The sequence below is a fragment of the Prosopis cineraria genome, unplaced genomic scaffold (genome assembly GCF_029017545.1).
Source record: "Prosopis cineraria cultivar Desert tree isolate PC_DT_omini unplaced genomic scaffold, ASM2901754v1 PC7, whole genome shotgun sequence".
Taxonomy (NCBI): Eukaryota; Viridiplantae; Streptophyta; class Magnoliopsida; order Fabales; family Fabaceae; genus Prosopis; species Prosopis cineraria.
The window spans coordinates 35,554,162-35,613,760 of record NW_026555338.1 but is presented as its reverse complement, the minus strand read 5'-3'; the positions used below and the strand labels follow the sequence as shown (position 1 = coordinate 35,613,760).

The following is a 59,599-nucleotide window of genomic DNA, read 5'->3' as shown; positions in this document are numbered from 1 at the left end:
TCTCCCTCTTTTATTTTCTGCTTGTTTTTTTCCCCCCTTAAATGCTTGCTCTGAATTGTTGGTTCCCTAAATGGAATAGGGTGCCAAGATTTGCTACCCAAAATCAAAACATAAACACCCCGCTTTGCAAAGACAGCGCAACATTAATGATATTTACATCACAATCCATAACTAGGCATACCAGAGTATAAACGAAACTTGAATTAATAATCGACACTGCATGTGGCGAAATCTAAATTACCACCACAAGAGAACATCAAGTCAAGCCTATGGAAATCTACAACTTTGTACTTGAGCTTCTTGATATTTCAACCAAATGTATAAAATTTTACAACGGTGTTGCTTAAATACACAGGGTACACTGGGTATTAAAGATGAAACATGGAATACCACTCCCCCAAAACCAGCAGGGGAAAGGTGCACAAAACGATGTGTCAAAAACATATTTCGCCACAAATTACGACAGAAAATGACTACTAACAAGTTCCAGGAGTTATTCAAGCATTCCCCTGAAGTGAGGTCGATATTGACGCAGTTCTGACCCATTATTCAGCATCTGTTAACATGTCACAAGATAATTAAATTAAGCAAGACAACAACACCAGAACATACGTGTTCTTCAGAAACAGACATAGTTGGATGATCCTGTAGCCATTCCTATAGTTTTGTACAAATTATGCCACACAATCTTAGCAGAAATACTAAAGTGGAACGCAGTTCATGTGATAAAATTTCAATGTTCTTTAGGAAGACACCAACGAAATGAAAGACTTCTGACAGCAAAATATGAATTTCAGAGGTAAAGGAGGGCAGACTTACATCTAAAATGTTTACATCCAAAAGGCTTTAATTGAAAAGAACGTCATCAAGTATGTCTATTAACAGGTGCAAAGCAGTAAACATATATTATTTTGCATACAAATACAGAAAAAGGAAGAGACAACGGAGAATGAACTTAATTCTGAATAAACAGAACAGCACTTTAATACGTCTTACCAAATAATTCTTACAGCCACAAGAACCTCAACCAGGTTTATTTTTAGAGCCAGGCAAGCAACAATAAGTCTAGAGATACAAGCTAGGAAGTCATGCATAAAGTGAACAAGACCGTAGCATAGCATCACTTGGCCATATTATTCATTTATAAGCAAAATCAAAGCCATGCAGCAGACAAAACAGATTTCCAATGGCCTCCAAGAAGACCATGTGACCACTTACACATTTTGCCAATCTAGGTTGTTACAGGAACTATTAAATATATTCAATTCTACTAGTCAGATTAGGTCCCCGTAATTTGCATTAGTTATATGCATTCACCCTCTTACTCAGGTCGGTGCCAATATTTGGGTGGAACAGAAAAAAGAATTAAACTTCTGGAAAACCAATCAATGTATCAATACATAAATTTACATTTTAATAACATAACAGGGCAACATTTCTGCCAAAAGTTATTGCTCTGCAGTAAAATTCCAACCACGCATGACTCCAGTTTTAGATGCTCAATACCAAATGGAAGTCTAAGTCAGATGTAATCATGATGATAAAATAATCCGTGAACATAAACTTGAGGAAAAAATTTTTGATGATAAGTTAAACCATAGAAAAGTCCAAGGTCAAAGCCCACACCTTTCTGTTCATCTGATGCATCGTGGTACTCATGCTCCTCCTCAGGCACCGGGTAGAGCTCCACCTCTTCCCCAACTATTGCTTTGCCGGCGGCCTTACCGCCGTTGCTTCCGTTCTTCTCATCCGGGTATCTCACAACCACAACAGGACAAACACAGTGTTGAACACAATAGTCACTCACACTCCCAAGCCTACCCTTCGTACTTCGCTTAGTTGCGCCAAAGCCTCGACTCCCCATGATCACGGCGCTTAGTCCCAGTCTCTCGACTTCCAAGCAGAGCCGCTCCTTCATGTCATGGTCCTTGACAATGTGGATTTTGAACGGGATTTTAGCATCCACCAGTGGTTGAGCCAAGTCGCTGGCTTTGGCGGTCGTGAAATTGTCGAAATCTTGCTCCAACTTTTGCTGCGACTCTTCCGAGGTAGTGTCGGCGTCATTCAGATTAAGATCACCGGAGCCCCAGTCCGCGCCGTAGAGAACGTTCATAGGACGCACGTGAAGGAGGATGACCATGTCCCCAGGGCGGAGATAGTTCTGGGCGGCCCATCGGACGGCATAGGCACTCTCCTCGCTCAGATCAACGGCGATCGCGATTTTGCGCTGGGCACCAGATATCGAGACGGACGCAAGGAGAGAGGAAGGAGACGAGGGTTGTGTGTTGGACGCCGAAGGTGTCGGAACTGGGCGATCCGGTTCAGGCCGGGCCGCTGATTGCCGCTTCATGCTGACAAACGCCGAAAAAATGGCGAGGTGACCGGAAAGTCAGGAAGAGAGAGGAACCGGGGTCAACGGAGGAATTTCAAGCAAACGTGTGATCAAATCGAAACCGCACCGGAGTTGATCAAAGATTCAAAAGCTTCTCGCTCTCTTGCTCAATCCGGATTTTGTACATAATTTATTTGCCGAGGGTGGTCCTTTCCTTTGTGCGGGAGGGGCATATTGGTCACCACATAATATTCATTCCGGATCAAATCTCGATTGGTCGCCAACTCTTCGCTACTTGTTGATCAGGATTGCTCGTTACTTATTTGAAAGTGGAATTAAAAAAATTACATACACACACATATAATTTTAAATTTTTTATTAATATATAATTTAAACAAAAGTACTTTTTGAATATCAAATTAAGAGATTTAAATTTAAACCATCTAAAATTGAAATTGTTGAACTGTTACTGTCTTGAAGTCATTACTTTCTAGTTCCATCCAGCAACTACTCTGAAAAAGTCTAGGGCTGTAATTTTTTTTTTTTTTATGGAAGTCTAGAATTGTAATTTAGATGAACAACATGTTAGTGTGAGCTTATGACCCCACACAAGCCACCATGGAAAAATTAAATTGTGTGTTTGGATTAGGAGAAATAGTTAAATATATTAAAAACATCATATTATTTATAATCTGTCTAATTAAAATACTTTAAATAATTTAAATAAAATATTATGCCATATTTTTTAAATTAATTTAATTATTATAATTTTTTTATTTTCTCTCTCTATTATCATTAATATTATAATTAATTTATATTTAATATCATTTAAATGTTACATTTTTATTGGATAGATCATAAATAACGTGGTACACCTAATCTATCTAATTATTTTTCTTGGATTAAAAAATTCACAATTGAAGTTAAGAGAAAAATTTGTGAATTTTATATGATTTATGTTTGGATATCTTTTTTTAAAAAATGAGTTGAATAAATTAAAATTTATTTAGATGTGATTCAAAAGTCAATTGATATGTATGATAGCAAAACTAGAGATGAATTTTTATGTATATATAAAATATATTAATAAATCAAAAATCTTAATTTTTAGAAAAAGTAGAAAAAATATAAAAACGCATTTATAAATAAAAAATCTTAACTTTTAAAAAGGTATAACTAAATGATAAAATTCAAATTATTCAATTATGAAAATTTAAAATAAATTCATAGATTATAAAATATTTAATTCACATGATTTGATCTCTAAATTATATCATGAACCTAATGCATCTATTTTGATGCTCCAAGTAGAGTTGATGAGGATGCTAATATAATTTATAAAAATAGTGACTTATCTTGTTAATTTTAATATGAGATATATTTACATAAAGGAAAAAGATCTATCAACATCCATTAAAGAATAAAATAAAATAAAATAAAAATCTATTAAAAAATAACATAATAACATAAGATAAAATAATTATAACCACCCTAACTATAACTATACAAAATAATATATATTATCAAAAATATAATATCGCCCTCTATTAGATACCTCATATATCCTACTCATGGTCATCTAAACTTTTATCAATTTGTATGAATTATGCATCAACAATTGAATTGCACAAGCAAAAACCTGAAGAAGAAGAAACTTACTCTCTCTGTTCAAAAATGTAAGGCAGTTTTTGAGGAGTTAGATGTTCAAAAATGTAAGGCATTTTTAGTCTTTTGAGATGTAATTATTTTCTTTTTTTTCAAAAGTATCCCTATTGATATTGACTTTATATTTATTGTAAGGTATTTAATAATGGTAAATATAAAAAAACAGGGTTAGTTTGAAAGTAGGTAACTATTTTATTGGGGGTCATATTTGATTAAAATACCTTACATGTTTGAACGGAGAGAGCATGTGAGAAGAATAAAAATGAGGAGGTTATATTGCAAAATTCCAGTCCATTCAAGTTCTAGAATGATGCAAAGCCTTGGAACTTAATACATATCATTAAATTAAATTAGTTTCACATAATCACAACAAGGAAATAACTTACAAATATCAGTGCTTTGAATAGAGAAGGAATAGTGATAGTTAGGTATGCCAAACTGTTCCAAAAGGCTTGATAGTTTGCAAGCAAATTTGAAGACATTACTTATGATTACACGGGGAAGGAGGTAAAAAAGAGTTCATGTTTGCAAATCATAACTCGTGTTTATATTAAACAAACATACTAGAGATTAAAAAAGGGTGAATCTAGTCTCTTTTATTTAGACCTCTTAGGAAGAAAGGTTAGAGAATGAGAAATAAGGCCATAGTTACCTGCCAAGGAGAAACCAACAGAGCAGATCTGGCAACCTTGACTAAGGAAGACACCTAACAAGAATCACATAAAATGACTACTGCAAACTAATGGGTGGTGAGTGATTGATGAAGGTGAGGAATTTCTTTGAAGATAGGCAAGCCAAGGACGAGAGCTCTGAAGAACGAATGAACTCATGAAGATAAGGAGAGAGAAGGAAGGACTAACAAACTTTTAATGCCCCTAACGTCTCCCTTACGCAGCATTCGGTAAAACTTAAGCTCCCTAGATTAGTGTAATAACCTAAAGTTTTATGTAAAAATAGTAATAATAATAATAAATAAAAATAAAACAAAATAAACAACAACAACAATAATAAGTAATTAAATTAAAATTTATATGAGGTATTCAAATATATTTTTTAAAATTTTGGGAAAGATATTGTAATAACCCAAAAATTTAAGTAAAAGTTTAAAATATATTATGAGGTGTTTCAAGTATAATGTTATTAATTTTGGAGCGTATACATCAAGAGGAAGTGGTGGCTTAGTGGAGATTGTATTGGTGTTATCTTGTTCTGGGTTCGAATCCACTAGGTGAAAATAGTGGGATTTTCTTTATTTTGTTTTGGCCCTTTAAAATTACCATTATGCCCTTGTTAATGATCATATATTTTTCCATTTCTTCCTTGATTCATTTTTTCAATCAAAATGTGTGGAGAGAGTGAGAGAGGTCTTAGATCTATAAGCCTCACCTCCCGTCTTCTCCTTTTCCTTCTTCGTCTTTAGCTATCTCGGCATTAATGTGTACAGAAGCTCCATCTACTGCTGTTAGGAGGTTGAGTCATGAGTTCTTCCCTATGTGCTGTCCATCACTTTCTTTCTCCTCTATTGTAATGTCATCTTGATTGTGCATGGGCTCTGGATTTTCATTCTTCCCCCCCTTTTGTACTTGCCATGGTGTGAGGTGCATTAAATGTCATTCTTCTTCCTCTATGCTTGATCTACAATTTCTTCTTCTTTCCCCTGTTCTACCGCTGGCCTCCTTTATTTGTGTAGCAGTGGTGCCCAAATCTCCCCTATATTTCTTGTGGATCTCCTTAATTCCTCTTCTCAATACTGTCTTGATATGTGTAAAGGAGCTGCAAATTCCTCCTCTTCAACTCTCCCTTAATTCTTGAGTATGTATTGATCTATCCTCTTCCTTTTATCACTCGATTTGATTGTGAATGAGTAATTATATGATTAAAATTGTGATTTTTTCTTTATTGTTTGTTGTTGTGTGTGAATGGGTAAAGGTAGGGATCCGAAATCAGATGAGTTATGTTTTTTAAGAAGGTTCACTTGATTACTTTGGTAAGTGTAAGAGAAGGAAAATGAATTTAGATTTGAATTTTATTTGTGCTTAAATTAATTCTTGGTGGGATGAGTAAATATTTTATATATGTGTGTGTGTGATAAATCCAAATGTTGATACTGAGAATTATTGGGCAAGTAAGTAAAGGTTAAGAGACTCCATTGAATGGCTTAAAAATGATGCACATGAGGTGTTTGACACAAGGCTTAAAAGGGAGTTATAGCCCAACCAAGTAAATACCTTTGGTGAAATCTTAGGATATAAATAGAAGAGAATTAGGGAACTTTGAGTTACTTAAGTTTCTTTTAATTATATAAATGTTGAAAGAGAAATTGCTTGATTTGAACAAAGGTAATAAATTTTATAGGATTTGGAAGAAGAAAAATTTGAAAGGAATTTTAAGGGATAAAATTAAGGAATTTTGGAAAAAGCATTTGATTGATATTTTAAAGATCATCTTTGTTTGTTGGTATGGTAACTCTTAGGACACATAAAGTATTTGATGAAAAAAAAAAGGATGAGGTCAAGGCAAGTGGAATAAGTTATAGAAAAAGTTGTCCCTTTTTTTAAGACTTAAAAATTTTGGGTATGGTTTATATAGGTATTTTGGACGTTTATTGATTAAATTTAACATGTAATTTTATTAAGAATGATGATAAATTAGAGATTTTTTAACATGTAATTTTATTAAGAATGATGATAAATTAGAGATTTTCTTTTATATTCCTTTAAATTATCTTGGATTGAGGATTTTGGATATGTAAAATGTACAAAAGAAATAACAATGATATCACTTAAGTGTGAGGGAATTAAGAAGCAGACAGTATTGTAAAAGTAACTGATTAAGAATACTTTATGTACTTGGAAGTATTTCAGATAAGTGAATAGCTTTTCAATGACTTGTTAGCAAATTCATTCTTATAAAAATATTGGTTTAGCATATTCAGATGCCCTCTTTTTTATTTACATAACCATTTTTATTCCGCAAAAACAAATGATAGAGTATTTTAATTAATTAATTAATTAATTAATTTTTTATCATTCATAATCTTAACTTTATTGTTAACTTTCATGCATGAAAATGTTAATTTTATGTTTAAAAAATGATCAACTATCAATTTATGCATGAGATCTATATATATACAGATGAATTCATTTATGCTGAGTATGATTAGAAATGTTGAAAATAGATAACATATTAATTTTATCGACCTATGCATGTTTGATTCAAAATGTGGGATTGAATCATAACACTGGTTGCTAGCGGTAGTATCGTTGGCCCTTGGTGCGCCGTGGCATACTTAACTAGCAAGTGCTTAAGAGATGTTAATCCTGTATAATGGCCAACGCATGTGGAACAAAGGGTTAGTAATTTATGAGCATTGTACTCACGATTGTTTCACAAGCCTATGCCTATACTTGTCTTATGATTTCTAGCCGCACTTGATTACTTTGTGGCTTCAAGACACGCTTGGTTATTTATCTTTGTGAATTGTATGTTCACAATTGTTGGTTATTTACACTTGTGAATTATATGTCCACGTTTGTCAATCATTCAAATAAAATGAATTTTTAAGAACTTATTTTTTTAATTTTTTTTCTATTAAATAAATCATTATTCTATTGTATATGATTTTTTAAGGTGAAACTATATAACTCAATTGTAAAACGTAGGTTATAACTTGAAAATTTCTTTATTACTTTTTATTAACTGTGTATGTTTGGTTTACATATTTATATAAGATTGTTTATACTACAAAAAGTGTTTTAATTATAATAATGGTTATTATTGTGGAGCTCACAATTCTCTTATAAATATTTTCTCTTTTTACTTTGCTGAAATCTAAATTGGGACATTATTTATTGAAAATTTATTTTTAATCTCAGATAGTGAAGCTGACATTATACATCCTGCTATCAACTAAGAGACTTTTTGCCGAGCAAGGTGGAGATTTATTTTTTAAATATCTCTTTTTCACATAGTTATAAAATTTATGCATTATGTTTTGAAAAAATGGTTAGAAGCTCCACGCAGGCTATAGTTAAGGTCCTTATTTAGTTATATACTCTGTTTTTTGGCTAGATGGAGTGTTGCTCCCAATTTTAGCAATATTCTGCTTGTAAAAATTGTATTGTAGAATTTTTTAAAAGTCATACTTTTAAGGAAGCTGTTGTCGAAATTCTTACAAAAAAAAGAATTAAGGCTTTCGGTTTAAATAAAAATTATTTAGGTTATCCTAATTTCAATATAAACATAAATAAGTATTAAAAAATTTTCTTCAATTAAGGCTTAAAGGATGTATATTGATCACTCCTATATTTTAAGGCGTGACAATTAGCTTCTTTCGAAACGTCCATCCAGATCCTAATTCTAATGCTTGTTTCAATTTTTTTTTTGAGAATTACATCTCGATGCAATATAAAAAAATTAATTAGTACAAGGTACATTAATAATTAAACTAATACTATTAATAATACAATCAATTGTCAATAGTCTTAATTCACTGATCAATGGATTATTACAGTTAACTTTTTGTATGGAACTTTAATATAATTTTTTCCTTTTCTTTTATTCAAACAAGATTTTATAGAATTTTAATATCCTAATTAAGTTTGGACCAGGTTGGGGTGTTATTCAAACACACAGTAAATTGCGTACATGAAACACAAGTTAGAGTTTGATCCACTTTACCAATGATGGAGGGCCATGAGTGAGTAACGGCACATACAAGTTTCGTGGCGGAGAAACAAAATGAGAATGCCGAACCCAGCCAAGAAGAAGGAAAGTAGGAAATGGAGAGATGTTGAAGGAAGAAGGTGAGGGAGATGGGTCAATTAATGGAACATCAATTGCGCATGACTCACTGGTGATGCCGAACAAGAAAGCGAGACAGCATAGAAGGGATCATCAACGTGACCACCTTCTCATTACAATTACATTGACGCAGTACAAGGAGGTTGGATTAGGGAGCCAAGGGTGTGGAAACCAGACTACGAGGTTTTCTCAATCACATAACGCCGTAAGCCCTCCCCCTCCCCCCCCCCCCCCCCCAAAAAAAAAATGAATAGAACAACTTCTCCCTGAAAATGCTACGCGACAAATAACCAGAATAGTGCCGCCAAAATCCCGTGTCGGAGGAATAGGACGTTCCAATAGCGGTATCCATCGATTTACTAATCAATCTTTTTGCGAAATTTTGGTGTTATTTGATGCCGTCAAAATCCAAGCTGGGTTTTTGTTTTTTGGTCCCTCCCTGTTCGGGTGTTGGATATTATCGTTTTTGGTTGTATTTTTGTTGGCTAGGACAGCGCTTGATGCATCATGCACGGATCATCAAGTTTGGACAAGTAAAAATAAAAAACATTATTGATTATACACAAGGGATATACCAGAATCCAAAAAAAAAAAAAAACAAAAAAATTCTCTAATTCAATCTCACTCAAGTGTTGATCCTCTAAATAAAAAAAAAAAGAATCAAAACAAACGTAAACCATGTAAGTCAATAAAGACTTGCTTGGGATATCAAATAAATGATATAATAAATGTTACAAATTATCTTATAAGAAGAAAATGAGTTTTATATTCATTGCCCTCATCCTGAGAACGTTTTAAGACAATGATGCTAATTAAAAATTAAAATATTGTTGAACCTGCAAATAAAGCTTTATTTCCTACTCATTGTTTCAAATAAATTACAAGATTTATGCCTTTTAATTTACTTTCTAAATAAAACGACACCAATCCACACATTTTCAAAGGTAGACGGATCACGTGGCATCTCAAGAATGAACTCACGATAATGTTTTTTTTTTTTTTAAGAGCTAATGTTATATTTTCATTGATGATAAAAGTTTGAATTCACATTTCTCTTACGGGACAAACTTAACAGGTCTTTGACCTTTTTTAATAGAAAACATGGTGATTGAAGCAAACCCAAAATATAAAAGCCCAACAAAATTGTACCAAAATATAAAGATGAGAAAAAAGGGCCCGCTAATGGGCTCAAGTCTCAAGTCTGTTCAGACATGAGAATAACCGCCATAAAATGGCTTTCAACTTTCAAGGCTCAACTTGTAGATTTGACACCTTTCCCGCGGAAGAAAATTACATTCCAGTTGTATTAAAAAACACAAAAAATTACATTCCAGTTCCACTGTGAGGCAATGGCGAGCAGGTTGATTTCGGTGGATCGTTGGGCGGCGGGAAGCCAGGTGTATTTCCTGACCCACCTTCACTCCGATCACGCCGACGGCCTCTCTTCTTCTTGGGCCAATGGTCCTCTCTACTGTTCCCGCCTCACCGCCAAACTCTTCCCTTTCAAATTCCCCGAATTCAACCTCTCCTTGATTCGCGTCCTTCCAATTGGCTCCTGGCACTCCCTCTCTCTTCTCTCGCCCTCTGGCTCTGAAATGCACCTTCAGGTCATGGCCATCGACGCTCTCCACTGTCCTGGTAACTGCGCCTTGTATCGCCGGTTACCTGTTCGCTCTATTTCCTTCGTGACTCGTTTCTCTGAAAATTATTCAATATTCAAGTTGAAATATTATATGCACTGTTCCACAGTTTTGAAAATCTTGTGATCCCCATTAAGATAACCTTTCCATTGACTACAGGTTCGGTGATGCTGGTGTTTCGTGGGGAGTTTGGCTGCTTGCTTTATACTGGCGACTTCCGTTTGGAAGCAGCTTGTGAGAGGGCCAGGAGGAGCAGGAACATGCTCCTCGGTGCTCTTGAGGATCAAGTGGTTGACATTATTTACTTGGATAATACATACTGCAATCCTTCGTATGACTTTCCCCCTCGACAAGTTGCAGCTAACCAGGTACGCTCCCATCCTTACCCGTTTAAAAGGTTCAATTATGTTTCAATGAGCTCACTTTGACAGCCAGAGACCATGCCATTTCTACAGTAAAGAAGACCGAGGTTGGTTTGAGTTGGCCTGGATGGTTATCGTTTTGATTTTTTAAATGCAGCCTGTCACTGACAGGCAGAATTTGTTGCCTTTTTAAACCCTCTTCTGCAGCTTTTGAACCGTTTTTGCAACACCAGATAGTCCATGGACAATGGTGCATCTCGTGTTAAAATCTCATGTGATAAGTTTTGCCTAAAATCTAATGTGTGATAATATTGAGGATATCTGGACAACATGGAGGAATTTGTAAAATTGGTGTCTATAATGACGTAGGAAATGGGCAAAATAAAGCATTGTGTCAACAACTGAGCTTCTTGTAAACTTGGTTTTAGACTTTTAGACGCATTAGTGTCCTAACAAGAATAATTTTCTGAATTATTGGAGCTTTGATTTCAGGTTGTTAACATCATTTTGTCCCATCCTGAGCACGACGTCATTATCGGGATTGACACTTTGGGGAAAGAAGATCTTTTGTATCACGTTGCACGCGTGCTTAAAATAAAGGTTTCTTCCTATCCATTCTTGAGATGAGCCACAAAATTCAATTCACCGCACTGGGTCCTTTAGTAAATATTTTAGTCAAGGACTAAGATAAACATATCTAGGCCATTTAATTCTAATTAGCAAGACTGTCCAACTCACCACTTTGAACTGCTCATAACAAGTTTTTATACCTCGTTATATCTTGATATTCTATTAGAATTGACGCATATGCTTATATCTTGATTTTCAACATCATATTTTACCTGCATATTCTGTAATCCTTCTACAAAAATTCGTTTTTTCTTCGGTTGGAATGATAAAATTTTGGAGTTCGTTTTTCTCTGGTTCAATTTTTCACTCTTTAGCTTCTATTTTCAACTGAAGATCTGGGTGTGGCCGGAGCGCTTGCGGACTATGCATCTTCTTGGATTATATGATATTTTTACCACAAACACTTCTCTTACTAGAGTGAGAGCTGTTCCTCGGTACAGTTTCAGTATTGAAACTTTAGAGGCACTCAATAAAATTCATCCAACAATAGGAATCATGGCATCAGGTCTTCCATGGTTGAAGCCGGGCCTTCAAATGAGTAAAACTTTTTCTGGTTCCTTCCTGACATCTCGTTCTAAAAGAGCTCCGGGGAGGGCAAATTGTGAGTTCCGAAGTGATCGGCAATCTGGAAACACAGGAGCACTAGAAAGGCTTCATGAGTACATTTATTCAGTCCCATACTCTGATCACTCAAATTTTGCTGAGTTAAAGGAATTTGTAAAGCTTGTCCGACCAAACAACCTAAAGGGAATTGTGTCTTCGTCATCATGTTGTACTGAACCTATGTACTTAGGCAGACATTGTGGAATCAAGCAGCCTGCAAAACAGTTGCATATGAACCATACAAGCAAAGGAAGCATTGAACGAGAAGTCGCTGTCAGCACCAAAGCTTCATTTCTCAATGACGATTTTGTTGAGTCAGAGAGCAAACGACAAAAGACTTTGAAGGTTAAGTCTTCAGGATTTCGCTCAAGCAAATTCAGAGCGTTGAGAAGAATGAGCCGTGGTGCAAAAATATGGGAACACAACTCCTGATCATAGCTGGAAACTGTCTTGGAAGATAGTTTGAAAAATAATGGATGTTGGGCATTCATGGAGTTCAGAAACTACCTTGATAGTCCACGGAGCAAGTTATGATCTGCCTAACTCCTCGACTGAAGAATTTTAACGGGATATTGCTGCATCATAATCCTCTTTGTATAGAAAGTTTCTGGGAGACTTTTTCAAGAGAATTTATCACAATAAAGGCCTATCGATTTTATATTGGATATTGTCCCATCAAAATACCTGTATACTGATAAAAGTTAAACCTTGTATTTTTTGTTAGAGTTTCTTTGAAAATTGAAGTTAAGATTCAGCTTTTAACAGCAATTTATTTTCATAAAACAATATTTAATACACAATTAATTAGTCTTTATTGCGATAAATTTTATCAAGAGGGCTTTAAATGTCATTCTCTCAAAGTTTTTGATGGAGGTCAGGACGAAATATGATGATTTTTCTGTTTCTCATTTGCAATGTTCATTGAAAACCATGTTCAGCCTCTATTCCGCAAGGGAGAAGCGGTGTATTTTCCAGGAGAAATATCCTTGGAAAAAAATGTTTGGCAAAACCTTTTGCTAGAAAAATTAGTTTTTTTAGTAAATAGCATTAATTAAAAAAATCCTAATAAGTACAAACTAAGAAATATAAAGAGCAAGTTTTATATTAGAGTTAAAAATTATTTTTATCTCTAAAGTATTCATAAAATGTCATAAATAATTTTAAATTTAATTATAAATTATTTATATCTTTTAACTTTAAATATTTTTTATTCTATTACCTTACTTTTATCTGTTCATTTTTTTTTATTAGTGATACCCATATTTAAATTTTTTAATATTTTTATTATAAAGTATTATTTATAGTGGGATAAAGGCTTAATATAAAGTATTATTTATAATAAAAAATTCTACTTCCTCTCCTCTCCCCCTTTCTCCTTTCCCTCTATCTGCTCCTCGTCTTTCATTGCCTCTGCATAGAGTCAACACAACAGCTTTGATCGGACCTTGTTGTAGTGAGAGCAACCACAGCAAGGGGATTAGCACGAGGCATAGCTTGCATCCACAACACTTAAACCTTCCAACATCTTCTTCAACTCTGCCATGGAACTTGTCGTCATCAACTTCGGCCTCAACCGCCTCCTCTGTAACTCTAACACTTCAACCTTAGAGCTAACAATTCATCTTGTCAGATAGCCAACCAAACCCAACAACCTTATTCCTTCACAACCTTGTTCTTTTTCTTCTCTCCTTCCTCTTTCTCCCCTCCCCCACTCTCTCTCTCTCACCCTCCTTGTCGTGCCACTTTCATTTTCATAGTGACAAGTCTGGGAGACAAAAAGCAAGAGAGCTCGACGACATTGCTCTACCCTGCTCCACCAACCCTCATCATCCGTTACTAATCATTTGGAAGCTCTGCACAATCAGTTCCTCTCTCGGCTACTTCTCACTAAACCAGTTCTCTCTCTCTCTCTCTCTCATGTTCGCCGCACATACTCCCTGCTCGCACTCGCACTCGCACACTCTCTCCATGCATGGGGCAAGCAATGCGATGCTGTATGGGGTGGCGATGGAGATGCTAGTGACGGGGTAAAGGAGGTTGGGGAGGCGAACATGATGGTAAAGGAGGTGAGGGACATGGTGGGGCATAGAGAGGGAAAGGAGGGGGGGGGGGGGGGAGAGACGGAGAGTGTGAGACGATAAGATGATGATGAGAAAAAAATAATGTGTGGCTCACAAGTAAGATTTTATAATAAAAATATTAAAAAATTTAAAAATAAGTTTTAAAGATGAAAAAATGGACAAGAGAAATGTTAGGGTGGTCAAAAAAATATATGAAGTTGAAAGATATAAATAATTTATAATTAAATTTAAAATTATTTATAATTTTTTATATATATTTTTGAAATATTTTTTATTTTTAATCTTTTATATTATTATCCATCACCTTCGTACAAAAAGTTGGGAATTGATCAAAGGAACAAAAATTATTGTTAGGACTATGAGTTAATTTATTGAATAAATATATACGTAAATTTAAATTTATTGGCTTCTTTGAATATGAAATTAAAAAAAATACAAGTATTTTACATAGTAAAGTCTAACAATGTCAATAATGTCTTTAAAAAGGAGGGCAATAAAAAAATTTCTTAAAATATACAAGTGATAATGAGGTCATGTAAAATATCATAATTTTTTTTAAATTCCTAAAGATCTTTTTGAAATTAATAATTTTTTGTGAAATGACCAAAATACTCACAATTTAAAATAAAGAAATAAATATTAGTGATTATTTTTAAAAAATAATTATTTTTTTCTAACAATGACTAGAATGGAACAAGTAATTACAATTTTCTTTGTGTAAAATTTTTATTTACTAAAATTTAAGTGTTGTAAATATCTGTAATAATTTTAATTTAAACAAGGACTAATTTTCTTCTATCAATGAGTATAATAGGACAAGCAATTACAACTTTTTTTATAAATTAAAATTTGAACAAAAAAAGTTGTAATTGCTTGTTCTTGCACAAAAAAAGTTATAATTACTTGTTCTATTTTAATTATTGACAGAAAAAATTAGTCTTTATTTAAATTAAAGTAGTCACTAATATTTATTTTTTCATTCTAAATCGGGACATTTTAGTTATTTTATCAAAAATCTTTTATGTCAAAAAGGTAGGGATTTAAAAAAAATTATAATATTTTATGATATCTCATTATCATTTGTATATTTTAAGAAGATTTTGCTATATTTTTTCTTTAAAAAGCATTAGGTGCAAAAATTATTTGTTTGAATGAAGACAAAATCACTTTTTTGCAATGGAATGAACGAATTAGTAAAAGCCAATTTCCGTAACAAAATTTAAATTTAGATACATTTTTTAAAATCAATTCAATAAAGTAAAGGTTATTTGAATTATATATAGTGAAATATATTTTTAAATGTACAATTATCAAAAAAGATATTAATCTATAATGATTTGTAATTTTTGTTATACAAATATAATATATTAAAAATATTTAAAAAACATGATTAAAAAATTTAAATAAGATAAAATATGATATGTTAAACAATAAGATTAAAAAAAATTAAAGTTTGATATGCTAAAAAAATTATATAATAAATAATTCAACATATATTAATTATTAATAAGAAGGATAAATTTTTTATTCAAAAAAGGTACAGATGAGTTGGGTACTAGGCCAGTGCCAAGGCATAATGTAAGAGAATTATTATTATTATTTAAATGATGATTATATTTTTAATGAATTAATATTATTTTTTAAATAAAAGAATGGAAGGATAGGATGATGAAATGCAAAATAAAGTATATACCCATTAATGCTCCCAAAGTGCACTGCATTTTGGATGCTTTTAAATCCCACGTTTGAAAATTCACTTCTCCAACTTTTTGAATGTATGTTTGATTTTTAATTTATATTTAATAAAAATATATTTAAAAGATTCGATTCTTTGTTAAACTTGACAAAATAACTTTTTGAATATACTTTTAATTGTACTTTTTGAATGTACTTTTAATTGTACATTAAAAGATCATTTTTCATTATAAAAAAATATTTAAATAATTTTTCACATTTCAAAAATAAAAAAGTACTTTTAGAATGTGGGAAGTGAGATGTCCAAATAGAGCCTTATTAGTAACTATAGGAAGTTGGTGATTTTTTTGTCTCAACTTTACTTGAATTCTTGATCTATTTGAGGAACTCTAAAAAACATGTTCGAATCATATTTAAAATATATCTTTATCATATCCAACAAATAATTAGATTTTTCAAATAGATTTTTGCCAAATGCAAAATTTCAAGCATGCTTGGTTTGGTGTGGTGCAAATGAGCTAATCATTTGATTCACAGTACAATTTGTAACTATTTATATTGTATCTAGCAATTAATTGGTGCAAATACATATACTTGAGTTATATTTATTATATTAATAGGCATATGAGATTATAAAAATAAAAAAAATGCCAATAACATTTTGAGTTTTTTATTTTATTAATAGCTCATTAAGATATTTCGTCGTTATGATTTTCAATGATAAATTTTATGCATATATTTGGCCAAAAATCATCCAAATCAATGTTCTTTGTAGTTGAATTTGCATAATTAAACTTGATAGTATATTTTAATATTCATACATTGATATTTTATAACTCATCTTGGATTATGTGCAATATATCTACACCTATGGCTGTGTAGTAAAACCAACAAAGATTTGTCTAATTTATAAAAATTTGGTTTATGTAACCTATAAGGTGGCGAGATTAAATTTCATTATTATTGTGCGGACCTTATTGGTGGACTTTCTTTTACCCTCGAGGCATGTCTAAGCTGGTGATTAAATAATTTAGATGGTAGTAAAATATAATTTTATTTGATCAAAACATCCGCATTAATGAATTTTGTAATTATTTCTGACAAATTTTTGCAAGCAGTGAAATCAAAAGTTAATAAGGGCAAAATTAGGAGAAAAAAAAAGTATTTATTACTTTGTCAAATTTTAAAAGACAATAATTAAAACTTCGAAATGATAACTACTTTGAAACAGAAAAGGTAAAAATTAATTTTATTTTTGTTTAATCGAAAGCAAAATATTATATTTTGTACTAATTTTTTTTAAATCGAGAAATTCTCGCTGCGCATTATTGCGTATAGGAAGATTGTAATTGTATAGATTTGTTCTCTTGTGATGACTGAGAATTTTCCTTCCATGTTTGGTCCAGAAGAGCTCCCAATTCAAGATTTGTTTTTATTCTTCAACCTTCATCCTTCCTTTTTGTTTCAAGACTCCTCTAAAATTACGCTTGATAACCAATCGCTTATTGAATTTCCACACCATTGTTGGCATTTTGACTACCTTCCGTAAAATACACTTACACGGAATGTAACCATAATATGCACACACATTATAAACAAGAGAACCAGAATAATGATTACAAGTAAATTGATCACTGAAAGAGTCTGCGTGGAATGTTGAATAAACGCGTGGAAGCTCTAGAATGTATGGAAATGTTGAAGTTTCAACCAGCAAGGCGACCTGACTATTTGTTCAAATGCTATGTTAATGGTCGTTTGACTGGATCAACGTTCTCAAGTGACCATCATCGACCTCTACCGGAAAATTAACAGGATTTTTATGAGCAAGAGTGATAAAAAGTTTGGTTTGACTTTGGTTGGTGGTGGGCCTATATATGATATAGCATAAAGCATCATCCATCACCTTCCTCCTCCAGACTCGACCAGGTCAGTGTTCTTGACCACCAAACATCTCCCTCCTTTCTGAACTGAGAAGCCATGGACAACATGAAGAAACCATGGTTGTGGATTTCAGTTGTCATCCTCTGCTTCGCTTTTGACGTTCATTCTGCTTCTGGAGCTTTTACTGCCATCTCAGCAGAGCAATCTCTTTCTGGCGATCAAACTCTAATCTCTCGGAAAGGTGTCTTTGAATTGGGATTCTTCAAGCCAGGTAATTCCTCTAATTACTACATAGGCATATGGTACAAAAAGGTCTCTCAAAGTCAGAGGACCCATGTTTGGGTAGCTAACAGAAACAAACCGGTCTCTGACAAATATTCGGCCAAGTTAGCAATTTCGGATGGCAATTTAGTTCTCTTTGATGGGTCTCAAAAGATTGTTTGGTCAACAAACTTGACTTCTCCATCCTTGAGTTTTGTAGAAGTTGTCCTTCTTGATAGTGGGAACCTAGTTTTAAGAGAGAGGCCTAACGCAACAGAGTACCTATGGCAGAGCTTTGACAATCCAACTGATACATGGCTTCCAGGAGGTAAAATGAGATTAAATAATAAAACAAAACAGCCTCAATATCTCACTTCATGGAAGAATAGCGAGGACCCTGCAGAAGGCCTTTTCTCTCTAGAGCTAGACCCCAAAGGAAGCACCGCCTATGTCATTCTTTGGAATAAGTCTCAGCAGTATTGGAGCAGTGGTGCTTGGAATGGACAAATTTTCAGCTTGGTGCCTGAAATGAGGTTAAATTATATCTACAATTTCACATTTGTGACAAACGAAAATGAGAGTTATTTCACCTATACTGTGTATAATAATACTATTATATCAAGATTTGTAATGGATGTCTCAGGGCAAATCAAGCAATTTACATGGTTGGAACTCAGCCAGCAATGGAACTTGTTTTGGTCTATGCCACGGCAACAATGTGAGGTTCATGCAATTTGTGGTTCATCTGGAATTTGCAACGAGAATTCCATGCCATTTTGTACTTGTTTGCCGGGCTTTGAGCCGAAGTTCCACAGTAATTGGAATCTGAATGATTACTCAGGTGGGTGTGTGAGGAAAACAAAGTTACAATGCGAGGACTCCAATTCTTCAAATGGAAAGAAAGACAAGTTCCAGGCAATGCCCAACATGAAGTTACCTAAAATTTCTCCCTTTAATGAAGCAGGGAGTGCAGAGGAATGCCAATCAACCTGCTTCAGAAATTGCTCATGTGCTGCTTATGCGTATGATAGTAATGGGTGTTGTATCTGGCACGATGATCTCTTAAATTTGCAACAACTTTCCCAAGATGATAGCAATGGAGAAACTTTGTATCTCAAGCTTGCGGCTTCTGAGTTTCCCGATTCTAAAAGCAATAAAGGGCTGATTATCGGTATTCTTGCAGGCTCGGTGGGAGGTATAGGGGTTCTCCTAGCTATTCTTCTACTTGTGATGTTGAGGAGAAGGAAGAGAATTGTTCGAAGAGGGAAGGCTGTGGAGGGTTCATTGATGGCATATGGGTATAGAGATTTGCAAAACGCAACAAGGAATTTCTCAGAGAAGTTAGGAGGAGGAGGTTTTGGTTCTGTGTTTAGAGGAACATTGCCAGATTCCAAAGTTATAGCAGTGAAGAAGCTTGAAGGCATTGGCCAGGGCGAGAAGCAGTTCCGTACAGAAGTTAGTACACTTGGAAGAGTACAGCATGTAAATCTGGTGCCGCTTAGAGGATTTTGTTCTGAAGGAGTGAGAAAACTGCTTGTCTATGATTACATGCCTAATAGTTCTCTGGATTCCCATCTATTTCAAGAAAAGAACTCTAAGATATTAGGCTGGAAAATGAGGTACCAAATTGCTCTTGGAACAGCCAGGGGGTTAACTTATCTCCATGAAAAGTGTAGAGACTGTATCATACATTGTGACATCAAACCAGAAAACATTCTTCTTGATGCTGATTTTTGTCCAAAAGTTGCTGACTTTGGCCTCGCAAAGCTAGTCGGACGAGATTTTAGCAGGGTTCTAACAACCATGAGAGGAACAAGAGGTTATCTTGCTCCGGAATGGATATCCGGAGTGGCTATTACTGCTAAAGCTGATGTTTATAGCTATGGGATGATGCTTTTTGAATTTGTATCAGGTAGGAGAAACTCTAAGCCGTCTGAAGATGGCAAAGTTAAGTTCTTTCCCACCTGGGCTACAAATGTTGTTATTCATGGCGGCAATATGCATAGCCTATTAGACCCGAGGTTGGAGGGAAATGCAGACTTGGAAGAGGTGACACGAATAGTAAAAGTTGCTGCTTGGTGTGTCCAAGATGATGAAACTCACAGGCCATCCATGGGTCAAGTGGTTCAAATCCTCGAGGGCATGCTGGATGTAAATTTGCCTCCAGTTCCAAGATCCTTCAAATTGTTCGTGGAAGACGAGGCGAACATAGTCTTCTTCACTGACTCAAACTCAAGCTCCAATCAAAGCTCACAAGTAAGGAGCAACGTTTCAACAGCCTCCTCTCAAACCTAAGGCAACCTCTCATCTGCACCCTCCCAAGAGTAAGTTGCTGATACAAATTTTAGTACCATTTTTTGCCTTGAGGGGTGTATTTAGTTAATGTCTGATTAGATTCATGAGGACCTATATATTGCCCCGATGGTCATGTGTAGTGAAATGTTATCTGAAAGTGGTTATTCATTTGGGCTTGGGAAGTAGGATTGTATGAATACTTTTTCAGAAATTCTATATCAATTCCAAGAACAATTCTAAAGGCTAATAGGGAAGTGTGTTCTGTAGGTATCAGTTGATGATCTACTGAGATTTGAAATGAATTCAAGTGTGGATTGGCCATAACCCACAGTCTTAATGAATTAAATCCGGTACTCCAATCAATACTTTTACTAATCTTTTTTTTTTTAAGAAAATTATTTATTTTTTTATTTATTTTGGTCATTTCTGTGATGTTATTTTTAAAGATCAGGATGTAACTAAATGCTAAAAACTCTGCTCAACGATAGGCGACGGTTGTTGGCTTAGAGGTGAACCTTTACCTTCCGTACATCTCCATATGAGAGCAGAGGAGGAATCAAGAGAGAAGGAGCAAATCATCAGAGTTCTGAGGAGATTCACGTGGCCAAGGTAGCTAAGTACAAATTGTGGCAAAAGAAAAGAAAAATATGTTTCAAAGTTGAAGAGTATTTTAATTTTGGGTTTTCATTCATTAATGGACACTTGGTTCATTCTTGAAGACGCTCGCTTACTAAAAACTCTGGGTGAAGGAGGACAAACGTGTAGGTGATGCCAAAGTTGCAATTAGAGTGATACAAGCAACCACAAGCTCTTAGTTTTTTATGCCAGCTAAAAATGAAAGCAACGCGTTTTCTTTTGTTCTGAACTAGGAAACGGATAAACTAGAGGAATTTCAACCATGTCAAGGCACTTCTCGTACATTAGTTTAGTTAGTACATTGTCAAAATCAGTGATTTCTGCCAACCTATCCGTTTCGCTTATCCACTTTCTTTTTTTAGTTGGTTCTACTACTACTAGTGTTTTACAAATTTCATGATACTCTCTTATACTCACGCCAAGGTCTACTTGTTATATCGCTCTTCCGGGGAGCAACCTCGTTCAGTTATTTATAATATATAACAGAAAAGATTGAAACATTAAAATCCAAGAATAACACGACCAATCACTTACGAATTAAAGCACCTACAGTTTAATTGTACAGAAAGTTTACTGTTGATATCTGATACACGAAAAGAAATTGAGGCAAATTTGGACTACGTACGGAAACGCAGAAGGTTTCATAATGTGAGGATAGCCAGGGAGCGGGTGTGTTTAGTGTCTACAGAACAATCAAAGTACACAGAAGGTTTTGTAATGTGAGGATAGCCAGGGAGTCCAAATAAAAGGAGCTCATCTTCAAAACTAATTAATTTTACATTCTCTGATTCTATTTATAATGCCAAAAGAATAAAATTTTTTTAATTTTATTTATAAATCATGTTATTAAATATTAAAGATAAAAAATATATTATTGAAGTTATTGGTCCGTTTTACCCCCTAGACTGGAGACGAAGCGCGAAGCACCATAAAAAGAACTTTGGCATCCAAAATTGAATGCCCCTTGATGGTAGTTCTATGATGAGCCCGCGCCTACTCTATTGGACTCGTGTTGTTTTGCCTGCTTTCACCTTCACCAGAGACAACAGGTAGAGCCACGCCCATGTCAACAAGGCTCCCCAATACTTACCCAACATCACCGTCAACGTTAAGCTCAAGGCAACCAGGCATATCCCCAGCCACTCCGATTTCTTTCGCTCCCCTGATTTGCCCTCACGCCTACTTTCTTCGTAGCCCGGTTTGTTAGAGTGAAAAGACGCGTCTAAATTCTCTGATTCTGAACCCGACCTCCAACAACACGAAGGCAAACCATTTGAAGCTTTAGTTTCTGGAACGTTGGAAGCTCTGGTCGCTGGGTTCTGCAGGGTCGTCCCATCACGGGATGATCTGCGTTTTGATCCGCGACGTCTCGGAGGGCGAGCTCTTATATTCTGGAAGCAAAAAATATGGAAGCAAATGAGGGAAGAGGAATAGATAGCATTATTAATGTAAGAAAAGAAATTACCTGGAAGGTTTGGACGGCGAGAGCTTTGAGGAGCAGAGAAAAAGTGAGCTTGGGAGGAAGGGGGACAGAGGAAGAGCGATGGAGCGAAGGTGGAGGGTGGAGACGAAAGCAGGAAGAGAACCTGCTGCTCCTGGAAACGTTCTTCATGATTGAAGAATGACGATAATTTAAAGAGAGCAAGGAGAGGCCCTGTCTGTGTCCTACTATTTCACTGTGCGAAAGGCCGGCCCTCGTCACCCCCACACATACGTTTGTACATTGACAACTTTGTCTTTTGCAAAGAAAATGACAATTATGTTCAGCTTATTATTATTTATTTTTTTTAGCCAAAACGTTTTACTTGAATTTTGAATGCGCAAAGATTTTGCATTTTTTCAAGTATCCACAAGAATGAGGCTTTTGTATTTAGACGGAACTCAAGATGAGCTCGTATTCATAACTTATTAATAGTACAAGTGTATGTTTGAAAAACCTTTCCAACTTGGGCTCCCAACCTAAGTGCATGTTTGGATTATAACATAACCTCAGTTAAAGTGAGTCAAACCTCGGTTAGAGAAAAAAAAGTGAAAAAATAATGTTTGGATTAACAAAATATCTCAACCACAGTTAGAGCAAAACGAGCGTTTATTCAGAAGCTGATAGTTGAGGCTTTTTTCCTGGCATTGCGTTGATCTAACCGTTAGAAGCATTGATTATCTTTTTAATTTGTGCATGTTTTCTCTCTCCTCTCATTTATCCAACCCACGAGCTAAGTTCCAGCTTTTCATTCCAGCTTTCTCTTCTCCCGTGACCTCGCAAACTGAAGAACCAGATCAGAGCTCCACCTTCGTTGCTCGTCCGGCGTCCAAGCTCATCTCCACTGTGCTAAAGCAAGTGACCTCCAGCCGATCTCCAGCTTGCTGTCGTCTCTTCTTGTGTCCATCGTGTGCCTGCCCGGAAGTGGTCGTTCTCCCTGTTGCCCATCGGTCTCCAGCGTCGACCGACAGAGCTGCTCCTAGTCACCGGATCTACTGCCCGTAAGCTTTTCTTTTGTCTTCTTTCATTGCCTTCCTTGTTGCCTTTTCATTCATGGTCTCTGCTGTAGATCCCGAATCCCTGTTCCAGATCCTGAATCCCTGTTGCAGTCTCTTTTCGCATCTCTGGTCCATGTTCGTCTTTGTTGCCTTTTTCATTGCCTGCATTCTCTGGTCTGGTCTGTTGTGTTCTTTGTGTGGCATTTTCTGGTCTTTCACTGATTTGTGGTCTGCTGCATTTTTCGGTATTGCATTCTCTGGTCTGTTGCATTTTCTGATCTCTTGTATCATGCATGGAAGTTTCTTCTTCTTTTTTTTTAAAATTACAGCTTGGTGAAAGTTTCTGATCATCCTTGGCAGAAGGAGAAACTTATGGTTTCTGTTTATATTTTTTAGCCAGTTCAATTTTTTTCCTGTTCTGTGTTTTTGATTATCCTCAGGTTTGACAGAACAAAAGTAAGCAAGGGCTGTTTTTTCCTGTTCTATTTTTTTTCCTCTTCTATGTTTTTTCGGCCAGGGATTTGGAATGGAATGAAATGTGAACAAAATAAAAGTAAAAAAAAGTTTTATTAGCTTACCCTCATAAATAAAATTATATTTGTCATCTTTTATAGATTTAAGGATTGATCAAAAAATTCTTGGACTGGAATAAGGGCTGATCAATAAACTAGAATAATTTTATATACTTGCATAGAATGTGAAATAAATTATGTTGGTGAACCTTTGTGTTGCAAAAACATCTGTCCCCTAAAATATACAAACATGTAATACACACGCCTAATGCTTGGTGATTCTTCCTGTTTTTGTATGAAATATTCTGGAGAAAAAAATATGTTAAATTGATACATATATGTAGAGATATATATTGATTTTGCATGTTTGTGATGGCTGGCTAGTCTATACAACAATGAACAGAGACAAAGGAAAAGCTGTGTGGAATTCAACTTTAATAGAAATTTTCATTAAAGAATGCTTGGAACAAGTGTACAAGAAACAAAGGAAAGGAACTGCTTTCAACAAAAATGGGTGGCAGGCAATAATTGAGGGATTTGAGGCGAAGACAGGAAAAAAGTATGAGCGAAAGCAATTGAAAAATAAGCTAGATAACATGAGGAAAGAATGGAACGTATGGCATAAGTTGTTTTCAAGTGAAACCGGCTTAGGATGGGACAGTGACAAGAATACTGTTGATGCTCCAGATGAGTGGTAGGAGCAAAAAATCTTGGTATGCTTTAGTTGTTAAGTGTTTTTAAAATTAGAATTTAATTTAAAAATTTTAATTGTTGGTTATTTGAATGGTTGCAGGAAAATCCTCTTTATGAAAAATTTAGATATAAAGGTCTGAGATTTGCAAGGGAATTAACCTTGATATTCAAGGATGTCCTAGCAACTGGGGAGACACTTTTTGTACCGTCTGCTACCCAGACCCAAATAGAGGATGATGATGATGAGGATGTGTACCGCCCTACTATTGACCTTCGAGAAGGCTCCGGTGATAGTGAAGAAGAACTAAATTTATCTGACACTATAGCACCTACGGGGGTCACCGATGAGTTGTTGGGCTTGAATGTCACCATAAATACCGATGGAACTAGTGGTGATGGAAGTCAAGGCAAGAGAAAGAGGGTGGTAGGCGTTGGTGGGAGGAAAAAGCAAAAAGTTCCTGCCTCAATGAAAATAGCAGATGCGATGAGTGAAATGGCCAAGGATAATAGAGCTAAAACAGAGACAGTGAACAAGATTTTGGCAAATGACATAGGAGTTTCTGAGGTTGTGGCTCACTTAAGTAGACTTCCAGAAGTTTTTGGTGATAAAGATTTGCATTGGAGATGTGTCAATCTTGTTCTATATAAGCCTATGCGAGATGCTTACTGGCAACTTAAAGACCATCATGATCACTTGGTCAATTGGTTGAAGCACCAAGTCTACCATCTACCGGATTTTATTTCAAAGAATACATCAGGATTAATTTTTATTTAGGCTTATGATGACTTGACTGGTGTTTATTTTGACTTAAAGACTACTTGTAGTTGCTTTTGGCTGACTTGTACCTCGCTATGCTTATGATGACTTGACTGGTGTTTATTTTGACTTAAAGACTACTTGTAGTTTCTTTTGGCTGGTTTGTAATGAATATTTAACTCTTATCTAATGCTTATCTTATGCTTTATTTTTTATGTTATTAAATGATATTTATATACTATGTATTTTATATTATATACAAATGATATTCATATACTATTTTACCTCAGGTTGAAAATCATGGAAGATTCAAATGAATATATGTTAGGTTGGAATGAAGGTTGGGATGTAGATGTAGCTCATCAACTACTTCCCTTGTTACAACAAGATATATCTGAGCAAGAAGAAATATGTCAATTAGTTGGTGAATATGTGATGCCACATGTGTGTAAAGAGCCACGAAGAACTAGCAGGCAAACAGGGCAAATGTGGGTCAATGAGATTTTGCAAGGTCATCCTGATCGTTGTTATGAAATGTTTCGAATGGAAAAACATTTGTTTAGGCAACTGTGTGCGACACTAGTTGAGCTTGGTCTAAAGAAATCTAAAAAAATGGGAGTTGAAGAAATGGTTAGAATGTTTTTGAATACAATTGGACATGGAGTTGGTAATAGGATGATACAGGAACGATTTCAACATTCAGGGGAAACTGTCCATAGAAATTTTCATAAAGTATTAGCTGCCTGCCTTAACCTTTCCAAGGCAAACATAAAACCACTTGATCCTTCGTTTCAACGATGTCATTCAAAAATTCAAAATGATCCACGGTATTGGCCATTCTTTAAGGATGCTATAGGAGCAATTGATGGTACTCATGTGCCATGTGTGGTTAGTGTTGCTGATCAAATTAAATTTATTGGAAGAAAGGGATATGCAACACAGAATGTCATGGCTGTATGTGATTGGGACATGTGTTTTACTTTTGTCATTGCGGGATGGGAAGGTACAGCTCATGATGCCCGAGTATTTGATAATGCCATATCAACTCCTTCAATGCATTTTTCGCATCCACCTCCAGGTATATTTTATTAAAGTAACTATAATAATTATTGCATTAATTTAATATTGGTCAAATTTACAACACTTCCTTTTATTTAATAGGTAAATATTATTTGGTTGATTCTGGTTATCCAACACTAAATGGGTATCTTGGTCCATATCGTTGCGAACGTTATCACCTTCCAGACTTCAGGCGAGTTGCAGGATTTGCAAACAATAATGAGGTCTTCAATTATTATCATTCAAGTTTGAGATGCACTATAGAAAGAACTTTTGGAGTATGGAAGAATAGGTTTGCAATTATACGAAAAATGCCAAAATTTAAATATAAAACACAAGTTCAAATTATTTGTGCAACAATGGCAATACATAACTTTATTAGGAGAAATTCAATTACTGATGAGTAATTCATTCAAGCTGAAGATGAAAGTGTAGATGTCCTTGAGGAAGATATCGATATTGGTGAGGCATCCTCGTCAAATCTACCCGGATCATCAAGACAGATGCAACATGTTCGTGATATAATTAGAGACCAGCTTGTAAATCATATCAATTGAACATTAATTTATTTTAGGTTTTTGTAATTGAATATTTAAGATATTTTACTTATTAGTTGTGATTTTAAATTTAATATTTTTACTTATTAGTTAGTCTAAAAATATAATCATGCTTATTTAAGATTTAATATTTAAGAAAAAAAATTCATACTTATTTTTGTCATTAAACATTTTAACTGGTTTTTAAATCAAATTATCCAAACGAATTTCAGTTTATCTAACTAACTTTTAAAAATAAGGTATCCAAACATAAATCACGTTACATTAACTGACTTTTTTTTTAACCTTAGTTTGCTAACCTCAGTTGAATCTTAACTTCAGTTGTAAAATTTTTAATCCAAACACACCCTAAGTTGGAAGGCAAAAAACTCATTGGCACATGTTTAGAATAAAAGAGAAGATTAACGCACGTTGAAGCTAAATGGGCGTTTTGGGTGAAGCTCATCTAAGGAGCTTTTCACTGAGCGTAGGGCAGGGAAGACCACGTTGGGGATATTAAATGCCTTTTAAAAATTTGTTCTTCCCTTGCTATCTTTATCTTCACGAGAGTTTGTTTATTTTTTAGAGTTCTTCTCTCGTTTCTTTGGTTTGTCAGTCTTCAAAAATTTAAAAGCTTCATGGATTCTTTCTTGAGCTGGACCTACTCTTAAGGATTAAAACCTTATTTGAACTTCTCCTTCAAAACTCAGCACTCATCTTGTTCCTAAGATTTCTCTAACCTCAATGAGTTCACCTCTGATGAAGAAGCAATAGGAGCCATAGTCGTGGTAGTCGCAAAGATCAGAGGGAATAATTGTCTATTATTATATTTTAATTATATAATATCTTGTTAGGACATTAGTACAATTATGTATATATATTGTTGGCAATTTATAATAAAAAAGACATTGAACATAATTAGTTTTTATTTCATCAAACAATTAATTAATATTTTAGATTAATTAACTAAATCACTTTATGCCACCTAAATCAAATTACTATATATACACACACACATATTTTGTTGGCAATATTAAAAATTAAGATTTTTTATTTGCCAATGTATTTTTTATTTGTATTCTAATTATTTAAAAATTTATAATTTTAAGTTTAATATTTTTTCTTAAAAATATCAAATGAGTCACAAAAATATATATAGAAAATTTTATGTCTATTTTTGTCATTATACGTTTCGACTAACTTTTAAATTAAATCATCCAAACAAATTTTAGTTTATTCAACTGACTTTTAAAAAAAAGATATCCAAACATAAATCACGTTAAAATCACAGACTTTTATCATAATCTTAGTTTGCTAACTTCAGTTGAATCTTAACTTCAATTGTAAATTTTTTAATCCAAACACACACTAAGACAATTTTATACGTTTTTGTTTTATATATATTGATACACGTAAACTTGTTAACTTTGATCTCTCTATTTTTATTTCAATTCAAAATTTTACCACTTGCTTATTCTTATTTTACATAATTGCAATAACCTTTAGTTTTTCTAAACAATGTTGTTTTTATTTTGGGTAAACTAAATTTTGTCATTTTTAAATAATATTCCTTCTATTTGTTATTGTTAACTAATTGATGGTTCATGAAAAAATATTACTCAAAATCTTATTTTCCTAAAAATATTTGCATCCTTTCATTTATGTTCCGAGTTTTTTTAGTAACATGTGCATAGTATTTAAATATGGAGCCTTTAAAGATAATGAATAAAAGAGGCAAGGGTATAAATGAAAAAATATATAAAATTGATCCAATACTTTATATTTTGAACCAAACAATATTTCTATAAAATGACTGTGATTTAAAGGAGTACTTACCATTGCTGCAGCTTTTAAACAAAGGCCTGGTGTTTAGAACAATTAGATTTAATATTTGAATTGTTAGCAATTACTTTAATTAATTTGTTTTTTAAAAATATGTGTAGTTTAGAAAGATTTCGGAAAGGGCCGCGAGTAGAGGAATACAAGCGTGCTCCATGCTCGATCAAGATAGAGTCCAAATTCACACTGATTCAATAGAAGCAATTAACCTTACTGTCAGGGGTACATCACCCGGTCACCTTTTTGTGGAAGACAGTTTCCGAGTTCGAAATGCACTTGTTGGTAAACCTCATTTTGCCGTGACACATTCTTTGCGCGAACCAATCGTATGTGCTGATCTTTTGGCGAAAGATGCTCATGTTGGAGACAATTCCTTGTGTATCTGATTTGAAGTTCCTGATGTCTGTAAGAATATTTACACTGGGAAAAGATCATGCTTCCAACCGATTAATTTAAAAAATGAGCGATTCAATTGATATTTTTGAAGCAATTAATATTGGTTTTCAAAGCAATTAAAACAAGCAAGAGCAGAGTGAGCAAAATAGCTAGTCGCAAATGGAAAGGTGGGAGACGAGGGAATGACGTGTTGTTTATGCAAAAACAATGTGTTGCCTATTATTAATTAACCGATTAATTTAAGAGCTTGACGCTAATTAACTTCAACTGGCAAAGGCTTCCCAGGAAGAAGGGATTAAGACGATGGCACAAAGATGATTGAAATCTCACCGACTTTGTTCCCCTTTTTTTTTTAATATTGTATACAATGGAGTTCATGGAATTAAAAAAATCACGAACAAAAACCTAATTAAAAAAAAAAACACATAATCCAACTAACTCCTCTTACACTTGGATAGAATCATCTGTGTCAGATTCACACAGAGACCTTCGATGCAAAAATCTCTTAGGTAAAGCTCTGCCACCCACGTCCCACACCCCATATAGAAGATTCAAGATGTAAATTGTGCAATGACTTCATCCATTTGATACCCGAAGAAAAACGTAAACGAAATCATCTGGTGCCAACTAGACTGTAGTAGCGATTTCAGCCTAACCTGACATTTTCGGCCACTCCAAAGGAAACATAAATTGGGCTTAGAAGGCCACTGTTGAGTTTTGGACTGGATCGCAGGAGGCCTTAAACTAATTAATTAGACAACACACGTCCACCCATGCCTATCCTTCAAAGAGACTTCTTCGTCTAATTAATAACAGGATACATAACAATAAATAAGGCTGCCAACTAGGTTGCCTTTGAGTACATCTTTATTAAACACACACACACACACACATATTGATTTATTTATCCTTATTCTAGCCTTTATTCTATGAGAAAGGAAGAATCACACACACAAATATGTCAATGTCAAGTTTGAAATCGAGAACTCTTTAAAAGGAGAGAAGTGGTGCTACTATTAGAACGACTAGTCGTACATAAATTGGATGAACAGAACCTCATTGGGTGGTACCTTTCTGTTTCTGTTTTTTCTGTTTTGTTTTGTTTTGTTTTGTTTTGACCACAGGAATAGCATATCCATTAGCAACAAAACTGTCCAGAAACAAAAAAGCCCACAAAACCCCGAAACCTAAACAATAGAAAAGGGGGAACCAAAAGGTTCACCGCAAGAACCCAAGTTGTGGTTGTACTGGAATCCAAAAACAAAGCCGAAAAGGGTGTGAACTTTAGAGAGCCACCCCAGAGGTCTCACTTCTTCCAAGGAATCAACCAAACACATTGAAAAAGAGCCACCACGAGTAAAGCCCAAAGCAGCAAACACAATCATCTCATTTGCCATGCACAATTTGTTGCATGAATTTTTTTTTATTCCAATCATAAATCTTGCTGTTTTCTTTAGCCTGCGTGTTTGATTTTTTAAATATTTAGACTTATTGTAATTATAAAAAAATATCCGCTTTGTTGTCCAGCAATTAGGTTTGCGTTGGTGATCTGATTTTTCAATCTTGTTCTCGGTGTATTTGAACCTTGTTTCTGATAAAGTTGTTTAAACAGCGCGAAAGATTTTTTATTTGGCAAATCCAGGTATTGATTTAAGATCATCATTGTCCACATGGTCAAAACTATATAATCTTTTTTTATTATAAATTGATTTGTATATTTTATTCTAAATTTCAAGATGGCTTTTTATTATATAGTTATATCGAAAGCACATCAATCCATCTATTGGGGGTAATACTTCGATAAGAATAGTGTTATTATCTCCGGTCTCTCTATTATCTATTATTTGTTCATTGCTATTTGTAAATTTAGGGATCCCAATTCCTTTTGGTAATGTTTGGATTAATGAATTTGAATTTGAATTTAATATTTAAAATTCATAAAATTTAAATTCTTTTGTTTAGCTTGGTAGTTTAAAAAATTTTCAATGAAAAAGATAGATGAATTGAGAATCAAAATGAAAATAAAAATTAGGAATAATGAGTTTATTTTTATTTTTAATTGACAATAAATGAGAATGAAAAATGATAAAAGATAGAAGAGATATAGATGTATCAATAGTAAAAATAAGAAGAGAATGAGACACCTAAAGTTACTGTAATTTCAAATGCACCATTAAATTAAGTTTAGGTGATTATTAGGGGAAAAGCGATATTTTGTCGAAAAAACGATTCATTTCTGGCACTTCTATGCCTAGTCTGCACTGGAATGCCATCACATGAAGAATTAACATGTATATCTACAACAATATTAGGTTTTAGCAAGAATCAAAAAAACGGGCCGAGCTTGTAGGGCTAGCCTACTTAAGCTCAATAATTGCTAAGGTCGAGCTTGAATTTTAGAGTTTCAAAACATAACGTAAGCTTATAAAAGCCAGCCTTAATGGGCCGAGAGTTTAAATGGGCTGGTCCTGTAAGGTTGAGGACTAGCTCGTTTAAGCCCATTTATTTATTTATATTTTAAAATATTATATATTATGATAATATTATTAATATTTTTAATAATTTTTTAAATATTTAATTGTTATAGTAGTTTTTTTTAGAATTAAAATTTACATAATATTTTAGTTTATTTATTTTTCTTTGATAAAATTTAATTTATTTAATTCTAGACAATGATTCATCTTACGTATGTGTGTTAATATTTTTAAATTATATTTTTTAATAATAGATTATTTTTATATTTGTATAATTTTGTATTGTATGCCTTGAATTAGAAATTTATAAATTTTAATATTTTATTATTTGAAATAAGTAAATTTTTGCATAATCAAGATATTATTAATATTAAGAATTAAGATATTGTCTATGTAATTTTTTTATTGAAGTAAGATTTTATGTTGTAATAGAATGAATGAATTATTTTTAATTTAAAAATAAAAAAAATAAAAAGACTTGAAGCCAGCTATGTTTAGAGTCAAGCTTCAGATATAAGCCCCTCAAAGAAAACTCAAGCTTAAACGGGCTGGCTCTTTTAGACCTCAACTCATCAAGGGTCGGGCCAGCCTGCTTTTCTAACTCTAATTTTAAATATTCTCCTAAAAATAAATCATTCAAGTCCAGTGCTAAATGCATCTATATATTGTGTCTGAGGTGAAAGTATTTGGGTTTTCTTGTTATGTAGTAGTATCTGGTAAATTTAAATTTATATAATATATATTGATTTTCAAAATTAAAAACCATTGTCTTAGTTTTCTTGCTTGACCCTTATCTTCCGCGTTCAAGCGTAAATGCACGTGAAAAAATGTTGAATTCGAAGCACATGCCAAATAATTTTTATGCGACTAGATGAATTAGCCACGTTGGTGATCTGATCAGCATAAAGCAAGTTACCCTGCAACTTGTGGTTAATTAGCATATGATGCGTGTACTTTGAACAATGCAAGATATGATAGCACCCAAAATAATAATAATAATAATAAAGCAAGATATGAGTTTTCAACTGTACTCCTGGAGTCCTGGTCTTGTAAAATCGTTTGCGACGTATTCAAGAATATTTTAATTAGTTGTGTTTTTTGGCCAAGAGATTTAATTAGTATAAGAGTGTAAAGCAGAAATGTCAAATAGAGAGTCGTTAATATTGATTCTTATTCATCACATGTTTTGGAATCTCCCGGGGCCAAAAAGTCCAATTATGACACTGCAATAACATATTATAGAAATGAAAACTTCCCCTCAACTAATTTTGGATTACCTGTAAACACTCGTTGCAATTTTTTAAGGGATGACTTCCTTGATTACTCTTATAGAAATCACTACATATATCTGACGCGTAAGTTGCAAGCTAAAAGCTACGACCCCGTTCGGAGTTTTGTAAACTCAACAGATTTTGCACATCATATTGAATTGGGTAAAGGAAAGCAAACTCTAAGTCTGCAATATTGCTGAGGGATTCAACAATGAAAGACAACTACAGCGACAATAATGCCAAACAAGTTTTTTTTTTAAGGATAAAAGTAAAAGCATTCGTGATTCTAGTTTTAGTATGGGTGGTTTAATCATGCTCATGGAATTTTCTTATTCAATAATAATACATTAATGTATTTTCGACGTATTATGAATAAGAAAGATGTAGCCATGAATTTCTAAAATATAATAAATGTCATACATGTACATTTTAATCCTGATATTTTTCTAATATTATCATGATACAATTTCTAAAAAAAAATGATAATAAAATCTCTCTAAAATATATAAATAATAATTTAATCTCTTAAAATGTCATAATTTCCTTAAAATCTTTAGGGGACTTTTCTATTATTAATAAATTTATATAAATTATCAAATTGCCTTGTTAAAAATAAGTGATTCATAACTTTTTTTTTTAAATTTGCAACAATAAATTTAAATCACAACTTCATATGTTAAATTTCTTATATGCTATTGCATTGTTGCAAATATAAGAAGGAAAGTTATTAATCATTTATTTTTAACAAAAATAATTTAGTAATTTATATAAATTTATTAATGATAAAAAAGTCTCCGAAGACTTCAAAAAAATTATAATATTTTGAAGAATCAAATTATCATTTATATATTTTAAAGGAATTTTATTGTTATTTTTCTTTTAAAAAAAACATACAGTATAAGTTAAAAACTAAATAAGTAGATAACAATCAAAAGTGACTTGATTCTCGTATTATCAAAACAAGAATTAAGAAAGCAGATGACTAAAATACACAGTACCATGCGCTAATTAATTGCACTGTCTCTCTGTTTTTTTTTTTGGCCACTAATTGCACTGTCTCGTGATGAATATAATCATCGACTTGACCAAAAAAATTATGGTTTTGATATGGAAGAGGAACATCTATTCTCCTTCAAGATGGGGAAGATAAAGGATAAGTAACTTGCAACTATATTTAGGGCATGCATATTCGTACACATAAAAGTTGGAAATCAAACTTAATTTTAAATTCTAACTACTTGTTCAAGAGGCCAGAGTCTTATCACTGACCCAAACTTATTTTCGCAAAAAGCTCTTGTTTAAAACCTTATATATGAATAAGTTCATATTAAAATTTAAAATTATTTAAGTGCGTGCATATCAAATTTATTAATAAAATTTAATTAAAATATTTTAAAAAACCATTAAATTTTAGAAATTACTTTATGAAGACAACTAAAATATTCTTTAGAATGGCATTGGGCGAGTTTTTAGCGTCTGGTTCACAGTGATGTCTTCTTTTTTGGCTTGTTGGTCTAACTGTAGGATTTTTTTGTTTGCTGATTTGTGTAAGTTGTGTTAGCTTGTATTTCTTTTATCTCAAATTATAGAACAATTTGAGATGAGATTATTATACATATCAATGAAGTATCATTAATAAAATTTAATTTTTATCAAATTGGCTCATATTTTGAAAATTGAAACAAGGAAATACTTTTAAAATTGTATTATAATTTGGGAAGGAGGGAGTATTATTTGTTTTAGAATATGGGTGGCTGCAATATGCTAATATTAGTATCCCAATTCATAAAAGTTAAATAAACTAAGTAAAGTAATATGCGTACGTAAAGAATCCATGACTAATATGAGACCTCGATTACCTCAAGTATAGGTAAACACACAACGCACTAGATCCCCGTAGTTTGTAGAGAGTATAAAGATAATTGAGAGAGTGGAAAAGTATCATGTATGGTAGTTATTGATTGATCACATTATATGGATCAACTCAGTAACTGCTTCAACAATTAATTAATTAATTAATCTCACGTTATCTTTCACTTAATTAATTAAGAGATAGAAAATAATTGGTTGCTACAAGGTTTGTAGGTTGGGTATTTGTCCATAGACTCCCTTGTGTGGTCCACTTGTCATCATTCACACAAGATTACAAAGGTCAATCTGTTTTGGGCTCAATATCTAATCAATGCAAATCCATAATATGTAAATATTCTAATAATCTTTCACTTGGATTACATTAATTAAACAACATTGGGGCATCGACAAAATTCAGCAAAATGAAATTTTACAAATCATTAGATCCTATAGGAAAACAAGTGATAATTAGATAGAAAAGTAATGTTTCATAATCTGAAAAGAATATAATATAAAATTTTATTTCAAATGTAGTTTAACAAGATAACAACATAAGATCACTAATTCCTATAAGAAAACAAGTGACATATGTAGCGTATTATAACATAATCATTGAATTTTATGGGAATATAAATGATATAGACGCATCTAACTGAATTGAATATATAATGTGCCTTCTGACCACAACTCAATAAAGAGACAACACAAAGTCACTAAATCCCATAAGGAAACAAGTGACGCAAGGTGCATTAACACAGACCATTGAATTATATGGGAAAATAAATTATATAAAGCACCATAATATCTCTGAAATGAAATTGAAACTTAGTAGAGAAACAAAACGTCACTGAATCCTAAGAGAAAACAAGTGATACAGGATGCATAAACACAAATAATTGAATCCTATAAGAAAACAAATGATATAAAGTATCTTATTGTTTATGAAATAAAACTATGCATAATAGCAAAATGGCCTTAAACGATCAAATGTCTTTAAAAAGACATAACTCAAACTCCCACTGAATCAAAGTTATCTTAAAGAGCAATAAAACCTATATAGGTAAACCTTTGGTCATACATATGCATAAACATGTATTCATCATAGATGTGAACTAGATAAATCTGAGTGTCAATAATCTTATCAAACAAAATCTTTGAGAGAACCTCAAGGTAGACAAATATTGCATTAATAGTTAGAGGAAACAACAAAATGCATGTCCAATAATAATTTCCTCAACTATATAACATAATGAAAGGTTTTACATCAAGCGAGATATATATATATATATATATATTCCACATCTTAAATTGAAGTAGTTATGAATATCTATAATACATTCATTTTTATAAGGCAGCTCTTCTCTATATCATGGAATACATAGGATGCATATTTTAAATCCTCATAGTTACAAATTTAAGAGAGGATCAAATTTTTCACAACCAACATTAGATGTCACGTACCTTTCAGAGTATAAGAATTTTCCAAAAAATGATTATCCAAGGGGTACTTGAAGCAAAATCAAGAACAAAAGACTAATGCATATTTTAGCATTCTCAAAGTCATTCGTAGCAGAAGCATACAAAATCTTTATATGCAAAATAGTCTTCCTCAATATTTATTTTGAGGATATTAAAACTCAAGTAACCTTACACCTCTCAACACTAGTATCAAGCTAGGAGTGTGTACCAAATTTCTAAACACTCAATTAAAATAATTTTTCTCAGACAAATCAATGGTGTCAATTGGCATATCAAAATGGATATTAACCCTTGAACAAAATATGTCCAATTAAATATTTTATATCAAGGTGGCATAACTACAAGTATTGTCTCATTTACTTAATCACTAGTTAGTAACTAGCTATCAACATGAAGCATAAGAAGCAAAAGACTGCTTCCCAAATATTTAACAAATATACACAAATATGAAGTATTTCAGGTAAAATTAAAGGGAGCTAATAGCTTTATCAAATTTCAGATATTACTATTTAGAGACTCACTTTTTTTCATAGAGGGTTTTAAATAGTTTTCACATTAAATGTTTTTAACTAACTTCTACAAAACTATTTTATTAAGATACTTCAATTCTTTCTCTCAAGTCTCTATTAGTGTAAGATAATTTAATAATAAATTATTATAACATTTATGAGTAGTACGGTAATTTCCTCACCATGTACAATAAATTTCTTGAAAATATTTTATATATATATATATATATAGAGAGAGAGAGAGAGAGAGGGAGAGGGAGCATTTAAAAAAAAAACAGAAAAAAAACACACAAAACTAATGGCGCACTAATAGTTGCCCGGTTGTCCCATGGTCAAATCAAAATCCTTTGCAAAAATTACAAAAGCTGTTTCAACATTGGCTAAAATTATTTTTTGCCCCGGTATTTAATTTGTTTCAAACCTCCCATTCCTTAATGTTTGGCTTTGAAATGCACAAAATACCGAGTTTGTGTTTTACAAAAACAAAGGTTGATCATAATTATAAAATTTAAAAGAAAATGGTAAAATAATTTTTTACTTTTAGTTTTATCATTTAACTTGATAAAGTATTTGAACAAACAATAAGGTGATTCATCATCCTCATTTAATTAATAAAGATTTTATATTTTTAACAATTAAAATAATACCTTTTCTATCTCAACTTATAAGACATTTAAAAAAATATACATATCAATAGAAATCATTAAATATATCTTATAATTTTATTTTTTAAAATTAAATATCATTTTTTAAATACCTTTCATTTTTTGGAAAAACTAAATACCTTTGTTTAATATAAATTTATTTTTGAAATATTAAATAGAAAGAAAAAAATATAAGAGAAAGGAAAGATAATATTAAAATAAATACAATTATAAAACATTATTTTTATAAAAATATTTTATATTTTAAAATATAAAATAATTTCTAAATATGTATTCTAATTTAAAACGAAGGAGCATGATTTTTTTGTTTGAAGGACATTAGATAAGAGAGCAGAGAATATAAATTTGAATTGAATGATGGATATGTGGGATAAGATTTGATTTGACAGATGCTAAAATAATTGGGAAGCCCATTGTTTCTTCCCTGACAACTGAAAAGGCAAAACATAAAATTAAAGAAAGCGTGAAACATGAAAGCGAAGCTGAGCGCATAACACAAACCTGTGTGTGTCATTTTCATGCTTTCGTCTCGTGGCGGCAAGTTGGCAACTTGTCTCATTTGTGGCCTTATAATTGAGAAGGAGGCCACTCTTGAAATTCTACGAACCTTTACGCATGACGCGCTCAAAAAATTTTAAAATGTCAAAATAAGCCCCGTGGACTAAAAATTAAATAAATTATTTTAATTAAATGATCAAAACACCTTTCAATTATGATTAACATTGCTAAAACAATAAATTAAATTATAATTTTTTATAATTAATATTATTCAAATAACAAGTCAGATTACAGTTTTTACAAATTATATAACTAAAATAACAAGTTAAATTATAATTTTTAATAATAATATTAATAAAATAACAAGTTAAATTATAAATTTTACGGAGTAATATTATTAAAATAATAAATTAATTTGTAATTTTTATAAGTAATATAATAATAATAATGAGAAGTTATGTTTATTCTAGGAATGATATAATTTGACTTATTATTTTAATAATTTTATTTATAAAAATTATAATTTGTCTTACTATTTCAATAATACTAACTATAATTGAAAGATATTTTGATCATTTAATTAAAAAAATTATTTTATTTAAATTTTTAAAACCTACATTAAAATTTCAGAATTTGTTAAGCTTTAATTGAAATTTAAGGAAATTCTCCCAAACAAAATCGGCATCACAGTATCACACCCACGTCCACAGTCGCTCCCTTTTTTTTCCCTCTGTCGTTGCCCCCTCCAATCTTCACCGTCTCATTGGTAGCCGAAAATTCGGAGTTCAAATCCAACATATGGGCCCACCTGAGGTTTCAGTTCCACATTGAAGGACCACCCTCATGCAGCAGCAACAATCAGGATAGTTTAGGTTTAAAGTTTTTAACTCACAATTTTTTTTAATTCTTTTAAGTGTTATTTTAAAAATTATCTTTATTTTTAATTATATTTAATAAATTTAAAAAAAATTTGAAAAAAATTAATTTTAAATTTAAACTGTTTAGCTTACATCTAGATAATTAATTCATAAAAATTATAAAAAATTAATATATTAGATAGTCAATGTAATTTTTTGTATCAAATATAAAATTAAACTGTTCAGATTAAGTCTGTATTATTCAAATAAAAATAAATTTATTAAAATTTTTATAAATTTTATTTTAATAAAAGTTATAAATTTAAACCATTTAAATTTGTAATAAATTCAGAGCGTCAAAATTGCTCATCAGCTAAACCAATTCCTTCGCAACACACGCGTGAGCTGTGGGACAATTCCTACCCATACAATCACTAACAGCACATTAAATTGTGGGGGTTATCCTCCGTCCAATTTTTTCCTACATCTAATTTCATTTATAAATCACTTTTAATTTAATTTAAATGAAAATTAATAAAAATATTAAACCTTATTATTTTTATTTAAAAATCTAATAAGATTTTAATTTTACCTGGTTAAATATATTATAAGTTATTTTCAATGTATCTTAGCAGCGTTAAAAAAAATATTAAAACTTATCAACACGGTCTAACAACTGATTAAGTTTCCAACTTTTTTCTTATTAATTATGCATAAATGTTTTCTTTCAACAACATTTAATTCAGGGTAAATAGAAAAAATTGTGATAAAAATTGAATGATATAGCTTGAGAAAAAAAAATCTCAGCCTTATAATAAGACCAAGGGCAGTACATACTTTTTTTTAGGCCAAGAGGAGTGGTACATACTTTAAAAATAAAATACTTTAATATTTTAATAAATTATTTTTATAGTATTTGATAAGGGCAAAAGGATAAAGGGAGAACAAAATCATAGAGGTGCTATATAAATAATATCAAAACAAATATTTTTTATGTCCTATAAATAAAATTAGAGGAGTATTTTAAAATTATTAATTACATCGTGAGTGAAGATGTTAGTTCTTATCATGATAGAGATGTCATCAAGGAGATCCAGTTGATACTCAAACGTGATTGGGAAATCTCGGGGCGGCATTTTGATAAAGACAAAAACCATATTGTGGATCACCTTGCGAAACAGGCTTTGAACAAATGGCCTGATCTTTTTAAATTTTATTATGCTTCTTTAGCTGTTGTTAGGCTTATGGCTTTAGATATTAATAATTTGCTTAGCATTTAGGCTCAATCCTCTTTCTTTATCAAAAAAAAAAAAAGGTTAAAGGAATACTCTCTCAAATTTCTATTATAAAGCATCTTCATTATATGATTTTTAATAGGAGATACATTGGGAATTATTTATTATTATTTCCTGATTTTGTCCTTATTATAAATTTAAGAAAAAAATTATATATATGTATTATAGAATGGACTTATTTATAAATAAATCTTGTGGATTTTAAAAAAACAAAATCAACTCCCTCGGACCTAAATTTAATTTGGATTTCAAGGGAAAAGACTTTTATGCCCAACTTCTTGAAAGAAAAAACTGCAGAAGCTGTCGATTTTAACCCAAGCTATCTTTGGTAAATAAAACACTCAAGCTATCAGAATAAGAGAAAAGCAAACCACAACCAACTATCGATTTGCATTTCGAGAATCTAACATTGTTCACCTCCATACCGTCAATAATCACGTCAGACTTATCATCGCTGGACTAAAATGCATCATTTATCTGCTTGATTGTGAAAGGAAGTAATGACTAACTGACTGAGCATCAGGATTCTGCAAAAGCCAAGTTGGTTCAGAAGTTAACTTTCACCTATAATAAAGCTAAATCAACCCATAATTTTGGCAAATATTCCAGGAAAAAAAAAAAGCAAGGCAACACGTAGCAGAACAATGCGATTATGAAAATAACAAAAAACTAAAAATGCATAGTGAAAAAAAAAAAAAACAGAAAAGTATGCGAGAGAAATAATGACCTGGGATAAGGAGAAGGAACGCTCGGGGCCTCGAGTTGCCGGAGACGGCATAAAACCACCAGCGTAGAAGACCGTTGTGCCCTCAAACTAGCTCGAATGCACATGCTTGTTCTCACTCTGCGTGCAGTTCGGAAATGGAACAGATGTGTTTGGATAACCCACTTGTAACTGTTGGACAGCACATTCTCTCATTTGGAATGTGAAATGTTGTTTAGAAAAAAAAAAAAATAGAAGAAGATAAAAGTACATTTTAAAAGTGCTTTAAGAATGTAATTAAAAGTGAATTTAATAGATGTAAAATGATGGGGCTTTTAAAAAGTGAAATATTATTTGACCATGGTACTTCAAGTTGAATTTCTTATTCTTTTATTTAAGAAAATAGTTAATTCATTAAAAATATAATTATCATTTAAATAATAATTAGATATTAATTTTTTAGCATTAGAAATTGAATAATTAATCATGTTAGTTTTTAGCATTAATGTATAGTAAAAATTATAAATTTGTATCACATTTTTTTAAAATTAAAAATTAAAAAGTCTAAATAATTAGAGATCCAGTTTTTAATATTATAGATCAAATTTTATGTTCTTTAAAATATGTATCACATTTTTTAAATATTTTAAATATATTACATTTGTATAATAAAAATTATAAATAATTAAAAATTAATATTTTTTTTGATAATTGTACATTCAAAAACACATTTCACTATCATAATTCAAACAACTTTTAATTTATCAAACTAATTTTTAAAAAAATATATTCAAATATAAATTTCTTTATAACAACTTACTTTCACTTAATTGACTTCTACTAAATAAATTTTTAATAATTAGACCTTTGATAAATTAAAAATCAAATACATACGAAACCATACGAGCATAGAGCAGAAAAACCGAATGCACTGTTCAGAAATTAGAAATCGTACAGCATGCTCCATCCAGTCCTTCGTTTTTAACCATTTTACCGAAATAAAGAAAAGATAATTAATAATTAGATTATTGATATTGTTACAAAATGAAATAAATCCCCCAACTTACTCTTAATAAATGTATTACCATTAAAAGTAATTTCTCTCTATTATAAATTTTTATTTTTCACTCATAAAAAAGTGTGAAAAGATAAAATTGAAATAAATTCATTAATGATTTACTTGTCAATGCAAATCGAGTTATAAAAAAACCATGAATTTTTTTAGGTCAGCAATTTATATATTCATTTCATTTAAAAACATAAAACATTTTTAACTAAATCTCACTTCTCAATAAAATAACTACTTGTTTTTAAACTAACCTTATTTTTTTTATATTTACCCCTAATTAATAGGATATATCACCCCAAAAATAAATATGAAATAATTTATTCAATAATAATATTTTTAAAAAAAGACAATGATTACAACTTAAAAGATTAAAAATTTCTTATATTTTTTAACATCTAACTGGTAACATTTCAAAATTTAATTTAAGATTAATTAACTAAACAAGGACAAGTGGATAATTTTGAAGGAATATTTAAAAATAAATAATTCTAATTAAAAAATTATTATTTAGATATAATTTAGATAAAATTCTAAGTTATAATATTTTTACAAAATAATAATAATAATAATAATAAAAAAAAAGAAGAAAAAAGATATTAAAAAAACAAAAGAAAAGGAGTGGGGGAAACTGTTTGCCGTGTGTGTGCTAGCGTGCAAATTATTATTAAAAAAAAAGAAAATAAGGAGGGAAACAGATTGCAAATCCGCGTGTGCGCGTGTGTTGTACAATTAAAAAGAAAAAAAAGAAAGGGTAAGAGAAAGAGAACGCAGGGCCCAGCAATTTAGCAATTAAATTGCCAATTTCAACACACTAGCTCCGTATTCTTTTTCCCTTTCCGAGCGACGCGAATAGAGAGCGAGAGGGAGAGTTCATCGGTGAGAGAGGAGCTCGGTAAAAGAGAGAGCTTCATATTAAAATATTCTGTGTGAGACTTCAAGCATTTTAAGATTATACAAGTACATTAAATTTTTTTTTTTGGGATATCTATCCTCTTTAGTTGCTGATTTTGAGATTATGGAAAATTTAGGATTTGATAAAGGGATAAATTTTTGATGAATAAATATAGTTATTGAGATTGTTGGTAGTATAATAAATATTTTAGAGTATTATTTTATTGATAGAATTTGAATTTAAGACTTTTGAGTTAAATCTTAAACCTCTATGAATATATTTTTAGTTAAATCTAAAAATATAAATTAATTTGTTGATATTTAGATGATTATTTGAAATAGGAAGTAGATTATTAGAGTTTTAGAATGATAATTCTAGGGTTGAGATTAAGTTTACAATTTTTAAATATTTTTATGTTCGAATTTTAGAATAAAAATAAAAATTTTGATATTAAAAAATTGTTTGAGGGATGGTTTTAATTAAACTTCAATGAAATTATTGTGAAAGAAGCTATTGAAACTAAGTTGATAGATTCAAATATATAAAATTGAATTTTAAAACTCAAGAAGCTAAGATTAAGGTCTTAAAAAAATAAAATAAAATAAATATCTACGTGTTGGAAGATGAGTGAAAATTTGTGTGAATGATATTATTGACACATTGTGATATAATTAATTATAGATTAATTTTTATTTGACACTATTCAAGCATTGATTTGAAGGGTGAGTAACCTTTGACCTCTCAAAGGTTGAGGTAATGAAAAAAATCTATTTGAAACATTTACGTGTTAATTCATTGTTTATGTTTGTGTTGTATACGTGGCCTTGTTGAGATTCTATAATTTGTGACAAAATTAATTGTGACACATGTAAGAATTTGAATATAATGGCCATAATGGAGAAAAAGAAATGAATAGGAAAGCTTGCTCGTAAGTGAATTATTAATATTAATTTATGCTTTTATGGGATAATGTGACATGATTTAAGTAATGAGATTGAGGGTTGATGATGATGTACATATAACATACTCTTGATTATAAATTATGGATTTTACATGGTGATGAATTGTGTATGAGTATTTTGAGTTTTCATATGATGCTAATGTGATTTATATGGTAATGTAAAAATTGATACATGAGGCATGATTGAAATATGATGATTATTGATACTTGTTGAGCATGAAAATTGAGGAACTAGTGGGTTAATTGTGAATTACATACATGAGTTATTGAAATACATTTTCTCATAAGCATGATCATATGGCCAGAGTTCACCATGGTGAAGTAGCTAACGATTATGTAAAATCCATTTGGTACTTAGTTATCAAGTATTAATAAATAATCCTAAGAGTTATAGCCGCTACTTATCTTGTAGGGTATTGTAGCATTGTTCATATTAATGAACTTAACCCTACTAGCTTGCCTGAAGTTTTGGGTAGAGTTAGTCTTGAGTATGACACTTATAGTGTGTGATTTGAGGAAAACCATATTTATAAGTGAGTACGGTAATCCTGGCCTGATAGCCCTCATGATATGATTAAAGCCTTGGGCAGTCTTACCACATGAATGATTATTTTCAGTTGTTGGCCAACGGATTTTATAGCAAAGGAAATAAGGAAGATGTAAAGAAGAGGTTGATCATGCATTTCATCATTGTTATGCCATTTGAGTGATTGATGATTATGTTTGATACTATGATTATAATTGTGGAAATGAGAACATGTGATAAATATGTAAAAAATGCTCATGCAGGTACTTGTGCCAATTTTGTATGAATATTCAATACGCGTGGGCAATCATACTAATTTTATACTTAACTTTATTCTTGAGATTAGTCACATGAGTTAGATGTTAATGTGATTAACATGATTTTAATATGATTGTTCACATAGTTATCTTGATGAATTTATTAGCCACTTGCATTCATGATTAATTATGATGCATTTGTATAACTTAAATGTACATTGATTACTAAGTAGTTATACTTACCTCTCTCTTTTAACATATTATAGGAGCTAGCTCATATGGGAAGAACAGAGGAAAGGAGCGTTAGGCCAAGTGATAATAATCACTTCTGTAGGCCTTTCTCTTTTTATTTTGATATGTACATTTAGTTTATGATATTGTCAACTGGAATAATATATTATTAATCCACTTGCATTATGGGTTTTGTGTTGGTAGAAGTATATTTTGGGCCCTTAGGAATGTAAGTTGGTACTTATGTTTATACTAGTAGGCTAAAATATTTGTGCAAATAAAAATAGTTATTATCTGTGTAATTTAAGAACTTGAATGTTGTTATGGTCTTCCCATATGTTTTTTATGTCCAAAGGTGAATAGTTGATAACTATATATGAATGAAAAGGAAAATTCATGCATATGATAAGCTATTGATAAATAGATGATATATAGAGTACGAGGATTAGGTGATAATCATTGTGATAAATATAATTGAAACCTTAGTTCCTCATTACCAGTTATGACAGGGTTTGAGTGGCCAAGTGTTATGTTTGTGAATACATATACTATATGGAGCAAGGCGTAGAGAAAAATAAAGGGAGAAGTTTTCTCCCATCTTAAAATATGTTTCTTAATGCTTAATCAATATCATACTTCTGCATAGATTTAATTGAATGGTGTGAATTATTAAAATATTTTAAAGACTTGAGATCCCTTTATTTTAAATAGTTTGTAAAAATACATGTCAATGACTTATTTAGGTTAATCTCTTATAGAATAATCCTTTTGGGTCAATTCTTGATTAACCATGGTTAGTATGATGATTTAAGTTTTAATTTAGGATACCTTTTTACATAACTCCTCAAAAAATACCTTATATTTTTTACGGAAGGAGTATTGGAGGGAGTACACAACTATTCTGGTTCCAACTTAAAGGTACCAGCTCCAAATGTAATTGCCAGACTCAAACCAAAATGAAAACAACTCTCTAGAGTTCAAATGCAGACATAGGAGGAAAAAGTCGAAGAGGGAATGAGGTGGTGAGAAGCTGAAGACACAAGGACATAAGGGTCTTTTTTCCTAAAATTTTAATTATATGTAGTTCCCAAGGGACATGATAATATTTTTAAAATTTTGCAAAATTTATTTGTATATAAGTATTTTATATGAGACTTATTGGTAATTTTTTAAAATTTAATTTTATGACTCATTGTATGTTATGTATCTCTTTTCATATCTTTAATAAAGATAAAATTAAAAAAATTCATTTCAGAACATATTTAATAAGTTAACTTTCATATTTAATGAGTTAACTTAACTATGAACATGTTACTTCTAATTTTTTCGCAAATGGAAAATTGTGATATATTTTAATTTCATTTATTTATTTTAGCATGAATATTAAATTAATTGAACTAATGTCAGGTGAGATTTGCTTTTGTAAGAATTGGAAGCGATTCTAATTTATAATTTAATCATTCATGTATTGTTACTATTACATAATAATTTATATTATATTGCACGTGGCACTTGTTGGAAAAGGCAATTTCACCCCCGGGAATTTAAAAGGGAAAATATCATTTAAAACCATGGAAGCAATTTTATATCAAATGTGGACGGAAAAATTTTAAAATATTACTACAAGATCATAAATTGATTTAAAAATATTTTTAGATAAAAAAACTATAATACCCTTACTTTTCTTTCCTTTTAAATGCAAATAAGTATATGTTAATTAAAAAAAATTAGAAAATAACTTCTTGTTAAATGTGAATAAGTATATGTTAATTAATGAATGATTACTTATTGAAACATGATTTAAACTTGTCTATTCTCACAACCAAGTTCTTTCAAATTTTCTAACATGTCAATTAGCAAAACGGTTTCTTATTAAATGTGAATGTGTATTTGTTAATTAACGAATGGCCATTTGTTGAAACGTGATATACTATTATCCCTTTTCACAATCAAGTTCTTTCAAATTCTTGAACTTGTCAATTGACGAATAGTTACTTGTCAATTAAAAAAAGAATGGTAGGATATCATATTCCTTTTTTATCTAAAATTATTTTTAAATTAGTGTCCTAATTCTGAAATGATATTTCAATTTTTTCATTGATTGATATTTAAATACCCTTAGTGGTCTAAGAGTGATATTTGTTTCATTTTAAAATCATTGGACCTTTGTTGCTTAGAATCAACAGAGGGCCCCTTAACAAACGCCACATTATGGTGAGAGTAGGCAAATGCATCTCTCACTTTGAGAAAAATTGCAAGTAAGATATGTAAAATTTGCAACTTTATACCTCATACTCTTAATATTTTACACCATTTCAATTAAATAAAAAATACTTGGGCTTAAAAACTTACTATATAGGTAATATTTGCATGAGCAAGATAAGATATGAACTGTATATTTACATAAAGATCATATTGACATACTCAATATAATTTTTTAAAATTAAACATGATTATCAATCTGTTTATGTTACTATAATTTTAAGGGGGAAAGACATCAAGGGCCCTAAAAGCAGACTTAATTGTACTTTGGGCCTAAATAAATATGATATTGTTCTATAGGCCTTGGGGCCTCAATTGCAATATTTCTTTACACTAAAAAAATAATTTTGCTCTTTATTTAATTTAAATCAAAAATGATGCATGGACCCTCAAAGAAATAAAACAAATGAAGCATGATCTTGTCTTCTTTCTCATTTCACCAGTTGTCGCTCTGCTGTTGTTTATCGTCAATGGCATGGATGAGTGTAGAAGTCATGAGCGTTGATAGATGAAGCACAGTTCATGATTTTTCCTCTCTTTCCTTGCACATCGCTAGCCATTGCTGATCTTCTTCGTCTTCCTTATTCAAGCAACATCATCTATTTCTTGAAGCTTCTATCATTATTGTTTAGAGGTAAGGATCTTCAATTTTGTTTCTCCCTCATTGATTTAGTACATGTTTATCTTTTAGTTGTTAAAGTTGTAATAGGTCTCTCATGTGAAGCACAAATGTTTAAGCCTGTAAGTTTACTTATTTATTTGTGATTCTACTACTGATATGAGCTAAAAATTGCTTAACCATTTTGGCCATGAATGTTTAGAGTGGATTAGTTGTTGTACAATAATGATAGTTGACTTGTTCATATTAAACTTTTACATGTGAACTAAATAAAATATGATCCAATATGAAGAAAATTTGCTATCAGAAATGTTGGAGTATTTGTTATGCAAAAATAAACTTTGAATTTTTGTTGAATGTTAAATTGTGCATTTTATTAAGTATAGCTTAATGATAAATTGGAATCACATGACTTTCAAGTAAGAATATATGAACCTTATGTTGTGCATAGTAGATATTGTGCTATGCACTATTTGCCTAAACTTGAGTATTTTGTTAAGTCTAGCTTACTGATAAAGTAGAATTGTATAAATTTTCAATTGAAAATATATGAACCTTGTGTTGTATATAGTGAATATTGTGTTATACATTATTTGCCTACTTGTACATTTTGTTAAGCCTAACCTACTGATATAAGCTAAAGGTTGCTAAACCATTAAGTTGGCTATGAAAATTTTAGAGTGGATTAATTATTATACAATAATAATGGTTGACTTGTTCATATTAGACTTTGATATGTGAATTGAATAAAATATGACTCCCAATGTGAAGAAAATCTGCTATCAAAGATGTTAGAGTATCTGCTATGCAAAAATGAACTTTAAGTTGTTTATGTTGAACTTTGAGTTGTGTAAAATAAAAGTTGGGCTTCTATATGTTGATATTTACCTAGATTAATTGTAACGTCTCGATTTTTAATTCCTTGATTTCCTAAGCTTAATTAAGGATGATTAAGTAGGTTGATGTCATATGTGGTCAGAGGAGAATAACAAGTGTTTTTAGTTAAAATTTCAGGTATAATATAGGTCCAAAGTAAAATTGGGTCACTTAGGAACCGAAAAGTGGAGAAAAACCAGCTAAAAAGCCTCTGTGCTTATGCTATGGTACACAGGGCTATCAGGTGAGAATCACCTTCTTTGTACCACATGCTGCAGCGCGTTGGGATAGGCACCGTGGCGTATAGTGCAAATTTTACAAAAATAATGGGTGATCTGATGCGAAAAATAAAAGGGAAGAAAAGGAAAATGGAGGAGATGCACATTTTCTCTACTAGGGCATAACCTAGGAGAGAATATGAGAAGGTTTAAAGTTCTAAATCATCCAAGGTAAGATTTCTAAACTCTTTTTCTCTTTTCTCTTCTATTTTCTCAATGATTTGAGTTAGGGTTTGGATGATGATGGTGATTTCAGTCTATATAGGGTATGAGTCCCAACCCATTGATTCAAATAGAGTTAATGGAAGTTGTTTAGAGTATTTAAATTTATTACTAATGATTTTGGTGATGGTTGGAAGATGAGCTCCATTAATATTCAAAATTTTCATTTATATAGGTGGTTAAAAGAGTATGATGCCATTAATGAGAGTTTAATAACTCATTAATGTTATTGGGGACTAAAGAGGGATAATAAATCCAACAAATAGGCTTAAACTCATATAGAGTGAACATTGGGCAATTTAGAAGTAGAAAATGAGGGTTTAATGCTTGAGTTATTAATTTTGATAAAATTCAACTTAGTTGATTGTAGTTTTAGCTCTTAGTCACCTATTTGGCTGGGGAATTCAAGCTTGAAAGCTCCTATATTGAGGGATAAATCTTTGACCTCTCAAAAGTTTAAAGTAACTAAGGAAAACTCTACTTTGGGTAATTTTATGTTAATTGATTGTAAATTGACTTTTAAATGTGAATGCTGTATGCATGGGTTGATTTTCAATGTGAAAAGCATGTGTTAGTTTTAATGGGTGTATGAAAATTGAATGTGCATAATGTTATTGTGATTTGAAATGCAAATGCCAAATTAAGATGTTTTTAAACTATGAACATGCATATGTTTTTAGAAAGATAAATGTGATGATGTGTTATAAATGAGTAGTAAGTGATTGATTTGATAAAGATGAGCAATTATGATTGAAAAATAGGTGTATGTGATATAAATGAAAGATAAGAAATTGATGTGCATTTGGGTAGCACTTGGTCATAAGCCTAAGATGTTGATTTTGATAATGAGCAAAGAAAAAAGTGAAAAGAGTGAGTATTATCTATGGCATGATCAGTGGGCAAGAGTTCGTCTAGGGATTGTGAGTAGAGAAAAATTCATATTATATTTAAGCTGCCCTCCGGTACATGGGGGTATAGCCTTGTCCCACAGTTTGTTAAGGGATTAGAACCTGGCTATCTCTATTAGTTTAATGAGGAGAATAGCTTAGGATATAAAACACTTTAGAGATTTGAAAATGGGAGAAACTGTGTCAAAGAGTGAGTCATATGATCTTTGATCAGGTCACACCTTACGATTGATGAGCTTGGGTGGTCCAATCACATAGACAGAGCCCTAATCAATGTTATAGGTCACGGTTTCAATGTGAAGAAATGAGGAGGATATAAGGTTAGTTGATTATTGCCTATACAAATATATGACGTGTCACACGTGCTGAGTTTTGGCAAGTCGTGTGAATAAGGGGTTATGTCACATATATGAGAATATGGTGATAATGCACCTAGTATATGTGAGATAAAGAAGTAATTAAATGAGAAATGATAAGTTAATATATGTGGGGGTATGTTTTAAGTACTTAGTTTCATATGCATATGCTTGTTTATAATTAATATATAACTGCATAAGGTAGGTTTTACCTTCGTTACTGAGTGGCTAGACTCACCCCTTTTATTTAATACTTTTCAAGCTCTATCTCTGGTGCTGAGAGGGAGAAGACTCAGGAGGCTAGGAATTAACATGTTTCTACTGTATGCCTTTAGTTTAGATTTATTTGTGTAATAGTATATATATGCCAATTCTAGGTTGCATGTCATCACACTTGCACCATTTTATTATTACAAATTTTTAATTTATATTTTAGGCCCTGAGTATTTGTGTATGTTGAGATATATATGTTTTTAGGGCCAAAATATTAATGCAAATGTAAAAATTATGATTTGAATATGTTTTGATTGATTTGGATACAATACAATGAAGAATTGTCTCCCCCTTTGTTTTTGGTAAAAAGGGGTTGAGGAGTGAATTTTAGTTATATTGTGTTTTAAGTGTGTGTGACGTGTTGTACTAGTAGTCTTAAGTCCAATGGACATGGTCCATGAGTTAGGAAAGGCTATTGGCACTTGTTAAAGGTTTTGGAGGCCCTTTTTATGTGAAAGTTGTGAAAAGTAGTCAAAATATGTTTGAGTGTCCAACTTTTTGGTGTGACTTATTTTGAAAGTGAAACCCATTTCACTAGCTAGTTCATGTAAAGAGCTTTTTGTAGACACTAGATCACATCATTTAGACATTGGATGGAGAATTAGGACCTGTCAGAAGTTCCTCAATTCTGTTGTAAATGATAGCAAAATCAGCTGAATTTTTGTGCAACATGCCGCCGCACATGGTACAGAGAGCAACATGCTCTATCACACATTAAAAGAGTTATTTTTCACTTGTTTTTGATTTCTTTCACTCTTCTGAGATATCCGATACTTTCGTAACTTATTTTTACTCTGATCTAAGAGAAATTTGATCATTTTAAACTCTTTGTGATTATAAAAAATTTGAGATATCTTGCTTTTGAATTAAACGTTGGTAATCACTCTTTGAGTTAATACTAAGATTACTATGAATTATATTGATTAATTGTGTTTAGTAGAGTGAGAATGTACATTAATTTGTTCATTCTAGATTAAAATAAAAGAAGATTTATCATTGTTTAAGATATAGGGAGGCTGGACACAATGATAAGACATGCAAGAATCCTAATCCAGCATAAAAAGTAGTCACCTTGTTCCTTTTTGATGTACATAGGCAACTATAATTATGTATATAGAAGCATTCCCAAGTAATGTTTTTTAGGTAATTGGGAATTACATATATTTTTTGTTTGTATATAGAAAAGCAACTATTAGATGTTTTGTATATAGTAGATAGCTTTTTCTATATATCAAACTTGAAATATCATGTCAAATTTCATGTGGGTACTTGTTTTAGTACCTAGGCTAGTACCAACGTAAAATTCTACATATTTGATGTAATTGTCTTTCTTAATGTTGAAAATGCTTGGACTTTTTATCGAGCATGTATAGACATTGTGTAACATCTCAATTTAAATTTTAATAGTTAATTTGGGTTAATAGAAATTTTGAAAAATATTTAGAGGTAAATAAATTAGTAGAAAATGATTATTAAATCTAACTTAGGATATAATTTTAAAAAAAATAATAAATAAAAAGAAAAAAAATAATAAAAAAAATATTATTAAATTATTATTATAAAAAAAACAAAAGAAAAGGTGTAAAAACAAGAAAGGAGAAAAACAAGGAAACTTTCGGCCGCCGCGCATGAACAGTAAAATAAAATAATAAAAAAAAAGAAGGAAAGAAGAGAGAGAAAAGAATAAAAAAATGTGTGGGACCCACTGAATTTTTATAAAACTCACCCGTTTCCTTTCATTTCTTCAATTCTTTTCCTGCGCGCGAGCTGAGGCGGAGAGAAGCGAGTTGCCGGTGCGAAATATCTAAATTTTTAAGGTAAGAGTTTTTAATAGGATATTTAGGGTGTGATTTTAAGCTTTTAAGACTAAGTAAGTGTTTTAAAAAATTTTCTTAGTCATCATTCTTCTTTAGTTTCTGAGTTTGTAGTGGTAGAAAATTTAAGATCTGGAAGAGGGATGAATTTATGTTGAATAAATATAGTTTTTGAGGTTGTCAGTAGTATAATAAATGTTCTAGAGTATAAATTTGTTGATGATCTTTGAATCTATGGCTTATGGATCAAATTCTAAACTAGATCTGAAAATATATGTTGATTTATTGAGGTTTAGATGATTATTTGGGATGAGAAATGAATTATTATGGTTATAGGATTATGATTCTAAGCTAGAGACTTAATTTTTAATTTTTGGGTATTTTAGGTACGAATTTATAAAATAAAAAGAAAATTTTGATAATAGAAATTAGTTTAAAATTTGATTTTTAGATTATCAATGTTTATTGATAATTAAAAGAGGAGTTAAAAATTTTACTTAATAGTATTAACTATAGATTTGTATTAAGATTGAAATTAGGAATTATATTATATTTTTAATTCTATTATTAAATTATTTTATTAGTTTCAAAATTGAAACTAATATTTATAAATAATATGTTATTTGTAGATTGTATTACTGGTGAAGATTGTGGTGAGAGAGAAATTTTAAGGAATAATTTATTGAAAAAGCCACAAGGTAACCATGCTTTTAATTTGTGATTAGTGTTACTTCATGTTAATTGGGTGATTATTGAGAAAATTATGAATTTTGTAATATTGTATAATTGTGCAATATTATTATGAATTTGTTTAATTATTGTGGGAGGTGTTGGGAGACTTGCTATTATTGTTGTATTTATGTGCCACGTGGTACGCCCCTATTGGAGCTCAATAGGTGGCTTGTAAGGGCTCGGGCTAATCTACCTTTGGCCGGGTAATTTAGCACCGAGTGAGGGCTACGGCTCGAGGTTAATGGAGGGATATAAGGATGGTTGTTTGTGTGTATTGTAATATTTTTTTTTTATTTGTTGGAATTATATTATTTTTAATTCTTACTTAGTAAGCACACACTTAACTGTTTGTATACACTATCATAAATTGGCTTTGGTTACTGGGACTTTTGAGTCTCATTATGTGGTTAACAATTTTCAGGAGAAGAGCCACGAGTGACACGTGGAGGAGTCCCAGAGGCTTAGTGGTATAGATCCACTGTCTCTTTTGGGTATTTAATTTATGATTTATAATGTGTTATATTGCCAATATTAGGGTTTTTTGTTTATTGTCAATTATATGAATATATAAATGTAATCATGCCTTTCAAACTATTTCTATTTTTAGTACAATTTGGATGACTGTAATTTTAATATTTGGTTTACTTTGGATTGGTTAAAATGGCATGATTATAAGGCCAAATAACTGGCTTTGTGTTGAAAATTTATTAAATTGCTTATTTTACTTGTTGGGAGTATAAGGATGGACAAATGTGATTTAGTTTACTTGTTGGGAGTATAAGGATGGACAAATGTGATTTAGCCTAATGGCATGTGGGAGGTAAAAATTTATCTGAAATGTTATAGTGTGTGAGTTGAAGCCAATTATAAAATATTTTATATCAAAATTATTGATATAAAAATGGTTTAACTCAAAATAACCCACATTTACAAAAAGTAACACTAATCACAAATTAAAAGCATGTTTACCTTGTGGCTTTTTTCAATAAATTATTCCTTTAAAATTTCTCTCTCACCACAATCTCACCGTATACAATCTACAAATAACATATTATTTATAAATATTAGTTTCAATTTTTGAAACTAATAAAATAATTCTAATAATAGAATTAAAAATATAACATAATCTTAATCTCAATCTTAATACAAATCTATAGTTAATACTATTAAGTATAAATTTTTTAACTCCTCTTTAATTATCATTAAACATTAATAATCTAAAAATCACTTCTAAACTAATTTCTATTATCAAAATTTTCTTTTTATTTTATAACTTCGTACCTAAAATATTCAAAAATTAAAAATTAAGTCTCTAGCTTAGAATCAAAATCTTATAACCATATAATTCATTTCTCATCCCAATAATCATCTAAACCTCAATAAATCAACATATATATTTTCAGATCTAGTTTAGAATTTGATCCATAAGCTAATAAATTCAAAGATCAGAACAAATTTATACTCTATAACATTTAGATACTACTGACAACCTCAAAAACCATATTTATTCAACATAAATTCATCCCTCTTCCAGATCTTAAATTTTCTACCACTACAAACTCAGAAACTAAATAAGAAGGATGACTAAGAAAAGTTTTAGAACACTTACTTAGTCTTGCAAAGCTAAAATCACACACCTAAATATCCTATTTAAAAACTCTTACCTTAAAAATTTAGATATTTCGCACCGGCAACTCGCTTCTCTCCGCCTCAGCTCGCGCGCAGGAATGAATGAGGAAATGAAGGAAGGTGAGTTTTTATAAAAATTCAGTGGGTCCCACATTTTTTTTTAAAATTATTTTCTCTCTCTTCTTCTTTTCTTCTTTATTATTATTTTATTATTGTTATGTTGAGGCGGCGGACGAAACGAATTTGCTTTTCCTTCTTCTTCCTTTCTTTTCCTTTCTTTCTTTTTATTATTATAATAATAATAATGTAATAATATTTTATTTTTTATTTATTATTATTATTTGTTATTTTATTATTTATTAGTTTTTTTTTATACCTTTTTTTTTTATAATAATAAATTTAATAATACTTTTCAAAAATTTTTATTAACCCAAATTAACTATTAAAATTTAAATTGGGATGTTACAATTCTCCCCTCCTTTTAGAAATTTTGTCCTCAAAATTTAAAATTAATAACTATTAACTACTCACTTAATTAAAAAGACGAGGATAATCACGTCGCATACTGTCCTCGGTCTCCCACGTAGCATCACCTGGAGTTGTGCTATTATTATTGTGCAATTATTATTGAATTTGTTTAATTATTGTGGGAGGTGTTGGGAGACTTGCTATTATTGTTGTATTTATGTGCCACGTGGTACGCCCCTATTGGAGCTCAATAGGTGGCTTGTAAGGGCTCGGGCTAATCTACCTTTGGCCGGGTAATTTAGCACCGAGTGAGGGCTACGGCTCGAGGTTAATGGAGGGATATAAGGATGGTTGTTTGTGTGTATTGTAATATTTTTTTTATATTTGTTGGAATTTATATTATTTTAATTCTTACTTAGTAAGCACACACTTAACTGTTTGTATACACTATCATAAATTGGCTTTGGTTACTGAGACTTTTGAGTCTCATTATGTGGTTAACAATTTTCAGGAGAAGAGCCACGAGTGACACGTGGAGGAGTCCCAGAGGCTTAGTGGTATAGATCCACTGTCTCTTTTGGGTATTTAATTTATGATTTATAATGTGTTATATTGCCAATTAGGGCTTTTTGTTTATTGTCAATTATATGAATATATAAATGTAATCATGCCTTTCAAACTATTTCTATTTTAGTACAATTTGGATGACTGTAATTTTAATATTTGGTTTACTTTGGATTGGTTAAAATGGCATGATTATAAGGCCAAATAACTGGCTTGTGTTGAAAATTTATTAAATTGCTTATTTTACTTGTTGGGAGTATAAGGATGGACAAATGTGATTAGTTTACTTGTTGGGAGTATAAGGATGGACAAATGTGATTTAGCCTAATGGCATGTGGGAGGTAAAATTTATCTGAAATGTTAATTATAAAATATTTTATATTGAAATTATTGATATAAAAATGTGTTGGGTGGCTGCAACCCTAACTATGGTTGAGTTAAATTATTTAAAAAAAAAATTTATTTGGTGTGTTACAAATTTTGGTATCAGAGCTTCATGGTTCAATTCTTATAAATTATGAAATTGTTATACATTAACCTAGTTTATTGGCAATATACATTATTAAATCATAATGCTTCTCCATTATTTTTCTTGTCTTGAGATTAGTGTTAACTTAATTATGTGACTTCCATCCTTTAGGAGGGGAGAGATGGTGTCTCAAAACTAGGAGAGGTGGCGAAAAATTGTCGGTGATCTATAGAGCCAATAGGAAATGACATACCTTCACTGCCACAACCGGAGCCCACACAGCAAACAAATTGGGCAGGGCGAGCCCATACAGTCACAACTAAGGCAGGATGAGCCAACCATGAGGCAAATGATGGATCTACTATATAATCTTAGTGACCGCATGAAGAGACAAGAAGAAGAGTTGGCCGCTTTAAGACAATATAAGGAAAATGACAACCGAGAGGGAAATGGCCAACAAGAAGGAAGCCATACCAAGGTATTAAATGCGAGCGAATCTGCTGATGAAGGCTCACCTCCCTATTCTCACCATGAGACTAGTCGAGAATGTGAGTCTCACTCTGAGCAACAGACATCCACGATCACAAAGATCTGGAATACTTTTCGTAAGTTTAATCCTCCTACTTTCGATGGAAATCTTAAGCCAGCGGTGGTTGAAGAATAGATAGATCAATTGGAGAGTATTTTTCGTATGGTTGTGTGCACTTCTAATCAAAAAGTGCAGCTGGCAATATTCCTACTACAGAAGAGTGCTAAGAAATGGTGGGAAACATCAGGACCGAAGGATGATTCCTCTCTTACTTGGGAAGATTTTAAAGCCATATTGTTCGAGAATTATTTTCCTACTGCACTGAGAGCAGAAAAGGAGGCTGAGTTTCATGCATTTCGTCAGGGTGATCTAGATGAGGATGAATTTATTGAACAATTCTCAGAATTATCTAAATACTCTACTTACCTCCAGAAACATGAAGACACGGAGTGGATGGCTGAACGATTACTAGAGAAGGCGAGGCCTGATCTAAGGGAACAGTTAGCCCCTTTTGAGATCAAGACCTTCAGTGAGATGTGCAATAAGCTTCGAATAGTTTCTCGGAGGAAGAGAGAGGCTAGATTAGAAGCTGATAGAGAGAGGAGGAAAGAACCTCATGGGAAGCCCCCTATCCACACCAGACCCATTGGTGGAGTAGAGAAGAGGAGCAGTCAAATCTTGGAGGCTTTAGAAATCAGAAGAAGAAGGGCTACTATCATAAGGGCCAGAGCTACAGAGGGAATCAGAGTGGAAGTCAAGGGTCCTATAGGAGCCCAGCTACCTTTAATCCTACTTCCGGTGCTGCTAGTAATCAAGCATGCAGTAAGTGTGGGAAGTTTCATTCTGGTGATTGTTGGGTTTGTTACATCTGCCAGAAGCCTGGTCATATTGCCCGATTCTGCTATCAAAATCAGAATAGGGGTAATGATCAGAGACCTACAGTACCAGCACGAGTATATGCCCTCTCTGGGCCAGAGGCTGCTAACAACCCTAATGCTATCCGAGGTATAATCCGAATCCTTGATAATGATGTTTTGTGCTTTGTTTGATTCGGGTGCTACACACTCTTTTGTGTCTGATGAATGTATGAAAAGATGTAAATTGCCTGTGTGTACCTTACCTTTTGATGTGAAGATTTCTACTCCTGTGGTTTGACTGTAAGGACTGCTAAGGCATGTCTAAATGTAGAGGTTGAGTATGAGGGTCGAAAGACCACCATAGACCTCATTTGTTTGTCTTTGTCTGGGATTGATGTTATTGTGGGGATGGATTGGTTGTCTGCAAATGGAGCTGTACTTGATTGTCAGAAAAAGAGTGTGTCACTCTCAGTTCTTATTGTAACCCCTGTAGAGTCCCAAAGTCCTATGTTGTTGTCTGCAGCTCAAGTAGAACAGTGTATAAGAAAGGGCTGTCAAGCTTTTATGATTTTCTTCTCAATCAAGGCAGAGATTGAAGAAGGTGTAGATCAGATTCCAGTAGTAAGAGAATTCCCTGACGTCTTTCCTACTGAAGTGATCGGTTTGCCTCCAGAACGAGAGGTTGAGTTCTCGATTGAACTCGTACCTGGTCCGGGCCTATTTCTAAGGCACCCTATAGGATGTCTCCATCGGAGTTAGCTGAGTTGAAGAGACAAATTGAAGAGTTGTTAGAGAAGGGGTTTATCAGACCGAGTGTATCACCATGGGGGTCACCGGTACTGTTTGTGAAAAAGAAAGATGGAAGCCTTAGATTGTGTATTGATTATAGACAATTGAATAAGGTAACCATCAAGAACAAGTACCCTTACCTCGAATTGATGATTTGTTAGACCAATTAGTCAATCAGCAGTGTTTTCTAAGATTGATCTAAGATCAGGGTATCATCAATTGAGGGTTAGAGCAGCAGGATATCCCTAAAACTGCTTTTAGGACTAGATATGGGCACTATGAGTTCCTAGTGATGCCGTTGGGTTAAAATGCCCCAGCTGTCTTCATGGATTATATGAATCGAATCTTCAGGCCTTATCTCGATGAATTTGTTGTAGTCTTTATTGATGACATACTTATTTATTCTCGGGATGAGGTAGACCATGCTAGACATCTTAAAATTGTTTTGGAGATATTAAGAGAGCACAAGCTCTATGCCAAGTTGAGCCAAATGTGATTTTTGGCTTAAAGAAGTTAAATTTAGGCCATGTTGTTTCAGAAGAAGGGGTAGCGGTGGACCTAGTAAGATAGATGCAGTGATGAAATGGGAGCAACCTCGAAGTGTGACAGAGATTAGGAGTTTCTTGGTTTTGCAGGCTACTATCGTCGTTTCATTAAGGGTTTTTTTCACAAATTGCAATGCCCTTGACTAAGTTGACCAGAAAGATGCTCCATTTATTTGGACGAACGAGTGTGAAGTTGCCTTCCAGGAGCTAAAAAGAGGTTGACCACCACACCGGTGCTCACCTTACCTGTTCCAACTGCTCCTTATACCTTGTATACTGATGCTTCTAAGAAAGGTTTAGGTTGTGTATTGATGCAGGCGGATCGAGTAGTGGCTTATGCCTCTCGACAGTTGAGACCTCATGAGACAAAAATTACCCTACTCATGACTTGGAGCTTGCTGCTGTGGTATTTGCCTTGAAGATTTGGAGGACTATCTTTATGGTTCTTCTTTTGGTCTTCAGTGATCATAAAAGTTTAAAATATTTGTTGATCAAAGGAGCTCAACATGAGACAGCGCAGATGGATTGAGTTTTTGAAGGATTATGACTTTGAGTTAAAGTATCATCCAGGGAAAGCTAACGTAGGTCGCCTCGCTTTGAGCAGGAAGCTTGTACATACTGCTCACATGATGGTCAGAGAACATGAATTAGGAGTAGTTTCCATGCAGTAAATGTAGAAGTAGTCGAGAATCATTTGGCTGCTCTACACATTACTGA

At 32.0% G+C, this 59,599-nt stretch overlaps 4 protein-coding genes and 1 long non-coding RNA gene across 9 annotated transcripts; 3 read left to right on the top strand and 2 right to left on the bottom strand.

Annotated features, from left to right (window-relative positions):
* Positions 1–270: 270 nt before the first annotated feature.
* On the bottom strand, positions 271–2,573 carry LOC129315490 (universal stress protein PHOS32-like). The gene is made up of 2 exons (XM_054959212.1): positions 1,627–2,573; positions 271–556 (listed from the first exon to the last, which is right to left on the bottom strand). The coding sequence occupies exons 1-2, from the start codon at positions 2,348–2,350 to the stop codon at positions 546–548; spliced, it is 735 nt and encodes a 244-aa protein (XP_054815187.1). The 5' UTR covers positions 2,351–2,573; the 3' UTR covers positions 271–545.
* Positions 2,574–10,078: 7,505 nt separating this feature from the next.
* LOC129316257 (uncharacterized) lies at positions 10,079–12,695 on the top strand. Its single transcript, XM_054960585.1, has 4 exons — positions 10,079–10,438; positions 10,600–10,808; positions 11,295–11,402; positions 11,766–12,695. The coding sequence occupies exons 1-4, from the start codon at positions 10,150–10,152 to the stop codon at positions 12,465–12,467; spliced, it is 1,308 nt and encodes a 435-aa protein (XP_054816560.1). The 5' UTR covers positions 10,079–10,149; the 3' UTR covers positions 12,468–12,695.
* Positions 12,696–17,526: 4,831 nt separating this feature from the next.
* LOC129315167 (G-type lectin S-receptor-like serine/threonine-protein kinase At2g19130) lies at positions 17,527–21,230 on the top strand. 5 transcript variants are annotated; one of them, XR_008594405.1, is made up of 4 exons: positions 17,528–20,277; positions 20,516–20,598; positions 20,695–20,857; positions 20,968–21,229. XR_008594405.1 is itself a non-coding variant. In XM_054958723.1 (2 exons), exon 1 carries the CDS (start codon positions 17,789–17,791, stop codon positions 20,246–20,248), a length of 2,460 nt encoding a protein of 819 aa, XP_054814698.1. In that variant the 5' UTR covers positions 17,527–17,788; the 3' UTR covers positions 20,249–20,277; positions 20,737–21,230. The 5 variants fall into 5 exon arrangements, 1 of the variants encoding a protein (XP_054814698.1); XR_008594403.1 differs by having other exon boundaries at positions 20,737–21,229; XR_008594404.1 differs by having other exon boundaries at positions 20,700–21,229.
* A 118-nt stretch (positions 21,231–21,348) lies between these two features.
* Positions 21,349–22,529, bottom strand: LOC129315168 (uncharacterized). Its single transcript, XM_054958724.1, has 2 exons — positions 22,350–22,529; positions 21,349–22,275 (listed from the first exon to the last, which is right to left on the bottom strand). The coding sequence occupies exons 1-2, from the start codon at positions 22,494–22,496 to the stop codon at positions 21,883–21,885; spliced, it is 540 nt and encodes a 179-aa protein (XP_054814699.1). The 5' UTR covers positions 22,497–22,529; the 3' UTR covers positions 21,349–21,882.
* A 29,738-nt stretch (positions 22,530–52,267) lies between these two features.
* Positions 52,268–53,500, top strand: LOC129316430 (uncharacterized). Its single transcript, XR_008594796.1, has 3 exons — positions 52,268–52,303; positions 52,930–52,998; positions 53,454–53,500. It is a non-coding gene; the product is annotated as an uncharacterized LOC129316430 (long non-coding RNA).
* The last annotated feature ends 6,099 nt before the right edge of the window (positions 53,501–59,599 follow it).

Coding starts and splice junctions, on each gene's coding strand:
- LOC129315490 (XM_054959212.1), bottom strand. CDS start 2,350: ATGAAGCGGCAATCAGCGGCCCGGCCTGAACCGGATCGCCCAGTTCCG.
- LOC129316257 (XM_054960585.1), top strand. CDS start 10,150: ATGGCGAGCAGGTTGATTTCGGTGGATCGTTGGGCGGCGGGAAGCCAG. Junction 10,439..10,599: donor CGACGCTCTCCACTGTCCTG/GTAACTGCGCCT, acceptor CATTGACTACAG/GTTCGGTGATGCTGGTGTTT. Junction 11,403..11,765: donor CACGCGTGCTTAAAATAAAG/GTTTCTTCCTAT, acceptor TTTCAACTGAAG/ATCTGGGTGTGGCCGGAGCG.
- LOC129315167 (XM_054958723.1), top strand. CDS start 17,789: ATGGACAACATGAAGAAACCATGGTTGTGGATTTCAGTTGTCATCCTC.
- LOC129315168 (XM_054958724.1), bottom strand. CDS start 22,496: ATGAAGAACGTTTCCAGGAGCAGCAGGTTCTCTTCCTGCTTTCGTCTC. Junction 22,276..22,349: donor TCGCCGTCCAAACCTTCCAG/GTAATTTCTTTT, acceptor TTTTGCTTCCAG/AATATAAGAGCTCGCCCTCC.